The sequence below is a fragment of the Castanea sativa genome, chromosome 5 (genome assembly GCF_040712315.1).
Source record: "Castanea sativa cultivar Marrone di Chiusa Pesio chromosome 5, ASM4071231v1".
Lineage (NCBI taxonomy): Eukaryota > Viridiplantae > Streptophyta > Magnoliopsida > Fagales > Fagaceae > Castanea > Castanea sativa.
This window is the reverse complement of record NC_134017.1, coordinates 8,441,320-8,513,408: the sequence shown is the minus strand read 5'-3', so window position 1 is coordinate 8,513,408 and position 72,089 is coordinate 8,441,320. Positions and strand designations below refer to the sequence as shown.

At 33.1% G+C, this 72,089-nt stretch overlaps 3 protein-coding genes across 5 annotated transcripts; 2 read left to right on the top strand and 1 right to left on the bottom strand.

Annotated features, from left to right (window-relative positions):
- Positions 1–7,204: 7,204 nt before the first annotated feature.
- Positions 7,205–24,636, bottom strand: LOC142633652 (myosin-17-like). The gene is made up of 39 exons (XM_075807892.1): positions 24,305–24,636; positions 23,135–23,263; positions 19,012–19,155; positions 18,763–18,908; positions 18,518–18,674; positions 18,302–18,360; positions 17,974–18,133; positions 17,679–17,828; positions 17,460–17,596; positions 17,209–17,355; positions 17,003–17,104; positions 16,687–16,744; positions 16,492–16,593; positions 16,229–16,266; positions 15,932–16,058; positions 15,671–15,841; positions 14,450–14,581; positions 14,243–14,352; positions 14,044–14,104; positions 13,718–13,895; positions 13,025–13,230; positions 12,708–12,827; positions 12,484–12,582; positions 12,161–12,382; positions 11,710–11,849; positions 11,300–11,417; positions 11,168–11,218; positions 11,002–11,085; positions 10,669–10,839; positions 10,298–10,453; positions 10,015–10,221; positions 9,177–9,314; positions 9,019–9,089; positions 8,820–8,919; positions 8,679–8,735; positions 8,524–8,580; positions 8,366–8,446; positions 7,883–7,965; positions 7,205–7,791 (listed from the first exon to the last, which is right to left on the bottom strand). Exons 1-39 carry the CDS (start codon positions 24,305–24,307, stop codon positions 7,668–7,670), a joined length of 4,596 nt encoding a protein of 1,531 aa, XP_075664007.1. The 5' UTR covers positions 24,308–24,636; the 3' UTR covers positions 7,205–7,667.
- Positions 24,637–35,939: 11,303 nt separating this feature from the next.
- Positions 35,940–37,824, top strand: LOC142635847 (threonine synthase, chloroplastic-like). Its single transcript, XM_075809914.1, has one exon. It carries the CDS (start codon positions 35,995–35,997, stop codon positions 37,588–37,590), a length of 1,596 nt encoding a protein of 531 aa, XP_075666029.1. The 5' UTR covers positions 35,940–35,994; the 3' UTR covers positions 37,591–37,824.
- Positions 37,825–39,766: 1,942 nt separating this feature from the next.
- Positions 39,767–53,672, top strand: LOC142635846 (aminopeptidase M1-like). 3 transcript variants are annotated; one of them, XM_075809911.1, is made up of 20 exons: positions 39,767–39,784; positions 41,466–41,726; positions 41,809–41,954; positions 42,921–43,023; positions 43,445–43,631; positions 43,727–43,820; positions 44,376–44,529; positions 44,950–45,054; positions 45,152–45,268; positions 45,736–45,849; positions 46,824–47,006; positions 47,128–47,449; positions 47,811–47,932; positions 48,021–48,118; positions 48,525–48,702; positions 48,781–48,895; positions 48,983–49,050; positions 49,138–49,215; positions 49,445–49,519; positions 53,296–53,672. In XM_075809911.1, the coding sequence occupies exons 2-20, from the start codon at positions 41,502–41,504 to the stop codon at positions 53,479–53,481; spliced, it is 2,670 nt and encodes an 889-aa protein (XP_075666026.1). In that variant the 5' UTR covers positions 39,767–39,784; positions 41,466–41,501; the 3' UTR covers positions 53,482–53,672. The 3 variants fall into 3 exon arrangements, with proteins under 3 accessions (XP_075666026.1, XP_075666025.1, XP_075666027.1); XM_075809910.1 differs by lacking the exon at positions 39,767–39,784 and adding an exon at positions 41,251–41,328; XM_075809912.1 differs by lacking the exon at positions 39,767–39,784 and having other exon boundaries at positions 41,346–41,571.
- Positions 53,673–72,089: the final 18,417 nt, after the last annotated feature.

Genomic DNA, 72,089 nt, shown 5'->3' with positions numbered 1-72,089 from the left:
CTAAATTTTTAGCTAGATCATTGGCTCTGAAATAATTTATTTATAAATTTTTTAGCATAAATAGTGGGAAATCTATGAATAGTGGTGTTATGTTGAGCATAATTTTTTTTCCCCATTTATATACATCATGACTTCGCACCTCACATCACATGTTGTAAGGCTTTGATTTTATAGGGAAATTTTCAAATATAATAAATAGAAAATAAAAGTTGGGTTGGGCATAACCAGAATTCTTAGAATTTCAATAGTGCACAATTCGAATTGAAGTTAAGCTTGAGGTCTAGGTGGTGATTGACTATGATGTATGATTTGTGGCCCTTGTTTATATTTCAGGGAGTGGTACAGGTTCATGCTCTTCAAGATGAATCGTTGGTAAAGATATTGTACTAGATCCTATTTCCTGGTTTTATCATGAAATTTACATTGAATAAAATGTTGCGGACTATGAATCCTGCACATGAAGTGTAAGAACTATTTATTTATAGAATAAAGTTTGTATTTATAAGTTGATATTGATTTACTTCCAAAAGCTTCATCAGTAATCAATCAGTTTTTCTGCGTTTAAAAAAAAAAAGATCTCATTTCTCTTTCTACAACTTTTATACAATCAAGGATAAAATGTATTGATATCCCTTTGCACTCACACCACTGAAAAAAATTTATTCCCCCTTTCTTTTTATATACGTGTTGATATCTATTTTGGTGACACATTTTCTATAAGCCCCATGCAAGTTAAGAGCAATTTATTTTTAGGCCCAATTCATGTATTTTATCTCATTTTATTCTCTCTTGCATGGCCCAAGCTCATGCACCTTTCAGGGATTTGAGGGAGTGTGGTTTGGTTAGTGTGGGTAGACTTTTTAAGACTTTTTGCATGAGTCGAGAACATAGGTTGTGCTATGCAAGCTATGACCTAGTGCTCATGGAAAAGATCACATGTCCAAAGTTTTCACCCAAATAAAGACTTGTAGTTACTACTATATGTGTGGCTAAAACCTTCAAACGTTTCCTTTTTAAGATTTTGGACCAAGCTAGCTTTTTGGCTAACTTTAGCTACACAATGTCAGGCATGACCGCTTCCTAAGAGGCAGGCCTAGGGAAGGGCACCCAATCTTATTTGGTTAAGACTTTCCCTTAATAATGCTAAAAGCAAGCCAATCTTTTTCCAAACACAAGAAAACTGAACCAAAACAGAGCTTCCAAAGCTTGATATAAAACCCCCTCTTCAAATTCAAAGGAACTAACCACCTTTTAACTACAAAACCATAACTTAGAGTAAAAGCCCATACACCAACATCATAGGAGCCATATTCACATTCAAGTCTTTAAGAGTGAAAATAATGGCACAAACAAGTCTTTCCTCTCTCCTTCATTACTTTCCTTAAATTCTCCTTCCTGCTGTATGTAAAGAAAAGTTTCAGATTTATGTGTTTCACTTGTTTTACCATTTTTCTATTGTCCAGCACCTTAAGCTCATTCTTGTAATGCACCAATAGTCTCTATTTAACAAATATTGAAATTTTGGAATTGATTTCCCCATCTTATTGCATTTTCTAAGAAACCAAGGAGATGTTTGTGCTCCTTTCTTTATTTTTGGCCTATTCAAAAATCTTCCCCGACAATACAAAATAGCATAATTCATTCATTGAAACTTTCATATTACATCAATATATTCACGACCTGGACCACCTCCCTTAAAAAGGGTCTCACCTTACCACACCATCTCTTTTCACAATGTTCTCTAGGCAGATTTTGCTGCAAAAAATAATAATGGGAATTGTGACATGTCAATTTGTAAATTCCATAAAATAAAATCTGCAGTAACCTTAACATTACTCACCATATTAACATTCCATCCTCATTGATAACAACTAGTAAGTTACCCGTGCGATGCACGGAAATATTGTAATATTTTATATAAGATGATTTTGGAGAATGTTGTATACTATATGTATTATAGCATAGTTGTTATAAAACTTTATTAGTAATGAGTTCATCAAAAAAAGTAAAAATTATAAATTGCATACACATATTCATTATAATTATTCAATTGAAGTAATGAAAAAAAAATCTTTGGAGAAAAATTATAGAATAAAATTTCTTATAGAATGTGTCTTTCTCTCTCCTTAATTCTAAAACAAAATACACATCTCAAACACCCACGGTGAATCACATCATTTACAAAACCCACAAATTTACAACATCCAACGTTGACATCAAAATCATAATTACCATTGTCACTCAATATAAAACGCAAACCCTCCTTCCTTGGTTGTAGCCAACTCAAACGGGGTAGGAGTAGATAAAGCAACAATGTTAGAATTACGTAGATGTCGTCGAAAGATTGAAGGTAAATGACATTATTTTTTGTCTATGTGTATTTGACATGGGATAGCTTGAATGACAATAGGTAGGTATATATAAAGGGCTAGAAATGCAAGAGGTGAAAATAGTGAATTAAAATGTAAAGTGTTTTGTATGTATGTGTGAAAGATGAAATGTCTTCAAACATTCAACCAAATAATACAAAGAATATCTTTTTTTAATTAGAAAAGTCTTAAAACATTGAACCAAATAAAACTAAAAGTCAATAATTAATTTGTTCTTATCTCTGATGTGAGTTAAGGTATTTCAATTCTCTTCATAGAGTGCGCCACATGGCAGAACCTCATACTCTCTCATATGAGGTCTCTGCTTTTATATATATATTGATAAGTTAGGAATAAAAATCCATTTTACCATGTGGGAGTATTTGTAATTGAAGTTGAAATTTCTCGATTTACATTTATATCCTAATTTGTCTTAATATTTAATCATTTTCAATTAAATAATAGGGTTATTTTTGAATATATAAAAAAGTGAGAAATGTTACGTTCACAAAATTTTCTCAACAAATCATAAATGGTAAGTTATTATTGGTGGGCCAAAAAATAATTTCAATAATGGACCCATATTAGAATTAGTAACAATTTACCGCCTAGAATTTGTTATGAAATTATTGTGAAAATTTTATGGATGTAGTATTACTCAGCATTACGTAGCCTTCTTTATAAAAAGAACTAGGGTTAAAATTTCACCTTGCAAACTTCTTGTAATAATTATAAAAAATTTTGAGAAAGTAGTTGTATAGAAGATTTAAAAAGGCTAGATAGATAGTTGAGTCTAGGGATCTGATCATTCAATTGCCTTAACGCATCAGTAATCACACTCTCTCCTTTGTGCTACAAACGATGCAGCTCCAACCAGTATCTTATCCAGAAGGTGGAAGCAGATGCGGAGTTCATTCTCCATTTTGAAATTTGACCAGCACAATATTCAAGAACAGGAGGGATGCCTGGATGGCTGGATATGATGAATAGTAATAAGATATTTAAGGACTTCGTCAAAATTGGTCCTACACATTACCTCTTATGAAACAGCTATCCATGTTCTTGTCAAGAAAAATAAACATTTCAGTTTGCCCTAGGCTGTTATTAATGCAAAAACAATTAACTAGATTAAGGTTACATAGGTGTAAGCTGGAATTGCACAGTGGTATAAAGCATCCACAACCACAAAAACTGAATCTCCAACCACGTACCCTTTAGTCGAGGATTTGAGATTCATGCAGTGCAAAGGGTTGAAGGACCTGTAGGTTTCAAGTCCTAAAACTTGCTAGAATTTAGGCACATCATCTACATTCCTGGACTGAAAAGGATTGAAGTCAAGGCTCTGAAATCTTCGAACATTTTGGTATTGTCAAAAGAAATCCATGCCCGGCAAGATTGACTTGGTTGCTTGTGTGTATTTAAAAAGATTAATATTGGAGGATTCCAACATGACAGATGAAATGCTTCATGATCAGTTTGCTAGTAAAGCATTAGAGTGCAAGTTCAGTAAAGAATTCAAATTAATATATATATATATATATATAAGCAGAGACCTCATGCTCTCTCACATGAGGTCCTGTCATGTGGCGCTCTATTAGAGCAATTTTTACATTTGACTTTCTACCTCACCTCTTTAAAAATGGAATTTTAACATCTTTTTTGAAATTGAAAGGATGCAGGTTATTTAATTGCTTCAGCAAAAACCATTGAACCAATTCACCTCTCTTTCTCTCTTAAATGTTCAATTCCCATTAAACTAAATGCACACAATTGTGTTTCTTTATAAGTCAATATCTATATCTATCTTTTCCCTGGGGAAAAAAAAATCTATATCTATCTATAACCTTTATAGCTCGCTGAATCAGTGTAAGGGTTACATGGAGAATACACAAATCCCATTAGATACCTGCCCGCCCATTAATCAATCAATATATATATATAAAGAGCAGAGCCTCTCTATCTACAATCTTCCAAACTCCCTCATTAATTTACTCTCTCCAGTCCACAACTCTCTCCTCTTGATGTCTCTTAGCATACCCAAACCATTCCTCAATTACACAAACCTATGGCTTTTGAGCTCCTCCTATTCTGCAAATCAATCTCCTATTTTACGGTACTTTACATACATTTAGTCATACCCTCAATCTTGAATAAATGACTTCAAAGGGTTTCAAATATCCACCAAGGTTCTCTCCACGCTTTTCATTGATTTCACCAGGTTCATAAATCTCTCTATCTCTCCTTCTCTAAAAATCCAAATGTTATGCTCTTCTCTTTCTCATTAAATTTTGAAAAAAAAAAACATATCAGATTATGAGCTTCTTTGAGAGTCTTGGGGATTCTGTAGTTGAAGGCTTTGCCGACGCTAGCCATTGAAAGTTTGTCTCCAACAAAGCACATCAAGGAGCTTTGTTTTTCTTTTTATCCATATGTACTCCCTACCTGTATTCTTTATTTATTAGCACCTCAGAAATTTTTACTGAAAAATTTCCTGCCAAATATCATTGTATTCTCCATTTGTCTTTCAACGTTGTGAATCATTCCAGGAAGATAGGGCTAACACAGAAGATTAACGTTTGACCTATTAAGGTAAAAAAAGAACCTTTATTTGGGTTTTTTTTAATGATATATAGTTAAATTCCTACTTGGCAGCTCTAATGTGTCAATGACTATATAATACAAATCTTTTTCAATAGCTCTATTTTGTCCCATGACCTTTTTTTTATATGCCATACCAATTATGAAAAGACAAATGACCAAGAGCAATCTTTGAAATTCCTAGAGCCAAAGATGTTGTCACTTGCATGAGTTACCTTATGGTAAATAATTGTTATATTTGACATGAACGTTAATTATATTATGATAAATATTTGGGCCATTCACAAATACAAGTTGCTATTGAAAGTTCGTCCTTCTCAAAAAAATTTGGCTTCATACCTTGGCTGGAATGTGGTTTCCGAAGAGCTTTTCTACACATAACAAATTTCCAGTAATAACATTGTTTGTGCCTATCTCAATGGTGCGTAGTCTTGCTCAAGATGGAGAATTGGCACACCTTTCCTTTGAAGGTAAGCAACCCAAACAGTAATTGCAACTAATCATTCTTAATTTATTTTATATAGTTCCTAATGATAAATCGGCTTCAATTAGAACTAAGCTACAACTTAGCATATATTCTTTGAATATTTTTGAAAAAATTGCTACCAAATTTGGTCTCTAAAGCTGCTTCTCTTCACTAAATGAAATTCTCTAGGAATTTAATAGTTATCCTACTTTGAACATGATTGTAATAAAGTTCATCTATAAATGAAAATTCACACAGTTTCTTCTTAAAATTTTCTATCAAGTCTTGACTACTATGTTTGATAACCATAGGGGCAATCCTTAAATAATTGGTGACATATTTGCATCACTTGGAATGAAGGTCCATGATGGCAAAAATGGCCCTTATGTGTGGGACATTTTTTTGGGCATTAGTTCTTGGTATTAGTGGCAAAAGATATATTTCTTACTATATTTAGCCATAATTAATGTATATTGGAAGCTTCAAGGAGGTTGAAAAATAATTATAAATGAATCATTACAGTTTTGTTAATAAGTTGAACAAAGTGGTAAAATTTCACCCTTTCATTTTTCTTTACAAAGATAGTTGTCATTGACTTCCTGCAACACTCATCTTCCTGGACTATAAAAACTTTCTTTTTTCCTTTTCCTCTTTTTACTAATATAATACAATTGAAGCTAATTCTTCAAAATGTATATCACAAGGTTCAAGGTTATATATAGCACAAGGTTCATGTGAGAGAACATAAAGTCCTAGCATGTGGTGCTTTAATTTTGCTTTTAGCCAATTTTTTTTACTATTATTCAAAATATCACATTAACTTATTTTTTCTATTATCTCATTAATTGTCTGAGCTTACACTATACTTTTCTCTCTTCTTCATGACTTTTAGCATACCCACCGTTTTAGTATTAAAAACAAAAGCCAAAAATAATAATTCTAAAACAAAATATGCTTATCGAGGAATATTGGAGAAAATATTAATATTTATTGTTACACAAATGCCTTTTCTTTCATACGTGGTTTGTCTCTCTATTTTTAATCTTTAACTCATTGTTCTAATAAAGAAAACTTTGCCATTGACTCATTATATAGTTTGAGTAGATTGATCTTTGTGGTATATTGCTACTAATTTGATTTTTAATATTTCAAAATGTATATGTTTCTTTGCTCCAATTATTATTATTATTTTTGATAAACACTCCAATTATTAAATTAGTTTACTTTTTCTTTATAATATGTATACAACATTCTCCAATTCGTCTTACAAAAAACATTACAATATCATCCGTGCATCGCACGGGCAACTTACTAGTCAAATTCTAATTGCATTCAAATTTTGTGTCAAGAATCCCTCTTATTTAAAAACTTCTAACCCATTTAAAAGTTTAACACTACTACTATATAGGACTCTGCATGGATCGAGTTAGATTAAGTTGGAGCTCAAACCACAACTCGCCTGACCATGTCAAGTGAATGAGGAAGAAAGTAGCCACTAACCGCTAAGAAATGGACACTCAACCGTCCAATATTCCAAAGGTGGTGTTTGGGTGCGTCAAAACTCAAAACTGGCTAAGATCTAGCCAAAACCGGTGAGGATGGGTAGTGACAGTTGTTGGTCTGACCAGAAAATGGGCGAAAGGCAATGACGATCATATACATATATATAGCTAGAATGAGAGACAAAAGGCAACAACACTCACGTCTGGCTATATCGAGTCAACAAAGCAATAAGAGATAGCAGTATGAAAGCCCAATTAATAACCAAAAATAGTAATAATAATAAAAAATAAATAAATAAAGAAGTCTCCTTACATCATTTTGCACAAAAAAACTATTTATACAACAAATATTAGCCAAAAAAAATGCGGCTAACATCACAAATTACAATTTGTAGTAGTTGGAAACCGTAAGTGTAAAAATATTACACAAATGAAAGCCTAATAAATAACAAAAGCAACCTAATGTAGTGTAACTAGTAATAAGACTAGTGAAAATACCCATCCTACTACAGTGAATGAAAAATTGAAAAAATAAGAGAAAAGAATTACACCAGACTGACCAAATAATAGCCTGGCCAGAAAAAAATAAAATAAAATGATTAATATAATTACACATTGAGCTGGACCAATGGAATATATGCAAAGGTTTTGTGGCACATCAACTTTGGATGTTCCAAGAGTAGTAGCCCATGGAAGAGAAGATTGCTGGCAGAGAAGTACAACCACCTGATATCATTCTGAGCGTTGTAATAAGAATGTAAAGCCCGAGTTTTCGCGAATAAGAGGTGGAGGATCAATATCAGGAACTTCAATATGTTTCATTGACTTGGAAATGTCATCCACAGTAAATGGAATGCTGCATTTTGAACACAAGCAGTTTTGGTATTAGCTATACACAGAAGGCATTCAAGATGTGATACCAAAAGCATGCAGTTGGAAGTTTTTACCTAGAGTCGTCATCCAATAAGAAAGAACTGCTAACAGCATTGTTTGAGTCCTCGGTCATCATAATTCTCATACTTGAAATAACCTGCACATAGTGAACTTTTGAGTGAAATTTCAACAGAAATGAACCTGCGACTGCTTGATAAATCATTTATGGATAATTAAATAAAAGAAAGAACATCAAATGACATAACAGGGTGAATTCTAAAACAAATTGAATGATAACCTTACAAAGGACCATATAAAAACAGCAATTGCAGAAATGAGTTCAAAATGTAACCACTAAAAATAGACATATTGGGTTTAATAAATTTTCTTGAGAAAAGATTATGAGATAGAAAAACTGATTAAGAGTATTCAAAAAAAAAAAATTTTTTGGGAACTAATTCCAAACACTCTTTTATCAGCATTTTTTTAGCAAAGAGCCTGAAGGTAAATGAAGGCTGACAGCTCCTAACCAACTAAAAGTTTAGTACACAACTTACATCAGTAGATACACTGTGAGTACCATATTTGTCATCCCAGTACATTGTACTGATCCTGTATAATTGCTGTATGCTAAGCACCTGAAAGAGGATGGGACAAAAAAATTAGAAAGACAGGAGGAGGGATGGAGGGAGGAGAAGAAGGGTTAAAGACTCACTGGACATAGATCATTTGTTATTTCTTTCAAGGTCTTTTTGGGCTTCTGATGTATGACCTGATATTGCAGGAAAAAATGAAAAGGAAAAGACTAATAAGACACATTTAATAATAGATACCTCAATAGGAATGGAAAATGAGATAAATGAATCAAACCAGGAAGCCAACTGCTTGTCGGATGTGCTTCATCTCATCCCAAGCCAAACCTACAAACTGCATGCAAATAAGGTACTAAATAAAGTCTAGCAAAAGAGAGGCATGGAGAAAGAATACAAGAGATTGGTCCATGGCTAGTACCTCCTCGGTCGCATCATGACACCACTGTTCCAACTCAGCCAACCCTGCCTTCAAGTATTCCCCATTGCTGAATGAACAACATTCACGCCGCAAGAGAAGGCTACAAAAAAGAAATTTAAATTGTCAGGGAATATACCTTAATATAATCTATAATCAAAGTAAGTTGTATGATTCTAGAAACCTTAAGTGATACTTTTACCTGTTAAATAACTGAACATTGATGAAAGAAAATATCTGAGTGAATAATTTGCAAACTAGGAATGGAGGGACCTGTATTGTCACAATATTGAAGAGAGTTAGCCATGTAAAGAGCAAAAACAATGACCCCATCTCATTGTACTTGGAAGCTCCACTTACATGGTTGGCCCTCATGATCTTCAAGGAGTTATCAATGCATTTCACAATGCTTTGCCAGTGAGCAATCAGAGCTTGTTGAGCTGCAGCATTGGCTTGAGCACGTCCCTTCACTAAACTAGCTCGGGATGTCCTAGGTGCCTGTGTCGGAATTGATGAAGAAAATAAAATTTTAAATTTAGAGCATGGATATAGCTGGCTCCTACTACTACATATGCCACCAAGACAACGGGCCTCCTGAAATATTTGTAAAATAGACATACACGTGTATGCACACTATTTTATCCTGGTACTCATACACACTTATCAAGAAGACATACACCACAATACAAGCAAATGTACATCAAATTATCAACCGGGAATTTGCATGTTAGTTTTTGGTCAGACTAGATGCACAACCGTTGGGATGGCTCAGGACTCGGACATGGTTAGATTATTACCCATTTTGACTTAGATAATCCCAGAGGAAAAATGATCAATTTGTTCATTAGAAACATAATCCCTTAAACTAGAAAAGGGGGTGGGGCGGGTGGGGGGAAGGTGCATTAAAAGGCTGGTAAGAAGCAGTATCTATGTACAGATGCATCACTTGAAACACTAGAAATTTGTACATGTTTCATCTGTTACTCATTATGCCCGAGATTAAGGTTATAGTATGAAAAATATTCAATGCTTTTACATAGAAATCATAAATATGAGAAAGGTGCACTCATCGGCAGTTGCGTTGTTGTCTGAAGTAAAAATATATATTTTACAATTATAAAATCTCCAAAAAACTAATATATGGAAGTAAGAAGATATGGTAATAAAAAATGGGAAGAGAAGATATCATAGCAGTTACCTGGATACAAAATCCAAGCAATGGGGAGATCTCTTTTTTTAAATTATCTCTTATCATTCCATATATTTTTTCAAGGAAGGCTGTGAGTTGCTGTTTAAAAAGCAAAGCTGGATATTTGGCTTCAACTTGCCGTAGTTCATCCAGGCCACCAAGAATCCGACTATTAAGAAATGAGAACCCAACACTTTGTGGAGATGCTCGAAGCCCCTATAAATTGGAATTATTAAAAAAAATAAAATCAAACTACATGATAGTACCAAAAATAAAATGTCTCTTTCCTTACTTGAGACATCCTCCCAAATAGAGAAGTTGATGCTGATCTTCGCCGTTGTGGAGTTAAGTTTGCTGCTCCAGTTGCCTTCAATGTGCGTTGGAGGAGTAACAGCAATGTGGATGAATTTGATAGCCAATAAGCTAATACGTCATTGTTATCCTGGACCTTCAGTGAGTGGCATAATGACATCAAACACAAATTAATTTATGAGTTTCTTCGCTGCTCCAGCAAAAAAAATCCATAGCTATAAAACAAGCTCATTCACTGAAACAGATTCAATGCTAAATGGCCGATCTGATTGCTCTTTTGCACAAACATAAATAACATATGATGAAACCCATACAGGTACCATTCCAACTAAAACAGAAGCTAAGCCATACCTCTAGTGCCAAGCCTACTGTTTGAATGATACGGTCAAAAATATTGGTTCTTTCAACCTCAAAAGACCGCCATTGGAGAAGGCATTTGTATATTAGACAAGCAGAAACAGGTTTGCCCCCAGAAAAACCTAGATCTTGTGAAATACACTTTATTAGCAGGTCCTGGTTCTCCTGCACCCAGAAAGAAGACAGTAAATGAGAGAAAACCTTAGCCAGTGTTGGTTTGGCCAAATACATAGTAAACTAAGAAGTATGGGAAGTAGAAACCCAAAATGGAATATCAAGATGTTTTGAGGTTTAAATTTGCTTCACAAGTTTCTTACAACCACTTACCTGCTGCTTTTCATTTAGAGATTTCTGTGGCTTTTCCTCGGCTTCAGTGGCTTCCCGTGAGTTAGGTACAGCAACAATTGAATCCTGAGACATTAAGAAGATGATGGGAACACATATATATTGCTTTCCTCGATTTGATATACACAAAGCAAATAAATCATCTTACCGAGGGTTTCCTTATTTCTCCATTTTGAACATTGCCATTCTCAGGAGTCCTCTGCAATTAAGTGACAACTTAAAAAAATTTCCGTGAACTTATGTGGTTCAGATAACTCAATCATTTTTCATGCCAGAATACCTGAATGATTGTTGTCTTTGGTCTTGCAGATAAAACTTTCCCTTTTGGTGATATGGGCAGGGCTTGTTGTCGCATTACCTGATTCTCTGATTGTAAATTAGTGAGCTTCTCCTCAAGCCTGGATCAGAGGTGGAAGAAAAGTTTCAAAACACTTTAATATTTTACACATCTTGACTGACTCCTATTTATCCATGCCTTCCTTTAGATGTTGAAGCTTCTGATCCCACTTTAATATTAATATTCCAATAAGAAATTTAAAGCATAATGAAAACACTTCCATATTGTGCATATACATTAAGAACAAAGAACAGGAGTAATTACTAGAATGTGGACAAAAGGCCTCAGAGTCTGCAGGCATTTAATGTGCAATTAGCAATAGGGTTGAGATAACTTCCAAAATTATTACAAACCTTTGCACTGAATCTTGAAGCTGATCCACTTTCTTCTCTGCATCTTCAAGCTTCCTATTCAATTCCCCATTTTTGGCTTGCTCAATAGCAAAAGCCTGTTTGGTCTCTTCTGCTATCTGTGTTTCTGATTGCAACAAGACCTGTACAAATGTCAAATTCATCATATGTCGTCCCCATATACTCAACCTGTGGTTCTGAGGAATTAACAAATACTTAACTGAAATATCAGTATCAGTTAGACTGCAGTACAAAAAGTGTCCTGTGTATAAGTGTATAACTTACTCTAAAATTCAACTTCCCAGATTATATTACCTCTCCTGAATGAAGTAACCATAACAAAGATGCAGTTTCTCTAGAGTGTCTTGGAACCCAACACTTTTGAGCTAAAGTATATTTAAAAGAGAATGTTCAAGCAAACAGTAATTATTATCCGACAACCAAGTATTGATACCTTCAATCTTTCAACTTCAGCTGTCAGCGACTCAACCCTTTGTGTATCTTGTATTATAACAGGAGTCTCCTTGATGACAGGAGGTGCTTCTTCAATAGCCTTTCTGGCTGCCTCTCGTTCTTTAATGATCATGGAGTTTGCTTCTTCTACTTGTACTTGCATTGCATGCAATGCTTCTTGTAGCTTGGCAGTTTCGCGTGCTTTTGCCTCCTCAAGATCAGTCTACATTGGCAGCAAACGAAGTAAACTCAGATTCATCCTCGACTCTGAATTAGAAAAATAAAAATATATATTTTAATAGATGGAAAAATAAGAATCCCTACCCTTAATCGCTTTTCTAATTGCAAGCGCCATGTAAGTTCTTCCACACGCTTTTCTAATTTGTCTTTTGCTTCTTTAAGTGCCCCAGTTTCCCTTGCAGCCTATATTAATTTATAGGAAATGTCAGCACTTGCTATAATTCTTCATACATAACAACCACGTCATAAACTTTCATCAAGTTGAACAAAAATGAAAGATAAAAAAAAATTTAAAAAGAATTTTATACCATTTTGAGCATTCTGAGCTCTCTTCTAGCAACTCGGCATCTCCAGCCACACTGAGAAACAATAGCTGCCTTCTGAAGACTCTTAAAATAAGAATAAGCTTGGTGGCAGCGCCAATTTGCCTGTAAACCACAGATATATAAGAATCTACAGCAAATTTTGAATTTTCCATACTTCATAAGTCAGAGAATTGGCGTATGCAAATGCTCAAGGGAAACCAATATAACAATCTTATCTTGAGTGGTAAATTGCATTAACACCCATGTAAAAATAATAATATGTATATGTAAAAGATCATATCACTGAACAGTGATGATACCTGAATAATAATGGCAGCTTTAGTTTTCTTCCGTAATCTGAATTCATTGCGTGCTGTCATTGCTCTTAAGCCTGTCTGCAATTTGATTGCCGATGAAAGTACCATTAGGTGGGATTTCCTGGCACTGTATCGCCTGAAATTCTTCTGAATCTTCAGGGCTGCAGCTTCCCGTCTCAACTGCTGATACTGTTTACGAGCCATTTTACCTAGAAAAAAAAAGCGAGAAAAGGACAGAAAAGTTCAGTCCAAGTGATTTGGTCAGTGACCAATATGATTATTTGATTGAGCTTTGGAAAACACCCAATTTTCAGAAACTGCCCTCTCAAATATTTTGCCCTTCTTTCTGATTCGGATATTTACTTTATATGTAAAGAAATCACATATCTCACTATTATATTGACATGCATGACAGATTGTCAGAAGTTTTCATCAGTCTCTCATAATTCCAGCAATGGCAACACTTCTCATGCCATGAGATAAAAATCTGAATTTAGCTAGCAACATTAACACATTCTTTTCAAGTCTTTCTGCTTTTACCAAAATCACATATGTTGCAAATCTCATGCATTTTAATATGTTCTCAAGTTTCATACATTCTGAAATAGAAAACAAAATAAAATTAAAATTGAGCATGACATTTCCTTATTTCCTACTGACAAAATGCAGAGATTTGAAGACAATAGAAAACAATACCTCGCCAATGGGATTGCGTCTGAATAGCAGCTTTGCGCAATAAGATGAACTCTTTACGGGCAATGTATGTACGAATTTGTTGTTGGATAATTCTAGCAGCATTTCCAAGTACCTCTGCTCTTCTAGCATCCAACTCAGCCATCTGACCAGCTCTGAGGAAAACCTTTGCTTTGCCTATCTGCCAGTTCACATTGCAGTGAATAATTATTATATACAGGGACAAAGAAAATGCATATAATATCCCGAAAAGGTAATAAAATCAAGTCAAAAAACCATAAAAGCAGCATGGTCAGGGATGAGAAGTTGAACATAAAAACTTGAATCACCTGATATCCTTTCAATCCCTTCTTATCAAGAATCATTTGGCAAGCCATTTTATCATCATAACTGAAAAGAAATGGAGAAAGATTCATTAAGTAACATTTGAGAGCTACATCAACTTAAGTGGTAAGCTCTACAAAAAGCGAGTTCACAAAAGAAAAAAAAAATCCAAAATTCTGTGTAAAAAGATTAATTATTACATACTTTCCTTCCAGAACTTCTGGAGCCAGAACACCAAAACGATTAAGAAACTCATAAAATGTGCGTCTGGTAGGATATCCAGCACAACTTATCCTGATGGCCTCAAGGACACCCTAGATGACAACAAAAAATCAGATCATATGAAAACAAAAGTATACAATTTTTGATGAGGAAAAAAACAAAGGTACATTTTGACAAAATCATACTCACACCACAGCGTAATTGTTGAATGATATTAGAATTCTCAAAAATAGCAGGTTTCAGGACGTTATTTGGCTTCACACATCTGATGTAATGAGGTTCTGTGGCACTCAAGGTCTCCATCAACGATTGAAGTTGTAGCTGCCAATTACCATAATTGATTCATTAAATCATTTCTCATATTCTGTAATCAAAATTATAAGTAATATTCATATTGAACACCGGTAAAATTGTAATTGTCAAACACAGAGCATATTAGTCCACAACAAAACAATGAACCTTGTAAAATTACCAATTATATCATTACTGACAGTATCAAAATACCACTGAAAAGCTATTGAAAAAAGAAAAGGCTTGACCTTTAGATCTTTTAAATTACCGATTGTCCTAAAAGTTTAAGCTATTGGGATATAGTAAATTTAATCATTTAGCCACATATTCCTAACACTCCCCCCATGTGTGGGCCGAAACTACCTTTTAATAAGTGAAGCCTAACACATGGGAATTTAAATGGGAGGTAGAGTGGAGGAAACAGAGATCAAATTCAGGACCTCCTGCTTTGATACTGTTAAATTACCGATTGTCCCAAAAGCTTAAGTTATTAGTAAATGGTGAATTTAATCACTTAACCATAAGTCTAACACTCCCCCTCACTTGTGGGCCTAAACTTCCCCTTAATAAGTAGGGGCTCAACAAGTGGGAATTTAACATTTTAAATGGGAGGTAAAGTAAAACCAAAAATCGAACTTAGAACCTCCTGCTTTGATACCATGTTAAATTACCGATTGTCTCAAAAGTTTAAGCTATTAAGAAATGGTGAATTTAATCACTTAACCATAAGTCTAACAGATACCATGTCAAATTACCGATTGCCCAAAAAGTTTAAACTATTGGGATATGGTAAATTTAATTATTTAACCACTTATTTCTAACAAAGTCTTCTAAAGTAAATTGCAAGCATGTGATGGGCAAAAGAAGACCACGGTATGTCAGCCAACTTGAGGCATAAAAACATAAGACTGACCACAAAGAAATTGAGGGGATTTGTCAAGGAATATATATGAAAATTATTGAAGTGAAATGCATATGGGTAGAGGTCAATGAAATCATGGCATACAACAGTTAAACAAATAATTAGGATGGTCGACAACACTCGCCTACACACCCATCATATGTTATTGTTAACCCCATCCAAACAAGAGAAGTTGAAAAGGATATGCATGCACTCACCTTGAAGCGTGCTCCAATGGAGGAAAATTTGGATGACTTTGATGATTCTTCTGGAAGTGGGGGAAAGAGACCCACCACAAAAGAGCACTTTGAGGCTGTCAATAAAGCTTGATGTTCTGCCACCACATAATCTTTGTTCTTGTCCAGGAACTGATCAGCTTGATAAGTTACCTTCAAAATTGAGAAGATTTCAGAAGCTAGAGAAAATGCCCTAAACCTTCCCGAGGCAAACAGCTAATGTGACAAAACAAAATTGTATACCTCCCCTGCATAGTGTGATATGGTAAAATTTGTGCGAGAAAGCTTTGGTTTGATAAAGCGCTGGTGATTCTTAAATGTCTGGTACAACTTCTGTGCAAATGTTTCATGTGTTGATTTAGGAAACATACTGCATTCAAGAATCAGATAAATATGAGTAGCAGAGCAGAACAAGAAACTACCATATGTAACAGAATGCAGAGACCAGCCAAATGGAAGAAATGGAATGTAAATATCAGTTAATTATGATCAAGATTGAAATCTAGAATTAAACCGCATAAAGCAAGAGCAGCATATTACCAGGCCTCATCAAGTAGCGCAATAATTCCACCAGGTTTCTGTAAAAGATTAAATTACTCATTCATTAGATAAATGATATGCAGTATAATATGGTTATGATATGCACTCAAATATCAAACGACAACATTTTTTTTTATTATAAGTAAATACCAAATCACAACATGAATCTATTAATCTAACTACTAAAACACAAGTCCTTTAAAACAGCCTCGAAATGAGAATCACAAATTTCTAAGTTAAAATATTGTGTAACAACAAAAAACCTTTTCAATCAGATCAAGCACATCTTGGTTATCGACAAACTCAATGTAGCTCCAATCTATCTCTTCTTTGGTATACTCTTCCTGCTCCATTTTAAACACATGCTGCAAGAGCACAATTAAAAATAACCAAAATCAGCCTATAAGCTATCTCAATAATTAGGACCCAAAACAACTGTTATTGATTAATAACCTGACCTGATTGAAATGCTGTTGTAGTTTTTCATTTGTGAAATTGATGCAGAACTGCTCAAAACTGTTTTATAGGAAGATGTCAGCACAAAACTAATGAAATATTGTTTGTAGTTGTGCACTGTTCTTTGTCTTTCTTTTCTTTTGGTTGTTGTTGTAGTTGTTAGGGTGGAGGGGAGGGGCACAATGTCATTGGAGCACAAACTTCATAACTTTTTGGAAAATTATATAAAACGCATGTGATGCATAGTGTCCGCTCTCTGCCTCTAAAGAAATGAAATTTATCTTGCTCCAGTGAAATCAAAAGATTGTAATAGCATACCTATTGCACTTAAAACTTTCAAAACCATAGATATCAAGGACTCCAATTATTGACTTTGAGTTTGGATCCTGTCCAATAGAAATGTTAATTTTTTCCACAAGCCTGTCAAAACAAGTGGTAAATCAAAATATTACCAAACATATACAAAGATAAGAAGACTATAATACAAACCAGGGAGAAGATAAAAAGTCTAATGAGCCCCTTACCAGTCAAACAAGCGAGAATATATTGTCTTGGCTAATGCATCTCTGCTAGCAATTGCATTTTCAGGGTCAAGAGTTCTTGTAATAATTTCTTCAGGTGTCACCATTACACGTTTAATTAGAGCATCTTCCAAGCTCTGGGCATCACACCTGTAAAATGATTATGATTAACAGTGAAACATGACACCATTAAATAGATTTCAGAACAAGATTCAGAAATGCACTTCTCATGTGAACAAGTAAAAGAAACACACCTAAGAAGTTCTGCGGTCATATTAAGATGGAATCTAGACTTTTCATCCTTAATGACAGAGGAATCTATTTCCTTCCCTTTGGCAAAATTAATATTACCAAGGTGAAGAATTGCAGCTACAACCCTGAATATTGCCTCCTGAAAAGAATTATATAATGATGAGAAATCTGGTTGAACCTTCATAAAGAACATGCATCGTCAAAAGTTACAGAAAGGCAACCTGTTCTTCCTCATTAATTCCAACTATTTCCATAGCTCTCCTGGTTGCAAGATATTCATGAGCATCATTTACACCATCAAGCTCATAGCAATTTGATTGATTTAAATAATGGAAAGTTTTCGGACTCCCCAACTTATATTTCTCAATGTCCTACAAATATTTGAAAACAAAAGGTAAAAATAAAAATTTTGAAATGGAACTTATACTTACAGATAACACTAACAATAGTTGAACTTGCTTGATTTAAAAGATAAATATAGAGAAACAAATTGACAAGCAGAATAGTGTAAAATACCTCAGGTGGTGCAGCACAAAGGAGGTAAAAGCAATGGTAATTTCTTTCGGGAACAGAAATCTGGCAAACACGAGACCTTTCGAGCAGATACGTTCTAATTGCTGCCCCAGATATCCTACCATTCTTGTCGAATTGGATTTCAACAAATTTACCAAAACGACTACATAGTAGTGTCACGATGACATGAAAGAGATATTATAATGAGAACTTCAAACAGAGATATCTCAAAATAAGAATGGTTAAGAAATTTATGCAGTCTGTATAATCAAAATGAAGAAGAAATGAAACTATAAAGTATAAAGTGAATTTTGATATGATTGATACACACCTTGAGTTGTTGTTCCGAACTGTTTTGGCATTACCAAAGGCCTCAAGAACTGGGTTGGACTGTATTATTAAAAAAATAATAATAATAAATCAATGAGGACATAAACCTTGTTTTTACTTGGTTCTTGAGATAATATGTCAAGTATATGCTCATATAGGGAACTTTGAAAACCAGAAATAGAATGCAACTAATAATAACTTCATCATACATTCATACCTCCAGAACTTGCTGTTCAACTGTTCGTCCTTCTACTCCAGATCGCCCACCTAAGTGTGCAAGATATCTCATGAGCATCTTTGTTGTCTCAGTTTTACCAGCACCACTTTCTCCACTAACCAAAATTGAATTGCTTTTTCCTTCATTAATCATTGCCCTATTATCTTAAACAGCATGTCAAATAAGAAACTACCCCACAGGTAAACAAAAAAACAGTGACATCCAGAAGGTGAATCTTAATTAACCTGTATGCAACATCTGCAACTGCAAAGACATGAGGACTCAGCTCCCCAAGAGCAGCTCCTTTGTATTGTTCCATCATGTGTGTGTCATATAGATGTGGCAATCGTTGAAATGGATTAATTGCTATCAGGATATTTCCCGTGTATGTCTGAGAAAGGTAATTTCAAGTATTACATCAAAAAATTATTTCTAAACAGTTGCTTCAGCATGTTAACATGTCCCAAGGAAAGATAAAAGGTAACATAGCTCACATAGATTTCATTAAGTTCATATCTAGTGGCCAAGTTTTGCAGAACTCCAGGTTCATGCAAATAGGAAAGCTTTGTCATGTCATCAACCCCTCCAGGAGGAGCTTCAGTATCCTTTGGAAACACTTTTGATATACTTTTAATGACCTGCACCAGTCATCAACTTGATTAGAACCAGATTTACATGCAAGAGAAACACGTAAAAACTCTAGGTGCTGATTACCTAAAAGTTGCACTTTCTTTTAGAGAAATTGACTGACCTATAGATAAATTAAAGATACATGGGAGAATTATATACTAATACGTTCAATTTCTTACTACTGAACAGAGAGGTTAGGTCTATTTGGACAAACCATTAGCATTAGTTCAAGAAGAGTCTTTGGTATAAATAGGAGTTCTTCTATGTTTGGATTAGGAACAAATTTATTGTATTTATGAAAATGCAGGAGTTATTCTCATGTTTGTTGTAGAACACTTAGAAAAAGTCCTAGAAGCTGGGTAGCAAATGCGACTTAATAAAACAGTCTTATTAGAATAGAGATCTTCATTTGGTATTGTGCAAAATGTTACATGATATGGCAAAACTTGCAACATGTTCTGTTATCAATTTTTAATTGTGTTGTTACCATCACTTTATTTTACAAGTCTTGGATGGGAAGATGGCAAGCTACCTAATTTAGACAAGCAAACTGCTTCCATTTCCCTTTCAGCTATAAAACAAAAATGTCATCAACTTTGTAGCATATGGTTAAATCCTTAAACTTTTGAGAGAGCTTAAAAACAAGAAATCAGGAGCCAAGAAGTGCAGGATATATAGCACTTTCCCTCACAAATTTTGGTTCAAAATTAGTGGAGCCATGCCAAAAGCTTAATAGTTTTAAATTCTTTGTTGTTTGAGAGAATAGAGGGGAGAGATTGTAATTTAAAAAACAAAAGCACAAAGAATCAGAGATAATCGTGCCCAAGAACTTACACTGTAAGCCAATATGAACTGACTCTTCACATGATTGTGCAGCTTTGATCACCACATCAATAGGGTTTTTCCCCCTTTAGATTGTTGTCTACAGTGACACTAGAATGACCATGATTCTGGATAGGCAAACAATAATCTTTCTTTCTTTGCTTCATGGTTTACACTATGCTCATGCTTAACCTCTTGTTTCATCTATAATTAATTCTGCCGTTAATGTTAGATTAGATTATAAGTTTGAAAGCTCCCAATATACTCAGCATAACTTCTGCACTAAATCTTTGAAAACCACTTTACTTGAACCTGTCTTTTCCTATATTTTTAGAAGAATTTTGAAATTCTAAAAAAAAAATTGTGTTTAGATGAGGAATTTTGAGGTGAAATTTTACTCAAAGTTGTAACTTGATAGTTCCCAATATTGGTTTCCTTTGTTTGTGTTAACAAAAAAGGTAATCCAAAAAACCTGCAGAATTTTGAACTTGGAATCAAGTATCCAAATCCCAAGTTCAAATTCCATAGGGAATGTGTCATTTGATGACCATATGGTATCATAATGTTGGCAGTGGTGACGAGGGTGGTGGTGGTAGTGGCAATGCCGATGAGTGCTAGTTGTGGCAGTGGTGATGGCCGTGACACTGGCAGGTGATGGTAGTGGTACCAGCAATGGCTGTGGCAACAACTGTTAGAGATTGTATTGCAATTGTATTCTAAAGAGACGGAGGGAAATCAGTTAGTGGCAGTTATTGATAGCTGTGAGTTGGTTGTAACAGTTGGCTAGTGGCTACTGTATGAATCAGTTAGAGTAGGGGATTAGGGAATTGCTAAGTGATGTATAATGAGGGCGTTACTGATTGAATGAAGATTAAGCAATAAGAATGTTCTAAATTTAGTTCCAATTCTTTTCTTCCTTTTCTCTCTCTCTCTCTCTAGGAGGACCAGCTGACCTCGAATACAGCTAATGGATTGTGATCAATTCTTTAAAACTCCAGTAAGGAAAGGATTTTACTGCAATTTTCTACTACAGAAGGAGATGTGCCAGCAGCCAAGGTGCCTAGAGCAGTAGAATCATTACTGCAAGAGTTTAACCATGTCTTTGAGACTCCAAGGGGTTTGCCTCCTCTTAAGGGACATGAACATCAGATTAATCTTAAGGAGGGCACTCAACCAGTTTGCCAGAGGCCTTATAGATATCCATTTTATCAAAAGAATGAGATTGAGAAGATTGTGAAGGAATTGTTGTTTGTTGGTTCAATTAGGAGCAGCTGCAGCCCCTTTGCTTCTCGTCTTATTGGTGAGGAAGGCAGATGGATCACGGAGGATGTGTATTGACTATAGGGCATTAAACAACAACACTGTTAAGGACAAGTTTCCCATTCCTATCATTGATGAATTGCTGGATGAATTGAATGGAGCTGTTATTTTTTCTAAGCTTGACTTCAGGTCTGGATACCATCGGATCAAAATGAAGGAAGAGGATATACCCAAGACAGCTTACAAAGCATATGAAGGCCATTATGAGTTCTCAGCTATGCCATTTGGCTTGACCAATGCCCCATCAACTTTCCAATCCTTAATGAATCAGGTATTCAAGCCCTTTCTAAGGAATTTTGTGTTAGTCTTATTTGATGATATACTGGTACATGGCAAATCAATGCCTGATCATATCCTCCACCTTAGAACTGTTTTGGAGATTTTAGCTGCTAATAAATTGTATGCCAAATAATCTAAATGCATGTTTGCTTGTAAAGAAATGGAGTACTTGGGACATGTGATCACTAGTGAAGGAGTGCACACTGACCCTAAGAAGACTGCTGCTATGCAGCAGTGGCCTATTCCTAAGGATATTAAGTCCTTAAGAGGGTTCTTAGGTCTCACAAGGTATTACAGAAAACTTGTCAAGGGGTATGGCCAGATTGCATCTCCTCTGACAGCCTTGTTGAAGAATGATTCATTCTCCTGGTCAGATAAGGCTGAGTTGGCTTTTCAGCAGCTCAAGACAGCTATGGTTCAACCACCTGCGTTGGCTTTGCCTAATTTTGAAAAACCATTTGTTGTGGAGTGTGATGCTTCAGGAAGAGGGTTGGGTGCAGTTTTTATGCAGCAAGGCAGACCTATAGCCCTTCACAGTCATGCTCTCAAGGGTAAAAATTTATCCTTGTCTACAAATGAGAAGGAATTGTTAGCTCTAGTCACTGCTGTCAAGAGGTGGAGGGCATACTTGGTGGGAAGACCTTTTGTTGTCAAGACTGATCAGCAGAGCCTAAAGTATTTGTAGGAACAGAAAATTGGCACCCCAGCTCAGCAAAAGTGGTTTACTAAACTGTTAGGGTATGCTTTTATAGTAGAATATAAGAAGGGGAAGGATAATTTGGTGGCTGATGCAGTGTCTAGGAAGATTGAAACTGAAGATTGTGTTCTCGATGGTGACTTAAGTTCTCACGATGGGGTTTTGTTTGCAATTGTATTCTAATGAGAAGGAGGGAAATCAGTTGGTGACAGTTAGTGGCAGTTATTGATAATTGTGAGTTGGTTGTGATAGTTGGCTAGTGGTTACTGTATCAATCAGTTAGAGTAGGGGATTAGGGAATTGCTGAGTGATGTATAAAGAGGGCATTACTAATTGAATGAAGATTAAGCAATAAAAATGTTCTAAATTCAGTTCCAATTCTTTTCTTCCTTTTCTCTCTCTCTCTCTCTCTTTCTCTCTTGAAGGACCAGCTGACCTTGAATACAGCTAGATACATACATTTCTTGATTTCCACACTTAACAACAACATTGACAATGATAATGAAGGCGGTAGTGGTGGTGGTGGTGGTGGTGGCAATGGCATTAGTATGAAGAGTAGTAATTGTACCATCATCGTTGTAACTACTAAAATAGTCTAATTTCTTAATTTCAAGATCTACCGAACCAAACAATGCAAAATTAAATCGATAGACTTGAAATTCCCCTCATTTTGAAAATTCCAATAATTTATCAAATCCAAATACAAGGTAAAATATTTTCAGAAAGAAGGATAAATACATACAAAACCTATAATGCTCATTTATGTCACAAGTCATGAATGTTCTCAATAATTCCATTTGCATCAAGAAGTGGTAGATTTAAGGGACAGGTCCATTCATACAAAAATAACCAAGTAAAGGAGCACTTACTGTTTTTCCATTGGTGGTTTTGACATGAACCTCCTGGCCATTGATCCGAGTAACTTCCCCATCCAACCATGCCAAAACTGGATCGTCAACCCATACATGAGAACCCACAACTATGTTAACCGGTGATGCCTACAAATAGCAAGAACGCAGAAAAAAACATCAAAGTTTGAATGAAGCCCAGAAGTGCATTAAAGACTTACAAGTTCATTGTGAAAATGATGTTTGCATTAAAACTTAAGACTATGACAGAGCACAAAACAGCAATATCAATATTCATAACAGAATGTTATAAAAAAAATAGAGAGCATAAGATACATTGCTACTAAGATATAAAAAATGAATAGAGCATTAATTACATCAAACATTCATGAGTAAGCATGCAATCTAGATCAAAGTCTTGATGAAATTATCTAGTTCTGTAAAGACAAGAAGTAAACCTTAGCCAGTACCTATAGCCAAAAAGACACTTATTGATTCAGAAACCTCCTAATATCCAAGCAATTGTGACCTTTTTGATGAAATTAAAACCAACATTTAAATTTAATTAAAAGTATCTATTTTTAATAAGATATTGTCACTATAATTCTCAAGTTTCACTATTTGTTGCCTTCAGAGTAGAGAATTATGAAAAACAAACAAACAAACACAAACACAAACCCCATTTCCTTAAATTTGAATAATAAAAAATAAAACAAATTCCAACCAAAATTAAATTTCTTCAAACAAACAAGTTAAAACATACATACACACAAGGTAAGCCCATAAGAGGTAGCTAAAGACAACAAAACTTCAACCAGTAAACCTACAAATAAGAGAGAGAGAGAGAGAGAGAGATAACTTAAAGAAAAGTTGAATTCTATTGAAATTCAGTACCTTTTTTTTCTATTGAAAGAGAAAACTTATTCATGGACAATTGCACATAACAAATTAGTACCTTAAAGAAAATCAAGAACAAACCCAGTTCCTCAAAATTTAGAAACACACAAAAAAAGTCACCCCCAACTCAAAATTCAAAAACACATGGTAAAAAACCCAGCAAGAACAAGTCACATAAAACAAACCCTCAACAGGCAAGCACAGCAACAACTTCAAAAGAAGGAGAGAGAGGGAGAGAGAGAGAGCAATGAAGTAAACAAACAAAAACAAAGGTGGCAGGCTTTGAAAATTTACCATTCCAAAACAAATTCCACTATTTGCACTTCAATTCAGCAACCCCAGCACATCAAATAAGAAGCCTCAATCAAATAGCTTTTCATTTCAAACAAAACACCCATCAATTCCTTCCCTCTCAAACCCACCTCTCTCTCTCTCTCTCTCTCTAAACTTTGGTTCAGTTCACTGTTCCTTTCTCTCTCTAAGCTTTGGTCTCTCTCTCTCTCTCTAACTTCAAAGTTTTAATTTTTTTTATTTTTTCTATCTGGGTCTCTCTCTTTCTCTCTCAAAACCTCGTTTGCTTAACTTAACTCACCGTTCCTTTCTCTCTCTAAGCTTTTGGTCTCTGTCTCTAAAACTTCGAGGTTGTTTAAGTTATTTTCTGTTGTTTATTTATATTTTTCTCCGTGTCTCTCTGTTTTTAGAAGAGGTTTTGGATTTGTATGGGGCAGTGAGAGCGATGTGGGGACAATGGTGGTAATCAGCTACACACGGCTACACAACACCACTCTGTTTGTGTGTTTACATTTACAAAGCTCAAAACGACCAGTCACGTTGGGACCCATTATTATTGACTAATCAAGCAAAACATTTAATAGGTTTTGAAGTTTAATCACCTGATTACAGTGAGTTACAGACTTCCGGTCAACTCGTAAACTTGTAAAGTGTTTTACGGTCAAATAAGTGATTTACGGGCCTATATAAAAAATCAACTAATTTCTTAACCCGATAATAAAAAACAAGATACTAGTCTCATCAAACGCGCTTCGCGCGTGCGATGAGACTTTTCTTTTTTAGTGGTTCTTGTTAAAAAAAATTATATTTAATTATTATATATATATGATTTTTATTTTAAAAATCTAATTTATAAGTGAATAAATTAATTTAAAAATTAATAAGAGAGTAGTCCTATTTTTTAGGCAATATTTTAGTGAGAGTTGAAGTTGCATTTTTACCGGATTGTCCTTTAGTTTTGTCTCTACTTAAACATAAGACTGTAGGGACATCTTTGAATTAAAAAAATGAGTTTTTACCGGATTGTCCTTTAGTTTTGTCTCTACTTAAACATAAGACTGTAGGGATATTTTTGAACTAAAAAATGTGGAATCCAAACAGGGAAAGCCCCTTAAATAGTAGTATAGATAACCATTATAACAAACACTATAAATTGAACTTTTGCATATTTATCATCAACAAAAAACTTATTTATAAATTTGCACGAGTTGTTTGGGTTTAATTACATACTTAATTTGACAAGAGTTTTGTAACTCAACTCACACTTTTGGATGTTTTCAATAGAGATGACTAGGTTCGAATGTTCTCACTCTCGACCATCAAATTATCAACAAAAGCTATGTACTTAACAAAATCAAATGGGTTGGCCTAATGTACTTAACAAGATCCACAAGGTTCTGAATTTAAAACCTGTCATTAACATTTTTTGATCATCTCAAGAAATTACTCCATGTAATCTGTGTGGGACAAAGAAGTTACATACTCGGGGGATAGTAAGGTGTACAACGAACTCTAAACACTCTCGTTAAAAAAAAATCATGTTATGAGTTCATTGTTTCTTTCTTTCAATTTTCAAAGTATAATGCAAGAATGATGTTCGGTGTGAAGTAAATATTTTTCAAAAATGATTATGGTTGGCGTTAAAACACTCTCTCTCTCTCTCTCTCTCTATATATATATATATATATTTATATAACTTTTATAAGTTGAGCTAACTAAAATTAACAAAGCTTAATTACCTTAATTTTAAATAAAAATAGTTTTTTTGTTTTTTAGTGACGTGTCTTAAGTGTTTTTTTTTTTTTTTTGTGAGCAAAAATGACTTTTACTAAAATTTGTACAAATAACACCTTTTGAAAAAGCATCATCCTTCTTTTTTTTTTCCAAAAATGCGCTTTTTAATTTAACTTTGTGCAACAAATAAAATAAATTTACCGACAGAATCCAAAAATACATATTTTGACTTAAAAGAGCATTTGTTTGGTCACAATAAAGGGAGTCGAAAAGAAATAAATAAAGGAAATCAAATGAGGCCTTAAGTTGACAACTCTATATATCAAAAAAGACATTCTAGATTTGCTATATAAAGTAATGATGAGTTTGATACACCAAATGAAGCACGTAATGCATGGTGGCTATCAAATAACGTGCTAAAAATTATACTCCTCTTCTATATTTTATTGTTAATATTTAATTTTATTTGTAAGTTAAGTACATGTTTGAATGATGCACATATGATTTGTTTGTTGAAAGTCTCAAGCTCATTTGTTGGCCCAAACAAAAAACCATTTTATAGCTTTTACAAGTTGAGCTATCTATATATCAATTACTAAAAAAAATAATAGGAAAAAGGCATTGTCCTTCCTTTATCCTTGTGATAGCTCATAATTCTCCGTCTAAACTATAAAATTAAGCAATATCCCCAATTAACTATTGAACATGAGCAACGACCCCTTTATTGTTGGTTAAAACCATCAACTCATTACAGCATCCTTTGAATTTTATACTCCCCAATGAAATTAGTAAAATATATACTCTTAAGGGGGGGAATTGCAAATGACTTAATAGTTAAGAGGAGAAAACTACAAATAAAACAATAGATAAAGAGGGACTGGCTTTTACCTTTCTTTTTAAATATGTTTAGAAACTATAATGATTTCTTATAAAACTTCTCATATTTACATTCCATTAGAATCATGTCACATCTGTGAGTTTCAATTAGCTCAACTGGTAAAGTTTTTGATAGTTGAAGAAGAGATCTAGGATTTAATCCATGTCTACATCAAAAACCAATTGGTGTCTTGGTCTGATAATAAAAAACTATCATCAAGAGCGGACGTCATAGGTTGAAATTATCTCAAAAAAAAAATCATGCCACATCACATTCTGTTTAAATAATATAATAAGTTACTTCACAAACAAACACAATTATAATAAATACATGCTAATAAGTATCATAATTATCAACTTTCATATTCAGGAAAAAAAAGAAAAAAAACGAAGATGGAGAATATTATATTTTTGTCGAACTTTCCTATTTATTGCACAAGTTACTAACTAGTCAAAAATAATATTGCTAATTATTGATGAATAGATTTTTTTTTTTTTTTTTTTTTGTGGGGAAAGTATTGATGAATAGTTAGTAACTTATACAATATACAGAAAAGTTCACCATAAATACAATATTCTCTATGTTTTATTATTATTTTTTTAAATATGAAAGTTGATAAGTATGATACTTATTAATATATATTTATTATGATTGTAATTGTTTATGAAGTAATTAATTGTATTATTTAAAGAAAATGACAATATTTAGATACAATACTAACAAGAAGAATCTAAGGAACAACACCTAAATACTATTCTTAAGTTTTACCCTAAAAAAAATATAATAAGACAAGATTCTAATGATGGGTGTAAATATAACAAGTATTATAATAAATTCTTATACGCTCTGTTTGTTTTGTTGGAAAACTTTCTGTAAAGATAGTTTTTCACGTTTTCCAGTGTTTGGTAGCACAAAAAAAACTAGTTAACAGAAAACTATCTTTAGTCAATGGAAAATTCTAATAAAAATAAGGCTTATTTTTTATAGGTTGTTTTCAAAAAAAAAAATTGGAAAACAATTTCTCTCTCACGGTACGCTCTCTCACCTTTCTCTCTTCTCTTTTCTTTTTCTTTCCTCATACCCTCACTGTCACTAACTCTAGTCTCTCCTCTTCCATAGATCTCTCTCTCTCTCTCTATCTCTCTCTCTCTCTCTCTCTCCATATTTCTCTTCCCCTTTATAACACAGTTCTCTAATTAGATTTTTTTCCCTCATTGCTCAGTAATTATTTCATTTCTCTCTACCAACTTGCAAAAGATAACATATTTGCAACGATAATTATTTCATTCATTTCTACCAAAATCCTAATTCTTTACTTTGAATTTCAAACTTAATTTTATTTTTTTTCTAATAAATTTTTGGTTTGATGGATTCCAGGTAGAGGTTTTTTTTTTTTGCACATAAAAGTACTAAAAAAATAAAAAAGAAGAAAGAATGAATGAATGAATGAAGTAAAAGACAAAAATTTTAAACATAGTACCTATATGGCTCTAAATTGCTTTTACATAGAATAATCTTTTTTGTTGACAGATACATTATGTAGATACTATGTAGTGATGATATATTATGTAGATACATTATATAAATACATAATTTTGAGTAAATAAAAGACTTGTGGTTGACCATAGTAGACAATTAGTGTACCAACAAAAAGAGTAGACAATTAAAAGTTTAGACAATTAAAAGTTATTGTTATTTGTACTTATTAAAGATGTATTCCTCTGTCAATTTTATGTATATAGACAAATGGTTGATATATATATGTGTGTGTGTGTCTGTGTGTGTGTGGACGTTCTTGTTCATATATATGAGCAAGATGAGTGATAGAGATCATGAAAATTTGATAACTAATTTTGATTGTATCTATTGTCAAAATTTTGGTATGAAAACCAAATTCATTCTTGGTTTTTTATTATTATTTATATTGATTACATTAGTTGGTTTACATAATACACACGTTTTAAATTACACAAGAAAGATAAAAAATAAAAATAAGAATTTGCATACCAATCACTAGAAAATATTCTCAAGCTTATTTACAAGATCGTTACCAAACACTGAAAAATGATATAGTTTTCTAAAAAATTTTATTTGGAAAATGAACCATTTTTCAAAAAACATTGATGCTGAAACAAACTGAGCAATAGTATTTAAACATATTAAATATACGGTAAATTATATTTTCCCCTTTTATATGTTGGTTCATTTGCACCTATTAAAGTCTTAACTATTACCTCATTTGCAATTCCCCCTCAAGAGCATATTTTTTTTAAATTTAATTGTAGAATATTCCATGAAACAAATAATTATGTTATGTATTAATCGTTTAACTAATAGTAGGGGTATTTGCTCATTTTCAACAATTTAAAAGACATTGTTCAATTTATAATTTTGTGGGAGAATTATGAACTACCCATAAAAAAGGTGGAAATTGATTTTTTTAATATATAGATTTCAGAATTCAGAACTGTAATTAGTAATTACAGAGTGATATCATGGTTAATAATTTCATATTTTGTATGGCATGAATTTCAAAACCTTTCACGACAAGACAAAGGGCTATATGCCTATTTGTCCATCTTTGCTGGCTTTTGCTATATTTTATTTCTTCATTTTTTAATTTTCAACTTGGCTGGGAACGAAATTCAAAGGAATATTGTCCTTGGAGGAAATTTTGATGCCATATTGCCATTCCGCCGGATTTCCAAAACTGGCCCGAAATCCAATCGGTCAGACATAGATCTCATCGGAGAGACAATGTGCCAGCGAAGGTTATTTACGTCTTTTAGTTTCCTCACAGCAATATTTTATGCCTTGTTTGGGGGGGAAATAAATTGGATTCCAAAATGATTTTTTTTTTTTTTTCTCGTTCTTAGTGGGTTAGATTACAAATGAAATTAAGCCTTAAGCTTGTGTGCACGAAACTAATTTGGAAAGCGAAAATAAAAAGTTTTCCCAGCAAACTTGCTTAACATTCACGAAATTTTGCCAACTTTTGAATAAAAATTTACATGCCGAGCAAATACTCAACTCGATATTATAATCTATTTCTAACCTTTGGCTCTTCCTTTCCAAAAAAAAAAAAAACCTTTGCCTCTTGAACGTGCATAAAATTCCTACTTAGCTCCAAAATTTAACCCTTTTTTAGTTTCTCCTTTCCTCTGTTTGAGATTACTTTGATGGCAAGAGGTTTCAAATGGATATAACTTATTGTAATAGTCTGTGAAAAATACAATGGGTTTTAGTGGAATTTACGATATGTCTTTATAATAAAATTTCATTCACTTTTCCTTGTGTACATATACACACAACTTTTTAATGTCTCATGTTTTTCAAAACGCATATATACTTATATCCAATTTATTTTGAAGTAAAATAAACCAATGAATTTAAACTATTCCAAACGAATACTTAAAATAAACATTGATAACTTATCAAAAAAAAGAATAAACATTGATAACAATTTTTCAAAATGGGACATAACGTGTACTACATAATAAATTGGATTTGAGGTATCTCCTCCAATACACATGACTTTACAGTTGCAAAGCCCAAGCCTAATGGGCCCCTAAACAAGCACCAAGGCCAACATCTAGCCCACAAAAGTTTGACTCAAACCCGCTTCCATGTGGCAACCTCACTTCAACACTTCTATGAAAAAATTTGGCCTAAGAGATTTTTAGTAACATTGTTTAAATATTATAAAAATACGTGTAGGTAAAAAAATATTATAAAAATAAGTGCTGTGGTGTTTAAACAACAAAAACTGTCGTTTAAACAATAATACCAAATGGATCCTAAAGACTATGAACTTCATTACTTTGCGGTTTTCCAATAAAGTTCATTCTATTGATTTAACCTTCGAAGTGCCTTTATCAACTCCACTTGCTGGTCCGAAAATTAGAACTTAGAGGTTGTTCAATTCTTGTAGGTTTTGACTTGGTGAATTTCAGCTTGTTCGCCACCCTCCTACCTGATTGGGATCCTTGGTGTGGTTCAATAAGCATTGTTGGATATGAAAAAATAAAATTTACTACCATATATTATATATACCTTTAATATAGGAAAGCATATCACTTCCATACTCTTGATTCAATAAACATTGTTGGATCTTTTTTTTTTTTGAGAGAGAAAGTTTTAACTTATAATGTTTGCTCTTGATAATTGCTCTTTATTATCAAACCAATACACTAATTGATTTTTAGTGTAGGCAGAGATAGATAGAACCCCAGATCTCTTATTTGATTACAAGTGACTTTTTCTTATAAAGAAGATTGAATAATGTCACTGAATTACAAGACTCTTAATTATTTTTTCAACTTAACGTCATAATTACATTTAATTAAAACTATGAATTATACATCTATTTCGCCCTTGGAAGCATCATCTCCACGAGAGATTTATACAACATTGTGTGTAACTATGTAAGAGCATCAGCAGTGAGTGTGGTCTATGCCAAATGTAAGGTGCATTTGGCATTTAGACTAAAAAACTGCTCAGCAATGAAAATGGCAAATTGGAAAAGGCCAAATATTTTTTGCTATATAGCTACAGTACCATCGTAAATATAAGATGGTACTGTAGCTAAATAGGATAAAAAAAATAATTTTTTAATGCTCTCTCCTCCTGTTTATTTACTCGCGAATTTCTCTCTCCTCTCTCATTATTTCTCCTATTTTCTCTCTCTTCCTTCTCTCTTTCTCAATTGCTCTCTACTCTCTTCAGACCCAAGACTCTCTCCGATGCCCCTCTCTCTCCGATGCCCCTCTCTCTCCGATAAGTTAGATGCTTCTCTCTTGCCGATGACTCTTTCTCTCTGATAGTGATTCCGACGAGGTATCGGTGCTCCAATCCCTTTACCGATTCACTCAACCGACGAGGCATTGGTGCTCCGATGACCCTCTTCAAACCGACGTTCTTGCATGTGTAGATGACCCTCTCTCTTCAAACCGACAAAATCAACCTCCTTCAAGCTTCCCAGCGCGCGAATCTACTTCCTTCAAGCTTCAACAAAATTGAGCTACCCAGCGGCGGTTGGGTCGCGTGGTTTGTGTGGGTCAGGTGGGTTGTGATTTGTGTAGGAGTGGGTTTCTGGCAGTGGTGGGTTTGTGACTGATGTGGGCATGGGTCAGGTGGTGCAGCGGCGGCATGGGTTTTTTGTTTTGATTTGGATCGAAGATCAAAGATTGGTGAGTGATTTGGGTTTTCACCGATGGAGATCGGCAAGTTGTGTGGGTTTCTGGCGGTGGTGGGTTTGTGACTGATGTGGGCGTGGGTTAGTGGTGCAACGGCGGCGTGGGTCGGTAGTGGGTTTTCGGTTTTGATTTAGATTTAGAACGATGGTTTCTGGTTTGTGAATGATTTTTGGTTTCTAGTTTTTGGATTTTGCTTAGCAGAAGTGGGTGGTGTGATTGAGAAGGTGTATGGTGGATGGTGGTGGTGGTGTGACTGAGAGAAGGTGGATGATGGTGGTGGTGTAACTGAAAGAAGGTTGACAGAGTAAGAGATATAAAGATCAGAGAGAGAATTTAGAGAATTGAGAAATATTTTATACTATTATTTTTATATTATTTTAATGTGTAGTATGGTAAAATAAAATATTGGATGTTAAGGTATTGTAAAATTGTATTGTATAATTGATAAAGTAGCTTTTTGAATGGTAAAATATGATAGAATTAGGATAAATGAATGTGGATGCTCTAAGAACTTGTAAATGAGCCAAAAGACTAGCATCACGGCTAATGAAATTGGTAGAAATCTTGTGATTTCTCACCGTTATCATTTTTCAAGAGTGATTAATGACATTCTTCAAGTGGCTTTGAGAGTGTTTTGATATTGATATTCCTTTGTGGGTAAAATTTTGATATAGTTTTTTTATTACCCAAAAAAATGATACAAGTCTTTAATTATAAATTAATTTAAATACATGATTGTATTTTTTTTTTTTGAGAAAAAAATACATGATTGTATTGATTAATGAAACATAAACACAATTATTATTATTTTTAAATGTATTTAAATTTAATCAAATAATCTAATGTATTTCACCGAAAGAACTACACCTAAATTTTACCATTTCTAATCTTAATTAAGCTTCCCTTGAAATATGTTGGCTAAAAATGCTGATATTCACATTTGGATTCAGGTGGCTTTGTACATAGGTTTGACCTCGTTCAGAAATTGTAAATTTAAACCCATGATATGACCCTAAGGTGGGTATACAACTATACCGTATACTTTCTTCAGATAAACGCGTCCCCCCCCCCCCCCCCCCCTAAAAAAAAAAAAAAACCCCACTGATATATTTATATTTAAACTTGGCCTTAAAAGATTTAACCAGCTTTGCAAAATTGAAATCACAGAAGTCTTGATCATGCTCAACTAGTTTGTTCTTTTTGTAAAAGAATAGGTATAATTTTTTTGCTGAGAATAGGTATAATAGATATGTTGTTATAAAACAATTTATATATATATATATATGTATATATATATTTTTTAACTTACAAATAAAGTTATATACATTCAATTTTGTTTCTACTATTTTTCTTTTAGAACTTCTAAAGATGTTAGTTTAATTTCATTCATTCTGCTCTATTTCATTCCATTCCATTGTATTTCATTCAATTCTTTATGTTTATTTCATTTTATTAAATTTCTTTATAATTTACTCATTCCATTATATTAAGTTTCTTTATAAATCTTCTAAAAAATTAAAAAAAAGGTTTCCTTATAAAATCCTAAAGGAAACTAAGGCTGAGTTTGGATACAGTTTCTTCTGCGTCTGCGTTTGAGTTTTTTGTTTTGTTTTGTTTTTTTTTTTTTCTTCTTCTTCTGCTGCAGCAGCACGGGTCAGGGGGGACAAGGCTACTGTTCATGTTACTGTGCATGAACAGTAGCCGCATTTTGCTGACTTTCAGCACATTTGTGGGTCCCGTGTACTGTTCCTGGGACCCACAAACTTCACTTTACAGAATTTTTTTTTATTAAAAATGGGTCCCACGGTACTATTCACACATTTAAAAATTATTTTGCTACAGTGTTTTCAATTTTCAGTTTTCAATTTTCAGTAATAAGCTCTATCCAAACGGACCTAAGGACCAATTCACACTTTCTTTGTGGATCATTGGGCCATTCCAGTCGGATGATTGGGTGTGGGAAGCTACACTAACAATTATGTAAAATGTAAAGGTCCCAAAAAAAAAAAAAAAAACCAACTACGTAAAAGGTAACACAACTATTTATCTATTACAAAATTTTGGTAATCAAATATATATATATTTTTTAATTCTTCTCACATGCTCTCCCACCGTTCTTATCCAAATTCCCTACCACGGTGTGTCAGTGTGTGCACTTTTGGGCACTAAAAACAAAACCAAAAGTAAATCCATAAAGATTTCTTATAAAATTATTATCTGATATATCTCAGTGAAAAGTGAAAACCTATAAAAATATTTCTTAAAATAACAAAAAAATTCATTATTAAACTAGTTCTTTAGATTTTACGGCATTTGTACTTTTTTTTTGAGATCCCATTTATTAATGATAGTCAAGCTCAAATTATTTAAAAAAATTTTAGACTCTATTATTTTAAAAATTTTAGACTCTTAGGAAAATGATTATACTGAAATGGATCTATTTCATAGTTCAAATTAAACTTTAGCAACATGAGGATGGTGTTAGCTACGTATATGTTTACACTCCAAAAGGAACTTATAAATCCAAGATGTACCTAGTAATGTATATGATATGAGATTGAACACAAGTTTGCATAACACACATTTTAACAATTTAATCTAATTTTTTTTTTGTTGAGAAACCAATCCAATCTAATCAAATTCAAATAATTCAAAATATCACAATTTATATCTAATCTTAGGGTCTGTTTGGATAGAACTTATTGTTGAAAACTGAAAACACTGTAGCAAAATAATTTTTAAATGTGTAAAAAATACTGCTCATGCCAAAAATTACTGTTCATTGGCCTAAAATCACTGTTCATGGCCAATGAACAGTGACAGATGCGCGTAAAAAAAAAAAAAAAACTTAGATGTGGACATGCGTTTGCGCAATCCAAACGCCCTCTTAATCATATAATGAATGAAATAGAGAAGACTTGAAATAGAAATGATTGTATTCCAAAATCTTAGTCACACGAGACATATATCCTTTCCATTTAAAATAAATTCATAATTCATTTTATGGTTCAAATTAAATTTAAACATACATTTGATGTGATGCAGTATCATGTACACAGTTAAGTTAAAATAAAAAAAATACTGAACTGTTAAATAAAATATTTCCAATTGATTTAAAATAGAGGTGTCTTTTACAAATGAGGTGCCATATGTACACTACTATATATACAAAGAAATATAGGTGCTAATTTTAAATATGAGATGTCATAAGTAAATTAATAATATATAGATTATATTTTTCCATTCAAAACTTTCAATTTATTTTTAATATCCACAAAATTATTAAAAGTTAACTCTCTGTTTGTATCAATATTAACATTTTCTAAAAAAATTAATCATTTTTCAAAAAACATTTTCTAACAAATTATTTTATTTTTTTATGTTTGGTAGTAACTTTAAAATGAGTTAAAAAATAATATATTAACTTTTCTTATTTAGTTTACTTGATATTTGAAATAGAGTTGTTTTTCTTATTTAGTTTCACTTAAGATAGAGTTGTTTTCATCTGAAAACAAGTTTATTTGAAAGTTAAGAGATAATTTTCCTTTAACCCCTTTTTATATTTTAATTTTTTCCCCTACTACTACTACTCGTCTACTATATACAAGAAAATGAGAAAAATTATTTTCACTTACAACAAAATTCTTTTTCTTTCTTTGTTTTTTCCTTTCTGAAAATATATTTATTAATTTTTGATTTTTTTTTTGGGGGGAGAATCTTTAAAGTCTCGGTCTCATATCAGCTAATTGACAATTATTCACAGTCGACTCCCCACATCCCTAAAAAACCCTCCAACTTTCCATATATAAATGCATTATATGCAACAACCCATCTCTCATTAACAACACACAAACAAAAAACACAAACAAAACCCATTTTCCATAATAATGGCTTATTCTTGTTCTTCTTCTTCATCATCTACCTCCTCCATCTTCTCCATCAAACCCAAAACCCCATCTCCAAAACCCCATTTCCCAAAACCCCATTTCATCAAAGCCTCCACAAACCCATCTCCTCAACCATCACAACAACAGCCAAAACCCATCTCAGTATCCAAACCCCGCCGCCCACTCGACGAAAACATCCGCGACGAGGCTCGCCGCAACAACCCAACGTACTCCCACCTCTTCTCCGCCAAGTACGTCCCTTTCAACCCAGACCCATCTCACCAAACCTCCGACGAGTCCTACTCCCTCGACGAGATCGTGTACCGCTCTCGATCCGGCGGGCTGCTCGACGTCGAGCACGATATCGCCGCCTTGAAAACCTACGACGGCAAGTACTGGCGCGACCTCTTCGATTCCCGCGTCGGCAAGACCACGTGGCCGTACGGCTCCGGCGTCTGGTCCAAGAAAGAATGGGTCCTCCCGGAGATCGACGACGCCGATATCGTGTCGGCTTTCGAGGGAAACTCTAACCTTTTCTGGGCTGAGCGTTATGGCAAACAGTTTCTGGGCATGAATGATTTGTGGGTTAAACACTGTGGGATTAGCCATACTGGGAGTTTCAAGGATTTGGGTATGACTGTTTTGGTGAGTCAAGTGAATCGGCTTCGAAAAATGAACCGTCCTGTTGTTGGGGTTGGCTGTGCCAGCACCGGAGACACCTCGGCCGCGCTTTCGGCTTATTGTGCCTCTGCTGGGATTCCCTCCATTGTTTTCTTGCCTGCTAATAGAATCTCCATTGCCCAGTTGGTTCAGCCCATTGCCAATGGCGCTTTCGTGTTGAGCCTCGACACTGATTTCGATGGATGTATGCATCTCATCCGTGAGGTAACCTCTGAATTGCCCATTTACTTAGCTAATTCATTGAATAGTTTGAGATTAGAGGGTCAGAAAACTGCTGCTATTGAGATTTTGCAACAATTTGATTGGCAAGTGCCTGATTGGGTTATAGTTCCGGGTGGGAATCTTGGGAATATATATGCTTTTTATAAAGGTTTCCATATGTGTAAAGAATTAGGCCTTGTGGATAGGATTCCTAGGTTAGTTTGTGCTCAGGCTGCCAATGCAAACCCGCTTTACTTGCATTACAAGTCAGGGTGGAAGGATTTCAAGGCTGTAAAGGCGAATGCCACGTTTGCATCCGCTATTCAGATAGGTGATCCGGTCTCGATTGATAGAGCAGTGTATGCCCTGAAGAATTCTAATGGGATTGTTGAGGAGGCAACTGAGGAGGAGTTGATGGACGCTATGGCGGAGGCAGATTCAACTGGGATGTTTATATGCCCCCATACGGGTGTTGCGTTGACTGCATTGATTAAGTTGAGGAAGAGTGGGGTGATTGGGAAGACGGATCGGACAGTGGTGGTGAGCACTGCACATGGGTTGAAGTTTACTCAATCTAAGATTGATTATCATTCTAAGGAGATTAAGGATATGGCGTGCCGGTTTGCTAATCCGCCGGTTCATGTCAAGGCGGATTTTGCTTCAGTTATGGATGTGTTGCAGAGGTATTTGTTGAGTAAGTCGCCGAATCACTAGGGCATGATTGATTGTTGAGCATTGTTATTTGGGTTGGTTGGCTTTGGTGTTTGTTATTTTTGTTTTGCTTCTTGTTGTTCGATGTAGGTCAAGGAAATGTTTAAGATGAGTAACTGTTATATTCTTATGTAAGCTTTGATAGGAAAGGAGTTTAGTTGTAACTTGTAAGGCAGCACAGCCAAATTTTGGACAAATTCCTTGTAATTTGAATTCGACGACATTTCTGTTTACTCATTTCTTGTTTTCTGTATGCTGCTCTGTGTTGGGGTTATATTTATGTTTCGTCTGTGGACTTGCTTGTTTTATTTCGTAATTTTCAGAATTTATGTAGTTCATCTAGTAATTTCTATGCTTTCTCTCTAGCTTTCAATTCATTGATTTGAACTAAAAAAGGTTTCTGAATATATAGAACTGCAGGAGTGTGACTTTGACAAGCTGTGATATTGAATTTGTACATCCCTTTGCGAAATCATTTTATTTTGTACTTTGCTGTTGGAGCAATATTTTACACTAAGAGTAATTGATGCGTGCATTTAAAGGTCTATCTTAGAAGTTTTAGGGGAAGTAGTTCTTAACTTCTATGATCATGGTCACATCATGTTATGTTCTCCTTCATTATTTTCAGCCCACACACCTCAAATGGGTTAATTGATAACAATTCTAGCAATCATTCAGTTTCTCACCTTTCTGCCCGATTGCATGGTGATTCTGAGTTATTTTCTTCATTCTGAATACAATATATTTATCTTGGTGGGAAGCCTACAGTGGCTGTAGAAACTAGAAAGTATCGGGTATTGACTTCCAAATCTGCAAAAGTTACTGTCTTTTGGAGATTGAAATACCTCTCAGCATGACTTATCAAAAAAAAAAAAATACCTCTCAGCATGAGTGAGGCTGTCTGAAATTGGCAGGTATATGATTATTCCCTTCACGTGAGAAGATGGTTTAGTGCTGTTCTGATAACAGGTATGTTAAATTTACATATGAGGAAACTATAGTGGGCATGGAATTTGGCATCAGACTTTGCTGAGAGTTTAAAAATACAAATGATCTGCAGGTATGGTGGTATGTGATCTTGACTTGCAGAAAATGGATTCAGAATTATCATTGCTGTGAATTGATGTATTTAGATTCGGAAGAAACCAAAAAACTCTTAGGTCATGTTTTGATTAATTTTAGCAAGCACAAACTGTAAATGGAAAAATAGTATCTATTATGATTGATTGTTTTGTTAATTCCTTGAGTAAAATTCATGATGAAATCAGGAAAGTGTATCCCTTCTATTATTTCAATTTTTGTTTTGCTTCTTATTGTTGGATTGTTGAGTGTAGGACAAGGAAATGCTTAAGATGAGGAACTGTTATACTCCTTTGTAAGCTTTGATAGGAAAGGAGTTCACTTGTAACTTGTAAGGCAGTATAGCCAAATTTTGGACAAATTCCTTGTAATTTGAATTCAACAACATTTCTGTTTACTCATTTCTTGTGTTCTATATGCTACTGTGTTGGAGTCATATTTATGTTTCATTTGTTGACTTGTTTTATTTCTTAATTTTCAGCATTTACCTAATTAAACTAGTAATTTCTATGTTTTCTCTAGCATTCATTTTATTGATTTGAATTAAAATTTTAAAAAAAGTTTCTGAATATATAGAACTGCATTAAGGAGTGACTTTGACAGGCTGTGATATTGAATTTGTATATCCCTTCATGAAATCATTTTATTTTGGACTTTGCTGTTGAAGCAATATTTTACACTAAGAGTAATTGAAGCAATATTTAACACAGAGTAATTGATGCCTGCATTTAAAGGACTATTTAAGAAGTTTTAGGGGAAGTAGTTCTTAACTTGATCATGGTCACATCATTTTATGGTCTCCTTCATTGTTTTCAGCCCATGCACCCCAAATGTGCTAATTTATAACAATTCTAGCAATCATTCAGTTTCTCACGTTTCTGCTGATTGCATGGTGATTCTGAGTTATTCTTCTTTATTCTGAATGCAATTTATTTCTCTTGGAGGGAAGCCTACAGTGGTTGTAGGTTGTATCGAGTATTGAATTCCAAATCTACAAAAGTTACTGTCTTCTGGAGATTGGAATATCTCTCAGCATGAGTGAGGCTGTCTGAAATTGGCAGGTATATGATTATTTCATCCATGGGAGAAGATGGTTTAGTGTTGTTCTGATTAACAGGTATGTTAAATTTACATAGGAGTAACTATAATGGGCATAGAATTTGGCATCAGACTTTGCTGGGAGTTTAAGTAACTGATCTTGACTTGCAGAAAATGGATTCAAAATTATCATTACTGTGAATTGATGTATTTAGATTTAGAAGAAACCAATAAACTCTTAGGTCATGTTTGGATTAATTTTAGGAAGCACAAACTGTAAATTGCAAAATAGTATACTATATGTTATGCTCTGCTGGGTTGTTTTGTTAATTCCTTGAGTAAACTTCATGATGAACTCAGGAAAGTGTATCTCCTCCATGCTCTTGATGACCCCCAACCATTCCTTTACTTGGCATTCACGACCTGAGAGTTGCAAAGCGTTTAATTAAAACTATGAATTATCAATCTGTATGGTGCTTGGCATCAAGACTAAATGTTGAGATGGGGGCTTCTATCTCGATGGCACCTACCCCATCCCTAGTTCCTCCATTGCAGATTTGATTGGCCCCCCTCCCCTACCCCAAAAAAGCCAAAAAAATAAATAAAAGGAAGCCCCCAAAAATGTTGTGATTTCTTACAGTTATTCTTCACGAGTGTTTGACAATGCTTCAAGCTGCTGTGAGAGTAAAGATACTATTTTGACATAGATGTTCCCTGGTCTTAATTGTGCGGCCAAATAGGCTGATCTTTTACTTAAGGATTCAGGTAGCTTTGGATATGGGTCTGACCTGGTTTAGAAATTGTAAATTTAAACCCCACCCCTCAACCCCACCAGCCCACTAATGTAGACTTTTCAACCTGTTGATGTCAATTCAATGAACTTGGTCTAGAGTCTCTAGTCATTGAAAGATTTAGCCAGCTTTGCAAATTGCAATAACTTAGAGCACTAATGACACGAACACTTTCTTTTTGGTTCATTGGACAAAGATTGAGCCTATAAAAACTACCCAAAAACAAAAGACACGCACACACAATTGAAAGTAGTTCTCTTCCATTTCTGACTTTTCTCATTTCTTGATATAGGCAAGATTAGATTGTTATGTGGCACCATCACCTTCCTTAATCAATAGGGACCTTTCCAATGAGGGAGAGAAAAACAAAAAAAAAAACATTGTCACATATTTCAGAATTTAAATAGCTATTTACAAAAAAAAAACATACAATCACATAGAAGTTAAATAGCTATTTACCCATTTCAGAATTTTGGTAATCAAAGTTCTTTGTTATTAATTAAAGTTCATAAAGAAAAGAAGAAGATATATGATATATTGCAATTGACGGAATATATGGAACAAAATTATTTTTCTTCTCAACCATTCACCTCTATCGGACCCTCGGCTAACACAAATAATTTTCACTTATATTTTCAATGTTCAAGTGCTTCACAAAATTCCACAGAAATAAGATTAAACACTGTCGCATCCCCATCCTTATGAACTAATAAAAATGTGTTTGAACTTTGAATAAGCTTAATTTTGTTTAAGCTTTTGTGCGTGGAAACTTTGCCACTAAAACCAAAACCGTAAAGCAAAGGCAGCTGCCACTTCATAACGGTCAATGAATGTAAGCACAAGAAAGCCTTTCTAAAAGCCCCAAATATTTTCTTAAATAATTTTCTCTCTTTCTCTAATTCTCTGCAAACTTAAAAATCATAGTACTAATTCACAAAGCTATATACTTACGTACCAAGAAATTCACAGAGAGAAATCAGAGGTGGAGGTCTTTTCCGGAGGAAAATGGAGTTGAAACAAAGTGTAGAGCAATTCAAAGGCCAAACAAGGCTACCCAAATTGGCAATCCCAACAAGTTATGATCTTTATCTCAAACTTGATCTCACAGCATGCACTTTTTCTGGTACAGTACAAGTTAACCTTAACATCCTTGAACACACTAAGTATCTCGTCCTAAATGCTCTAGAACTTGATGTTCATAAAGTTTGGTTCACAAAATCTAACTTCGAAGTAAGTACATAACTCTTGTTCCCTCATTGAGTCTACTAGTTACGGGTGTTTTTCTAATGCTGTTTTTTCTTGGCTTTTGAAGACATATCAGCCGTGTGATGTTGTTTTGGATGGTGATGATGAGATACTAGTGCTGGTCTTTGATGAAATTCTTAGTCCTGGTGATGGAGTTTTGGGGATTGATTTTTCTGGGGCCCTTAACCAGCAATTGAAGGGACTCTATAGATGGTAGCTCCTTTTCTTGTTCTTTTTAGTTCTTTTTTACCATAATTGTTTCCATGGATTTTTTTTTTGGAGAATAACTCTTGTGGAAAACTTGCCCATCTTCTATTTTGGTTGCAATTCTGCAAATTGTCAGAAAAATTTTATGTTGTTTTTGGCTTGCATAGAATATCATAAGAAATTTCATGTAATTCCAAATAATTATGAAAACAAAAACTTTCATTTCTGAAAATGGAAAAACATTTTATATTTTTTGGACCATATAGGAGCTTCAAATGGAAATGTTAAATCCAAATTTGGAATCTTTGTGAAAATTTTGTGGAAAGCAAACAAATTTGAGCAAAATAGGTCATTTGGGAAAAAATAAAGTAATCAATCAACACCGGTTGATCAATAATTAGTCAACGATCAGTCTGTTGAGCGGGAGGGGTCAGGTGCAAAGTTACCATTGGGAGAGTTTTTATTTATTTATTTTGTGTTTGTGTAGAGTATATTTGTGAGGGTCTATCGAGTATGTAATGTTTTGGAACATGTGTTCTGCATCGGACGTGTTTCCCTTGACCACATAAAACATTATTTGTTGATCAACATTCTCCACTATACCTGTTGGAATATTGACGTGTGAGTGGTTTGGTTAGCTAAGTAATGGAGTCCCACATGGACACATACAATAAAAATGGGTAGTTAATATAACATAATTGTGTCCAAACTGATCCATTAGCTTAAACTTTTGGGTCAATTGGTGTTCTTGTACGTTATATTGACTATTCAACTAGGTTTTCCGAAGATGTTATCTCCCCAACAAGTAGGGGAAGAAACCATAGAAAAGAAAGAGCAAATGAAATTTTTTGAATTTTTAGTTACTATTGAGAATGATCAAGTACATAATAATCCCACTAATGAGGCAGAACTTGAAACAACTATGCAACAGACAGGTATTTGTCTTGGGCATTAACCCTTTTATTTTGACAGTACTTATGTGGATGGAGGAGTGAAGAAGAATATGGCAGTTACTCAGTTTCAAGCAGTGGATGCCAGGCGGTGCTTTCCTTGCTGGGATGAACCTGCTCTTAAGGTATGCATAATTAAGAATTTCCCTTTGCCCTAGAAATAACTCACTCTCTCACTTATTCAGAGCTTGGAATCAATTTACCTTAAGTGACATTTACTTGCGCCCCCTTTTTTAAAAGTAGTGACTTTTACATGCTTGTATGAAAGAACAGGTAAAATAGAACTTTTAATCATGTAAACAGATTATAAATGATATAACCATAGATTTGTTTTTGTGAAAAGCTTAAATGAAACAAATAGGCAACATGGTATACATGTATTTGTGTTTTTTTTAGTCAATGTTAATGAATATCAGGTGTAAGTGGCCACAAATATCTGATTAGAGTTAACTAATACTGTTCTTATGTGGTTTAAATTATTCTTGAAATTCCATTTTTTCTCTTTAATTTACTGCTGCTCAGGCATTACTAATACATTCTTTACAGGCCACCTTCAAGATCACAATAGACGTGCCATCAGAATTGACAGCATTGTCCAATATGCCAATTACTGATGAAAAGCTCAATGAAAATATCAAGACTGTTTATTTTGAAGAATCTCCAATTATGTCAACTTATTTGGTGGCTGTTGTTGTTGGTGTATTTGATCATATTGAAGAAACCACAGCTGATGGTATGCATATAAGGCCGATGCTTCTTTATTTACTTTTTATTTCTCTCTTCTTTTTTCCTTTCAAGTTTATGTAGAGTATTGCACTGTACATGCAGGAACCAAGGTTCGTGTATATTGTCCTGTTGGAAAGTGTGATAATGGGAAGTTTGCTTTAGATGTTGCTGTTAAGGCGCTTGACATATTTACTAGGTAACTCCCACGATCTTTTCTCTTGGCTGTGAGGAGTTTTTGAACTTTACACTCCTCAATCTTGTCTTTACATAGATCAATAAATTCAAATTTATCCGCCATGACATGATTTTTAAAAAAGTAACAAATGAGGGACACTGTGCCAGTACATAGAGTTTGGTCTATAGTTATGAACAGGGGAAGGTGAACTTTTCAGTACATTCTTGTTTGACCTTCCAAAGAACAGAATGAATTATTATTTTTATTTTTAAAATTTCCTTCTTTCCTTTCAATTGATTGGTAAAGATTAAAGGAACAAGTTAGTTTCTCTGAAACCTGACTTTAAAACCTAGTTGAGTTGTAAATATGAGGTATAAGGTTAAAAGAGAGAAGAGGAGAAAAGAAGGATGGAGAGAGAGAGAGAGAGGCTTGAGAAAATGTCCAAGGCTTTCCTAAGCATTCAGTCACCTCAGCACATATTTATGTTAGATTTTATGCAATGATTACAAGAATACCTTTATGCTAATGTAAAATAACATGCTAATAGCTGGAAGTAACTCTAACAACTTCATCCAGGTACTTCTCAACTCCTTACCCACTTCCAAAACTTGATATGGTTGCTGTCCCTGAATTTTCTGATGCGGCTATGGAGAATTATGGTTTGATCACATACCGTGAAAATGTGCTACTTTACGATGATTTACTTTCTCCAGCAGACAGGAAGCAGTTTGTAAGTTACATATCTAACAGAATTTACATTTCATTTTTCACTTTTGCATTATGATGCCACCAAAAAATAATCAATCTGCTTTGAGGCCTAGCAGCTCCTGCTTATCATGAAATGCAATTTCAAGACACTTGTTGTTTTACTCTTTCTATGTTCCCTTTTTATAAATCAAAACGCGTAATAGGGAAATGTAGTATTCTTTTTTATTTCCCCAAAAAACCTTATTTTAGAATAACTGACAACTATTGATAATAACTTGATGCAGTCAATTCATTAAATGGTTTATTATATAGTGCTATCAATAAGAAAAATCTGGAACAAATAACAGATCAATTTCAATGGAGATCATTATCACTTTGAAATAAGTATTCTTCTATCCTAAATAGTTGTATAGTTCTTTAAATCATATTCTGGTTGTGTCAGCTCACAATTACTGTATCACATGAAGTAGCCCATCAATGGTTTGGCAATCTGGTAACAATGGAATGGTGGAGTCATTTATGGCTTAATGAGGGATTTGCAACATGGGTAAAATTGAGTCATCTTACATTACTGCTTCCACTTGCTGGCTATTTCAATACATTCATTTTCTTTTTTAAATCTCTATTTGATCTTAAATTTCCAGGTAAGTTATATGGCCACTGACATCATGTTTCCTGAGTGGAAAATATGGACTCAATTTCTTCTAAAAACAAATGATGGCCTGCGTATGGATGCATTGGAACAATCGCATCCTATTGAGGTAAGAAAGTGAATGCTTGTGTTAAAAGTTGCAAATAGCACATCACCTACGCATGTTATATTATTTATCTTGTTAGTGAATCAAGTGATTAAATCAACAATCTTTTTTTAATTGGCAAACTACTTCCTAAAATGGCATGTTTTTTGGGATTCAAGCACCGCAATGAACATCATCAAAGTAAATTTATTGACACAAAGTCAACCTAGTGTGTGTGTGTGTGTGTGTTCACATGCATGTGCATCTGTCATCAGAGTGTGTGGAGCACTACCTAGTAGGAGTGAGGTGACAGTGCAGGGAAATATCCTATAATCCAACTCCAAAGATTGAAGCACTAATTTTACTATATTGTTATAAGTCTCAATTATGAATTCAATTGAGAAATTTTTTTTAGGCAATTTTCTATATAAAGCATAACTTTAAGATGTAATTCAACTCTGTCCATCACATGATATTTGGCATATTTGCAGGTGGAGGTACACCATGCTCGTTCAATAGAGGAAATATTTGATTCTATCAGCTACAAAAAGGGATCTGCTGTTATTCGAATGTTGCAGGGTTATCTTGGTGATGGTACATTTCAGGTGGGATAGTTCATGCTTGACTTAAAATAGTTAAGTTATTTTTATATGGAGCACCAAATATTGATTCTGTATTTTCATAGTAAAACCTTCTATGCAATATTTCATAACCATTCTTGGAAAATCTATACAGAACTAATGCTTGGCATTTATCAGTTAATATCATATGTTTATAAAGCTTTAATGGCTCTCTTATTTATTAAGCAGGTTTGGCACTTTATAATTGTCAAGGCTGTTATGTAATTGATGTTCATTTCTGATCATATTCTAGGTTAACAATGCCATTATAGTCTTCAATTATTCAATGGGCTAAAAGAATATATATTGATACCACATTTGCTCAAAAATTAAGAGTGGATTGGGTTTTGACCCAGTGTGTAGGATGCTTTTGCCAAGTAACACCTTCTAGGTATTTTCTTTTGTAGAAATTCTTGCTCCAGTGTCTGTTCTTCTTTTAGAATCTACATATTTTCTGTGTCGCTTATATTTGTCAAATTGGAAGCTTTCTTTGATCACCTATACCACTAATCTCGGTCGCTACAATGTATCATTTCTCAGTGCAGTAGACCTTAATATCACATTTTCATGGAAAATAAGGGGTTGTTTGGTACATGCACTTAAAAACATGTGTTTTGTTGTTTGAAAACATGTGTGGAAATACGTGTGGGTGAAAAAGTGTGTGAAAATACGTGTAATGTTGTTTAAAAATGTGTTTTGTTTTTTTTGAAATGGTGTACCAAACAAGGCCTAAGGTTCTTAATAACAAAAATTTCAGCATGAAAAATTTTCTTTTGTCAACATGTTATGCACACAAATTATGAACAAAATGGCTGAAGGGAATGGCCTGAATTATATTCCTGTAGACATTTAATTCGCACTTCTTGAATGTGATCAAAATTTCACTATGTAATGAGTGGATAGAAAATTAACTTTGACTAAATTACATATATAACTCTCTGACATCTTATTTGAACCAGAAATCCTTAAGTTCGTACATAAAAAGATATGCTGGAAAAAATGCGAAGACAGATGATTTATGGGGAGTTCTTTCAGAGAACTCTGGTGTTGAACTCAATTCGATGATGGATGCTTGGTCAAAGAAAAAAGGATTTCCTGTTATCTCTGTAAAATACAAAGATAATATTTTGGAATTTGAACAGGTATTATTATTAATTAATAAGCAAAAAGGCATTTCTTAAAATCTTAGAGGTCAAGTTATTCATCTTTATCTATGACCATCTTTGTTGTTGTGGAAATCTGATACAGTTCTAAGATTTGCAGTCGCAATTCCTATCATCTGGTTTGGGTGGTGATGGACTATGGATTGTTCCAATAACCTTATCAATTGGTTCATATAACAAATGCAAGACTTTCCTTTTGGAAACTAAATCTGGAAAAGTGGATATATCTGAACTGGTTCATTCTCCCCATGAAAACTCAAGCTCAGTTAATGAAAAGAATAAAGAGAAATGTGATGACCATTTCTGGGTCAAAGTTAATACTGAGCAGAGTGGTTTCTACAGGGTAAATTATGAAGCTAAGCTTGCAGCTCGACTTAAGAAAGCCATAGAGAGAAATTGCTTGTCAGCACCGGATAAATTTGGTGTGTGCTGTTTCCAACAATAAATTAATAACTGATCATATGTTGTTGTATTAGGCTGGCTGTATTCATAGGAAATTGATCACATGGTGTGAAGTATACTAGATTTCTGACTTTGGTGCTTAGTTCCTAGGGTAGGTGTCACAGCGGGGAAGCATTGTTGTGACTAGAGTTTGGCAAATGAATTGGCAAAATTAAGACTGCATATTTGGTCTCTATATGTTAATTCCTTATAAATACCAAAAAGCCTATCCTCTCTCTGTAATAAATTCCTTACATTAGGGGTTTTTCTTGATTTATGCCATTATACGTTCTGCACTCATGGTCAAATGGCATAAAACTCCTTTTACATCTCAATTTTCAGGCATTTTGGATGATACATATGCTCTTTGTGAGGCTTGCAAACAACCACTGTCATCATTGCTTTCTTTGATGGATGTGTACAGAAAAGAGCTTGATTTCATTGTGTTATCGAAACTCATTAATGTAAGGACAACTTCTATATCTTGATAATGTTACTATCAACCCCAGATATTTACTAGAACTTGACTTTTTTAAGTGATATACGCAACAGGTGTGTTATAAAGTTATGGAGATAGCTAGTGATGCCATCCCAGCTGTAGTGAATGAGTTGAAACAATTTTTCATTGATCTTCTCCTCTTTTCTGCAGAGTAAGAACAATCACCATACATATTATTATGTCAATGACTGCATTCCAACTCACTGGTTGCTGGATATTGATTGAAATCTCTTCTTCACAATTTTTTACTTTGAGTGGAGATGAGCTTGTTGATCAGTGTGCAAGTTTCTTGGTTGGGGCTGAGGTGTAGGCAAAAATACAAAAAAAAAAAAAAAAAAAAAACACAAGGATATCCTTTAGTATCTAGCAATTGTACATTTAAATTGTTTTTCAAACATATGGATACCTATCTTTCTAAATGAATATCTTCATCTTTATAATGTTGCAGCCTCCTTGGCATTATCTTCAAATTATTGTTATATACGTACTGGTTTTAGTTATAGAGTGAAGTAAACTTCTTCATACACTTCAATATCATTTTTTTTTTCTTTATGCAGAAAATCAGGTTGGCAATCAATATCCGGAGAGAGTCATTTAAACGAACTCTTGAGAGGAGAAGTCTTTCTGGCTTTGGCCACTTTTGGCCATAATAAAACTCACAAGGAAGCAATCCAACGCTTTCAGTCTTTACTGAATGATAGAAATACTCATCTCCTGTCAGCCGACACTAGAAAGGTAATGTATATTTGAATAACTTCCTTATTTGCAGGGGCATTTCAAGTTTTATCGTCAACAGTGGTGTATGCTCTGCAGGCTGCTTACATTGCTGTAATGTTAAATGCTAGTACCACAGATAAGAATGGATTTGAGTCCCTACTGAAGCTCTATAGAGAAGCGGATACTGTGCAAGAGAAGGAGTTGGTTTTACGTGAGATTTAGTAACATTTGAAATAATATCCTGTGTCACTTTTTGGGTTAAAGCTACTTAAATTTAATGTCATTCTTTCATCCACAGGTTGTCTTGCATCTTGTCCAGACCCAAAAATATTGCTCGAGGTTCTAAATTTTATGTTGTCTGATGAGGTATTCGTTGTGCCAATTAAATCATGGTTTCTAACAGCCTCGTCTTCCTTGCCAGTCTGATTGTTGCTCATCTAAATATCCTTTTAGGTTCGAGATCAAGATAGTATTTACGTGCTTTTCATGATAAGTTCAGAAGGCCGTGAGGTAGCATGGAGATGGTTGAAGGTATGCAGTTCATTGTCAACATCTTCATGATGAGTTTTAATTTTGACTATTACCATCATTTTGGGATTCAGGAAATAATTGGGATTATGTCTAATTGTGTATATAGTCCAGAAAGTATTATGATTGGGAAATAAAAAGCAATTATTTACTTCGAATGTTTTCATCTATTTTGAAGTTTTCTTCTTGAATTAAAATTTGCGGAGACTTATATATTTGGTGATAAATGCAGGAAAATTGGGACTTGATCTTTGCCAAATATGGTGCGATGTTAACCTACTATTGCATTACTAAGATTCTCCCTCTGGTAATCAATTCAGCCTTTTTAAATAGCAATGTTATATGTTTGTATCTTGAGTTTTTTTTATCCCAAATATACAGTTGCTATGATACATTGGTTGGCTAGTTCAACGAAACTCCACCCAGTTTGTTATTTCCATCAATTATTTATCAATTAGTTTGGCCTCCCCAAATAGTACTTTGGATAAATTAAACTTGACATATCAAGCTTGATAGTTAACCACCTTATTACTTGTTGTTCTTAGCCACCTTGTTACTTAATTTCCTCCTTTACCCTGATTTTATTGGCAAGACATAAACCAAATTCACCACCAGTTTTTTGAATAAAGTGTATTATGATAACAGCAAAATCCAATACTGACCTTTGAAGTTTCAACTTTTGTCATTTCAGTTTTCTAAGTTTCAATTTTTTTCAATTCAGTATTCCATTAAGTTCCAGTTAAGTGGTGCCGCTATGTGAACCAAAACGACACTGTTTAGGCTCTTTTTAATTTTTTTTTATTTATAAATTTCTTAATTTAAACAAAATAAAAATTGTAATTAAAAAAAATACAAAAGAAAACAATTAAGGGGAACGACATTGTTCCCCTTCCCTGAAAACAAAACAAAAAACCCCGATGAATGATGAATTTGTATGCCCTAACTGAGAGAATTGGGGGAAAAAGAGAGAGGAAAGAGAAATACTAAAGCTTTGTTATCATTTCACATTGGTTTACAAGGATAAACAAAAAATGGAAAAAAAAAAAAATACTTATGTATATACATATGTATGGAGACTGATTCAAGCTCCGTGCGTTAATCTCAAACTTAAGTAAATTTTTTTTTTAAAACCTTTCCTCAAGCTTTGAAAATAGCAATCAGATTCACTTTCACTTCTTTGTAACATCTATTTCAACTTTCAAGAAAGTCCCAATTAACATGGAGTTTTTCAAGAACGCCATAGTTGTAAGATTGAGAAGTCACTTCAACAAGTACCTAGTGGCTAAAGTGACGAAGAAAAACTATGACAGAGGAGCAACGATGCCTCAAATAAAGTGTTTTGGACCATTGAGTATGTAGAAGAAAACAACCTTATCTGCTTGAAAAGCTGCCACGGCCAATACCTCAAGGACTCCGACAAACCCTTTTTACTAGGGATGACAGGGAATAAAGTGTTACAAGCTATGCCAATATCAGAATAATTCTATCAAATGGGAGCCTCAAAAAGATGGGGTTTACTTGAAATTAATAATCTCGTTTCTCCTCCTGCAGATCTCTGTCTCTTTCCCCTTCTCTCTTTTTTCCCCAATTTTCTCAGTTAGGGCATACAAATTCAACATTCATTGGGTTTTCATGTTTTGTTTTTGTTTCCCTTCATTGTTTTCTTTTGTCTTTTTTTTTTTAATAATAGTTTTTTTTTTTATTTTGTTTTAATTACAAAATTTTAAAAAAAGAGTTTAAACAGCATGAAAAAGTTGAAACTTAGAGGGTTAGTTTTGGATTTTTGCCCATGATAACTTATAAATTGTATTATAATAACTTTAAAATTTGACTTCAATGTAACATGAAAATTAAGATTATTTTTTTCAAAAATATCACATCTCAAGTTTCTTACTTTAGAAAGTACCTTGACAAGTTTGGTTGTGTTATTATAAATAAACTAGTCGAGTTTCTGTACGATGTGCGGTGCATTTTGTTAGTTTCCTCCAATATTTCAATAATTTTCTTCTAAAAAATTGTAATATTTAGTGTTCTATTTTATAGACAAAATAGAAATACAATAAGATTGATGTACTAATCTGTTCATACTATATGTGTTTAAAATTTTGAAAATCGCATTATGTTGTGACTGATATAGATAGACTTGATTCATGCATACTAAAAAAAAAATGCAAATACCATTTTGATAAATAAAAATAAAAATATCGTTGAATAATTTTCTTTACATTCTTGATCATGTGTTATTAAATTTATTTATTTTTCTTTGTTTGTCCCGTTACAAAAGTAAGAATATTTTAGCAAGAATACTATATTTCTAATCAATTGTTTTCATATAAATCTTAGAAAACTAACATCAAAATTTCATAATACTTAATTAATTAATGCACCACTTAAAATAATTAATATAGAATTACATATTTATTTATCATATTAGTAATCTTTTAAGATAGAAATACTACAATTTTGGTTCCATATATATATATATATATAAATTGTTTTTACATTCTTGATTGTGGGATATTAATTTTATTTTATTTTCTTTTGTTGGACTTTGTTTCCACTGTTGCAAAAGTAATTAAATTTATGCAAGAATACCTAATCAAAATTTTTTTTTCACATATAGATCTTAGAAAACTAATATCAAAATTTTATTATACTTAAATAATTAATGAACCACTTGAAATAATTAATAAAAAATATTTATTTATCATATAAGTAATTTTTTAATTACATAGATAAATACTAAAGTGTTGGTTATATATATGTGTGTGTGTGCGCGTGTGTGGGGATAAGAAACACAATACATACTTAAAAGCGTATGAGTTTCTAACCAACACAATTAATTTCTAATTATTAAGGGATAAAATTCCACAATGGGAAGATTAGATTGATGATTGGAGATAGAAACAAATGAGCTAAACTCTTTAATTGATAAAAATCTGTTTCCTAAGGTACACACAGAGGTTCTAAGGAAAAAATGCAAGCTCTAGCTTTTCTCTCTTTCTCTCTCTAGTTCTCCCTCCGTTTTTTCTAGGTCCTCTTTTGTGTTGGTGACCTCCTTCTCTTATTCTCCCATTTTCCGCTTTCTAACTGTTCCTCCCTTAGCTAGATTTGGGTAGATATTTGTCCTATCAAACCCCTCTCCCTACCATTTTTTGGTCATGAAGGCAGACTTTTGGGGTGTTCTTACTGTTTAGGCCAGTGATACTACATTTAATGGGGTTGACATTAGGTAGGGAGAGCTCATTAACGTGGCAATGACTGTTATATTGGGTTTTGTGTCTTCTTCTATGTGTTCCTCCGGAAAATAGCCAAAGCGGTATCTTCGGTAAATCAGCTAGTAGCTTCTTGGATGGGTTGCGTTACCTTGGGAAGACTTGTTCCACAGATTACCTAGGTAACGGGCCTAGATGGTCTTTCCTCTATTGGGTTCTGGTTATCCTGTATTTACATATGGGCCAAGCTCGTCCCGTGGAGGAGGCTTTCAGGAATACTTTTCTCGGATCACAGTCCACGGGGCAAACTTGCTCTAATTCCCCAATATATATATATATATATATATATATATATATATATATATATATATATATATATATAATGTCGCATTTACTCCATTAGCTAATTCAATGTACTAATATTATGATGTAAATGCAATCTTTATTGAGGTGTAAGTCTAAATAAAGAAAAATTCAAGAAATGCACCACATGACAGAACATTATGCTCTTTCGCATGAGTTATTTGCTTTTATATTTATATATATAATTGATTGATTCATCATAGGCAACAAAATCAGCCTCAAACTTCTCAATTATGTCAAAAAAGTGAGTCATCTCTTGAAAGTGGTTTTGTTCTGTTTATTGATTTTTGATAGCTTGCGTTTAATAATGATGATATTGATTAATTATCGCCAAAACAATATTGGTATGAATATATGTGTACTCATTTTTTAAAATTATGAACTTGATTCACTTAATAGTTGTTATAAAGCAATCATAGCATGCCAGATCATTATATGTGGTACAGATATCCATTAGTGATGCTAAAAACAGATTGCTCACTCATTGAATTTTGTCATTTGGCAGTTCTGTAGCAATGAAAAGGCTGATGAGATAGAAGCATTTTTTGCTAGCCGTATGCATCCTTCTTTTACTATGATTTTGAAGCAAAGTATTGAGCAAATCCGACTCAAAGCGAGGTGGGTTGCCAACATAAGGCGAGAGCAATCTCTAGAAGACCTAGTCAAACAATTACCTTTCATGAAATGCTAGTCTTCATTTTTTTTCCAAAACTATATTGTGAATGTAATTATGTTAAGAATAATGAATTACATACACTGCATGTTCAGCAACTTGTGTTCTATATGTAAGAAGTTACATTTGAAGAAATCAACTTAATATATCATGAACTGGTTGCAACCTGGCATCATTATCCTGAACTCAATTTAGTTGAGTCAGACCAATCGATCAACTAATTAAATATATTCTCAACTTTATTCTTCTCAATATTCCTACTATCCACTAGCACACAACCAATCTATATGTGCCATAACTAGTGTTAACTTAATTGATCAGACAGACAATGGTTTATTAGAGGCTTAATCCAATGTGCATGAACTAAAATTGCAATGCCCTCTAAAAGTATGTTATAACTAGCTGCACACCTAAGAATAATTAAAGAGAAATGATATGTCTACACCATTTTTACAACAAATCTTAAGTGGCAAGTTGTTACTGGTTGTTATTGTTGGGGCAAAAAAATAATCTTAGTGTTAAGTTCAAATTTGAACCAATAATAACTAACCACCTATGATTTGTTGTGAAAATATTGTAAAAATGTTGTGGACGTAGCACCTCTCATAATTAAAATTAGGTATACAAAACCATCACCTCTTTATTGCTTTTAACAGTTACTTAAGATGCCAATAAAGAGCCATTCCATAGCCTAATCTCTCTGCCCCTAAGGCTTAACAATATCTAAAAATCTTAAAAGCAACATTACTTCTCCATTGTGACATATCTCTCACATTCCAACTATGACACTTACTATTCCTGTTTTCTCTTTCATGCCAAAACTAACACAGAAAAATACTGCTGACGTCCAAATAGAAATACAGTAATCCTGTTCACTTTCTTTCAAAAATGCCAAAAAACACAGATTGTGAGTAAACACAGTCTGATAATCGTAATATCCAAAACGAAACCTTATTCTACATCCGTGTAACTTTCTATTACAAATACATTTGGAATTGAAACTCTCATAGAAAAACTAAAACGACCAAAATGAAGAATTTCCAAATACATTAGAATTTGTATATACCTATGTATAATTTTAGAACGATTCACTTTTGACAAAAGCGCGACACATAAAGTCATTAAAAAAAGAAGGTATATTACATTTTTTTTTTTGGTTGAGAAGAAGGTAAATTACATTTTTGATTCCTCTATGTTTAAGGTTATTATCAATTTGATCTTTTGCGTTTATTATTATTACTAGTCGTAGACCTATGCAATGCGTGAAAATATACATTTGTTTTGAAATGTAGTATAATGTATAATTTATTATCTAAATTTTATTGTTAATAATTTTTTCTTTCTAAAAATTAAACAATTTATATCTTTTTTTTTTATCATAAATATATAATTTTATAATTTTTAGTGTTATTGGTTGATATTATTTTTTTTGAAGTGATCCATATTCTTCTAATTATTGTTATTATACATTATATTTTCCTAATTTATTTTAGTACAACTAAAATTTTTAAGTTTTAATTTTATTAGTCAAATTTCTCATTTTCTTGAGGAGATTATTATCAAAATAATAAAAATTATTATATAATTACAATTAATATTACTCAAATAATTGATAGTACTCTCAACTCAAATTTGTCATTTTCCATTCTTAAGTAAGTACATTGATATGGACTAAAGTGGACCTAATGGGACACAAATAGACCGAACTGGACTGATCATGAAGTGGAACGATTGGACTTAATTGGACCGAATGCCAAACTGTAATTAGTAAACATAACTTGAAAAATTAATAATAATTATAATAATGAAGTGATGTAAAGCCATAATCTATGATAAGTAATGTATTTTGATACGATGGAATTGGTTTGTTGTTGAAGTAACATCAATTGGATTTGTTATCACATTAATATTACACCACTTGTTATCACATTAATATTTGATTATGACCCCAAAATGTAGGGACCAAAATTGTGTTTTTGTCTCTGAATTATTATGCATTTGTCTTTGATTCTATGTGCCCGTTGAAGGTTTTATTCAAGTTAAATTTAATACCATGCAGAGAAAGTTGGTACACCACAAAAAAACATAATAGGAAAAAAATTGCTTGTAATATTTTATACAAAAAGAAAAGAAAAGAAAAGAAAAGAAAAAAAAACCTTTGTTAAGAGTTTTGTTATCTCTATCTCTTGAAGTTGATAAAATGACGTATGGTTCTCTAAGTAGGAGCAGAATGAGACCCTTCCACCTGGCCTTGAATACTATATTTGCATACGGATATGAATACAATGGTGAAATGAGATTTTTTTCCAAGGTGAGTATAAACTTAAAATAAATAAATTTTGTCTTTGTCCAAAGTGCTTGTATTACATGTATTTTCTATTATAAGTAGCTATTTTTTTCCCGGTGAGTATAAACTAAAAATAAATAAATGGTGTTTTTGTTCAAGATATTTGTATTACATGTATTTTCTATTATAAGTTAAATTTATAAACTAAAAATAAATAAATGGTGTTTTTGTTCAAGATATTTGTATTACATGTATTTTCTATTATAAGTTAAATTTATATTCTAGAATATTTGAAGTCATGGTAGTGAAAAGTGATGGTCATATTATAATTGATAAGTTATAATTAGTTTTGAGAATGAGTAAAGGCATAATGCATTATTGCATACATTAATATTTATATACATATTTTTTGAAGAAATGATAGAAAGAAAGATGACATAACCGTTGATATGGCTCAATAAAAGTGTAGTCATAATAAATACTACATTTTAACTTTTAGATATTATATAGATTATAAAAATAAATAAAATTTGATTAGTAAAGTTTCTAGTTGCTGTCAATATCCAGTTGGTTGCTCATGTTATTTATGTTAACAAATTAGATGAAAACTATTAGGGGATTTCGTCAATATCAGATTTAATATATATATATATATATATATATATATATATATATATATATTTTTTTTTTTTTTGATGAGAAGACTAGAATTTTTATCCAGAATTCGAAAAAGAGGAAACATCATGAGCACACGCATGCTCTACATGACTAGGACACTCCTCTAGCCATGCAACGTAGTTCTCTACACTAGCAGCATGTTGAGCCAACAAGTACATATATTGTCTCTGGATTCTGGAACGCTCCACCTTGCACAAGTCTTTAGATCTTCTAGCCATGCAATGTAGTTCTCTCCACTAGCAGCATGTTGAGCCAACAAGTGGGCAGAGACATTCCTTGCCTCTCTGTATGGGAAAAAGAAAAAGATCTAGAGACTTGTGCATTTTTGTATTTGAAAAAGCAAAAGATCTAAAGACTTGTGCAAGGTGGAGCGTTCCAGAGACTATTAGATCTTCTAGCCATGCAATGTAGTTCTCTACACTAGCAGCATGTTGAGCCAACAAGTGGGCAGGGACATTTCCTTGCCTTTTTGTATAGGAAAAAGCAAAAGATCTATAGACTTGTGCATTTTTGTATGGGAAAAAGCAAAAGATCTCAAGACTTGTGCAAAGGTGGAGCGTTCCAGAGACTATATATATATATATATATATATATATTTCTTTTACATTCCTCTAAGTATAGTCCAGTACTAATGTTAGACATATCATAGTCCAAATAGCCTAAAACAATTGTAGGCTTACGTAGTTGTAGAACAAACAAATTAACCTTAAGTTACTCTAGCTAGTGTTACCAAACAATTGGTATTGGTTCAAATTTGAACTTATCACTGAGATTACTTTTTTGTCCTCACAATAACAACTAATAACAACTTGCCACTTAGGATTTATTATAAAAATGTTGTTGATATATCATTTCTCTAATTCTTATTTTGAGTCTACAAAATGTAAGTTTCAGAATCTATTTTATCTGGGATCTAGCTCTTTCAACCAGTGGCGAAACCAGGAATTTAGGTCCGGGGGGGGGGGGGGGAGATTAAAGATAAGATTGAAAGTAAAAAATTAATCTAAAAAAATTAATCAATATTAATAACAAAATAAATAAACAACTATATGATAATGTAATTGTCATATAGAATCTAACATAAAATGTAAACTTTAATTTATTTTTTCCACACCTAGCTTATTTTACTCAATTGCCCTTGATAATTTTTCATATTTTGAAACCGCTGCATAATTTCTTCACACTCAATAGTCTTGAATATATCTTTTTCAATGTATGTGACTAAGCAATCATTCATCCATTGATCTCCTATTTGATTGCATAATCGATTTTTAATTATGTTCATTGTTGAAAAAGCTCTTTCAACAATAGCTATTGCAACTAGTAAGATCAATGTCAAAACCACTAATGAGTAAACCAATGGATATGAAACATCCTTTTTCATTTTTACTATCTTTTTGGCAAGCTGTCCAATTCCTTTAAGTGCTGAGAACTCTTCAGTGGACCACATGTCATGGATGTATGTTTTAAGAATAATCAAGTTAAGAGATCATTATAAATACAAATAGTTTAAACATATAATTTGAATTATAAATTTATGTTTAAGAATAGTCAAATCAAGAGATCCATCTAAATATAAATAGTTTAAACATATAATTTGATTCTTCAAAAAAAAAAAAAAAAATCAAAGCAAAAGTATTAAGAGTATGCGTACCTGTGAATATTTGAATGTGTGACTTAAAAACCCAACTTGAATGCTTTTAAAAACCTAGGTACTTTCCTTATGGTGGTCAAAGACAATGGACTACATCTTTTGAAGTTCATTTGAAAGTTGGTACTTGATATAATTTTTCATTAACCTTTTCTTTATTTAAATTTCATAGTTATAGAGGAGGAAGAGAAATTTGAACTATGAATCTAGACGTTTTCTTTTTAGAATCAATAAGAGATATTAGTTGAGTTACAAAATTTTTTTTATTTTATTTTATTTTTTATAATTCAATAATTAGGGGAATTAAGACCTAGATGACTTTATTAAAAAGGGGTTTGGCTTACCTCTAATATTTTTTTTAATTGGAATTTTCTTTTATCTTAATGAGAAACTGCCATATCACCCATTAACTAAATACAAGCTGGAGATTAAAATCTATTATTACTTGTCATTGCATATTTAAAACAAGGGAAATTCTAACGGATGCCCTTAGGGCACTTGTTAATAATCCATTTAAAGAAAGTTTTTATGAGAAAAGAAAAAACAACAATTAATGTTTTGACAGATTTTTTCATATCTCATAAAAGTGGTATAAAAACTTTTCTAAAATGAATTGTTAACTATTACCCTAAGGGCACTCATTCACATTACCCTTAAAACAAAAGGAAGCCCTCAATTAAAAAAGTACTGGAGATAAAGCCAAACCCATTAAAAACACCCTAATTAGTTAAGCTTACAAGCCTACAATAGAGCTCTTTGATTTCTCTATGTTTGGAGTTATTGTCAATACGATGCATACAATTTATTAGTCACAAAAGATTTTGTTGTTGTCAATGTAACTCTTCCATTCAGATCTATTAATTATTCTCCATTAATTGCAGCATCCCCATCTATATTTCCCTTTCCCTAAATATAAAAAATAATATAAAAAAGGAGATATATAGATCTTTAATCCCTAAGCCAATTGTGAAAGGATAAGGTCATCTCATTTGGTCACTTTAAGAGTGTAAGGTTGAATTTATTCAACTGTTTGTTGGCTTTATTCCATTCCAAATTTGCTTATAATTCAGCAATTGATATCCTGTATTTAGATGGGAATCATGTAAGGATTGTGTGTGAGAGAGCGTGAAGAATTCAAGTGTGTGTGCAATCAAGAGGTTTCTCGCCACTAGATCTCACGAGTGGCTCGTGAGTGGTGACTCGCAAAAAATGCCACACGTGTGAATCATGCAGGAAGTTGAAGGGTTATGACAACTAGAGCACTACAGAAAAAAAAATACAGTCTGACCAGTCAGTTATTTCATGACTGAAACTCACTAAAACTCGTGACTAGTCCCAGTCGCGAGTCAAGTCGCCAAACCCCCTGTTATGCAGAAAAATGACTTTTTACATTCCTTCTCATACCCTATTATAAATACCCTTATACCCACGAAATGTAGAGAGTTTCAAGAGAGAATTTTGATAAAGAAACCCTAGAGAAACATAAGATTGACTCATTCACAATCTTATACCTTTGATTCTCAAATTCCTCTACTCTTATTCTCTCCATTGACATACCCTTGAGAGGACTTTTAGCCAAATCCTTATCTCACCATACCCATATCAGTAAGAAGGTTATTTGGTGCTTGGGAAGCATTTCAGAGAGGACCAATTCATTTGGTTGATGTAATGGGCTTATTGCGGATCCAGTAAGTTAGAGAAGACAAGGCTAGGCTTAACCTTGTTGGAATAAGAAGCTTGGAGGGCTTAGGTGCATCAGGTAGATTAGGCTTGGAGGGTCTATTGCTATTCATGTATCCCAACTAATTTTTTATTGGATTATTTTACTACTTAGAGGGCGGCGGAGAGGTTTTTCGCCAAGTACTTCGGTTTCCTTTTCGATAACACGTGCCAGTGTTATCTTGTATTTACATCTCTCTAACCCTTACTCTTTGCTTTTAATTACTGTTATGCTGTGATTAAATTATGGTTTATAGTAGTTTACTTGTTTGGGTATAGCTTATATTTATTATTTTGCACGTACATTGTTTGAATATAAGCTTGTGTTGGTATTTTGAAATTGGGGGTCTAAGCATTCACTAGTGTTTTACACACCAAGTGAACTTTCAAAGAGCTAACTACCACGGGCCCTCCCACTATTATTTTCCACTTCGTTTGTGGATTGTGGAACGTTTCAGTGGAATATACACAAACTAGGGCTATATTATTTTCCACTAGTCATAGTTATTCCCATCAAAGTCATAGTTATTCCCATCAAAGCCCTATCTCACCTTCCAATAGTCATAGTTATTCCCATCAAAGTGGGAAGGGATCACTAGTGAGTGACCGCGTTCTATGACAGCAGGAGTCAATGATCAACTTTAGGTAAAACATCAATAGCTAATATGCTTTGATACCCCATGTCTGTTTATTTAGACCCTTGAACATTCGGATTATTTAACCTAATTAATTAACCAAGTTTTTACTTAGGTTTATTATGCAGATCTAGCTTAAACACAACCAATCATATCACTAAAAGTGGAAAATTAAACACAACCAATCATATACACAAACTAGGGCTATATTATTTTCCACGGGCCCTCCCACCATTATTTTCCACTTCGTTTCTAGCCCTAGTTTTCAGTGTACTTCAAGTTTCTAGCCCCTTGAAGTGATCTAGCCCTAGTTTCTCTTATTTCCATTTTGTGTATATGCCACTTATCAAGCATATCTGGATCACTTCAAGGGTGCCCCCATGCTACTTGAAAGGGTTGTTGAGAAAGGGTCTCTTCTTGATACGAATATTCCAAGATGGTTCACCTCTAAAGATTGGAATTACCTTCTGTCCAATCTTGAAGATCCTTATGAAGAGCTAGTGAAGGAATTTTATGCAAATGCCATCTTCAATGGGGATGAACTGAGATGTTGGGTAAGGGGAAAGGACTTCACGGTTACACCTTCCTAACTTGCTATCATTTTGAACATCAACCGACCAGTGTTTGTCACAGCACCAGTGTATGATGATTTGGATCCAGAACTTGACATGCTTCGGGATGCTTTTAGAGAAAACTTGGAGGTCTCTCCTAATGGGAAATCAATTAGTGTGTCATCATCATCTCTTGAATTGAGGTTGCTCACTGCTATAATGTTTCATAATCTCTATCCTCTCTCAAGCATCGGGTACATGAATCTTGGACGAGCTTTATTTCTTCATGACTTGATCACTGATGAAGAAATTGATTTTTGTTCACATATCTTCCATATTTTGTGCAAGACTACTGAGAGGATGACCTCAAGGAGCTGCCTTCCTTTAGTTGCCTCATTTCGAAGATTTTGAAACTCAAAGGAGTACACACATTAGATGATGAGTACCCTCATCCTATGCAAAGTCCAATCAACATTCTCACTCTCAATACTATCATAGGCCACAGTTTAAAAAATGTCGAGCAAGAGAGTCCTGCTTCTCAAGGTAGTACAAGCTCTAGCTCACATTCCTATGATGAGAAGTTGGACAACATACTGACATCTATGCAAGAAATCAACACCAAAGTGTCCGGCCTTGCATCTATCATGCACTCTCAACACACCCAATTTGATATGAAGTTCACTTCTCTCCAAACTCAATTGGATCAAATCGAAAGGATGCTAAAAGAAAAGGACGACTAGCTATTCCATGACAAAAAGGAGAAGATGGTTCATGTTAGGGGGAGAGAGCAATGATAGGGGGAGAAAAAGCTAGATCAAAGGGGGAGAAATGCAAGAGCAAGAGAAGCAACCTACAACAAGCCTTTACATTTTCTAGTCTATTTACTTTTTGATGCTATTTCTAGTTTATGTTCATATTTCATGGATTATGTTGTGTACTAGACAATATTTATTTTGTACCTTTGCTTATGTAGCTTAGTACTTTTAGTTAATTTTATGCATTTTCTTTAGTACTTCACTCTTGTGCCCTTGTTGAATCTTTTATCCTTGATATAATTGTCGTAGTGTTCTTGCATCAGTTGAGTGTTGGACATGCAAATGATACTTTACAGTGAGCTTATTAGCTTGCATGTCTGGATGTTCATTCATCGTGTGAATGTTCATTGTGATCACTATTTATAGTGATTGTTCTTGTTTGGTTAAGCCATGTTTAATTGTCATATTCATACTTGTTTGATCGCTTTGTGCTTGCTCCATATACATTCCAAGATTTCTGCTTATAATGAACTTTTTGTGATATTGTTTTTAGGAAAATTTGTCAGTATGGTTCAAGAGTTTCACAAAATCTAGAATTAGGTGTGAGTGAGTTTTGGCAACTGTTCCCAACTCACATTGTAAGTCTAGAGTTTGTTTTAGGGTTTTGTCATGGAATAACCAAAGGGGGAGATTGTAAGGTTGAATTTATTCAACCATTTGTTGGCTTTATTCCGTGCCAAATTTTCTTGTAATTCAACAGTTAGATACCCTGTATTTAGGTGTGAATCATATAAGGGTTGCGTCTGAGAGAGTGTGAAGAATTCAAGTGTGTGTGCAATCAAGAGGTTTCTCGCGACTGGATCTTGTGAGTGGCTCGCGAGTGGTGACTCACCAGAAATACCACACGTGTGAAGCATGTAGGAAGCTGAAGGGTCATGGCAGCTAGAACACTACAGGACAAAAAGTACAGTCTGGTCAATCAGTTATTTTGTGACTGAAACTATCGACTAGTCCCAGTCGCGAGTCAAGTCTCCAAAACCCCCTGTTATACAGAAAAATAACTTTTCACATTCCTTTTCATACCCTACTATAAATACCCTTATACTCACGAAATGTAGAGAGGTTCAAGAGAGAATTTTGAGAGAGAAACTCTAAAGAAACACAAGATTGACTCATTCACAATCTTATACCTTTGATTATCAAATTCCTCTACTCTCACCCTCTCCATTGACATATCCTTGAGAGGATCTTTAGCGAAATCCTTATCTCACCATATCTATATCAGTGAGAAGGTTATTTGGTACTTGGGAAGCAGTTTAGAGAGGACCAATTCATTTGGTTGATGCAATGGGCTTATTGCAGATCCAGTAAGCTAGAGAAGACAATGTTAGGCTTAACCTTGTTGGAGCAAGAAACTTGGAGGGCTTAGGTGCATCGAGTAGATCAGACTTGGAGGGTTTCTTGCTATTCATGTATCCCAACTGATTTTCTAATGAATCATTTTACCGCTTGGAGGGCGGCGAAGAGGTTTTTTTCCGAGTACTTTGGTTTCCTCTTTGATAACACGTGTAGGTATTATCTTGTATTTGCATCTCTCTAACCCTTATTCTTTGCTTTTAATTACTACTGTGTTGTAATTAAATTATGGCTTAGACTAGTTTACTTGTTTAGGTATAGCTTATATTTATTATTCCGCACATACATTATTAAAATATAAGCTTGTGTTGGTATAAATGGTAGTTTTCTTTTCTTGGGTTCTCACTGTTAGAGTGAGTTTGTTTCAGTTTTCATGTATATTTTTTTTTGTCTTGGTTAGTGATTTGAAATAAAATGTTAGTTTTCAGCTAGCTTGTTGATAAAAATAGTAGTTAATAAAAACCGAGTTGCAAGGGAGAATATTCTCTCACAATTGTTAGGAAAATAGAACTAATGAAAGAATATTCCCTCACTTTTTTTTAAGCTCTTACACTTTTTAAGAGAGAGAGAGAGAGCCGAAGTGTTTATACATGATATATGTTCTACATGGGACTGTCTGCAAGGGAGTTAATTAATACATGGTCAGCTATGATTTGAATTTGGACACAATCTGTCGTATTGGCATCTGAAGCAATATTTGGTCTGTTATTATTGTTTTTGTGTGTGTGTGTGTGTGGAGAATATGTCAGTTATTACTTATTATTGTTGCCACGATTTGTGGGATTGTTAGAAATGAAGTTGCTGACTGTTGCCAAGGTTTGTGGAGCGGTAGGTAGAAGTTGAATTGTGCTCCATAGTTTGTACCAAGGATAAGGCAAAGGCTAATTCCTTTTATATATATATATATATAATAAATGGGGCATGTTCATCTGTTTGGTTACTGAGAAAATAAATGAAAAGAAGGAAGAAACGATTTTGAATTATATAAGGTTAATAGGTTATACGTGTTTAAAAATCTTGGGTCCTTAAAAATTACATCCCATGAAGGCAACAATTCCATTGGTCCAGCCTTAATTCTCAAAGGTTAAGAAAAAACTGCTCCTTTGAGAATTAAAGATGCTGACTTGGATGAAGGTACTGTTTTTCCCTTTGTTATTCCATCTTGGGATTCACATGTTGTAAATTTACTTTGAGTATTCGCAATCATTTGCTATTCATCTGACTTTCATTCTGGGATGAATTTTAGTGCTCTAGTAAATTATTTTAAACTTTAACACTAGTTTGAATCAATGTTTCATCTATGGTACTTTTATTATTGATGAGTCATTTCTATTTTTTTTGTTATCTTACATTCTTAGCTATGATTGTGTTAATCTATGATTGCATTTTTTTTCCCTTTTTGACTTGGCAACACTAACTGGTTTTAAGTTAAAAGATTATTAGAAATACAATGAGATGATAAATATGACTCTTCCATTTGTTTTGTAGATTATGGGAAAACTAACTGCAATAGTGGCTAGTTTTAATTTTAATGTAATAATTTAGTCTTGAAACTTAAAATATTTCTCATTTTTGAATGGTGAAAATTCATGCTTCGGCTGCCCTAAAGTTGAAATCCTGGTTTGTTCCTGTATACAGTACTTTTGGGGATGGAGGAGTGAAGAAGAATATAACAGTTACTCAGTTTGAAGCTGTGGATGCAATGCAGTGCTTTCCTTGCTAGGATGAAGCTGCTCTTATGGTGTGCATAATTGAGAATTTCTCTTTACCCTTGAAGCAACTCACCTTTCACTTATTTGGAGCCTGGAATCAATTTACCTTGAGTGACAATTACTTGCACCTTCCCCTTCGCTGAATTATATGATTTCCACAGCCAATACCTGAAACACTTGGCTTTTTCCCTTATTGAGTCTCTTGCTCAAAAAACTTCATAATAATACAAAGACTGCTTCGGATAACCTGCCGTCCTCTATCCATGGATGTCAACATAGTCACCTACCCAAAACTGAACCAGTGTATAGTATAGGTGACAAGTAATCAAAAGCAACTAAACACACTTTTTTTTCTTGGTTGGAGACTCTTTCAAGTTCTTTGCGTTGATAATGCTAGTCATCTCTGCTTATGAAATCATTTAGGTACTTCTCAACTCCTTACCCACATCCAAAACTGGATATAGTCGCAGTCACTGAATTTTCTGGTCCCTATGTAGAGTTATGGCGATCACATACTTGAAAATAGTACATTATGATGGTTTGCTTTCACCAGTTGCCAAGAGGCAGATTGTAAGTTACATATCTAATTACCCTGTTAGCTTCTTCTTTTTTTTGGCTCCTAGCAGCTCCTGCTTATCAAAAATTACAATTTCAAGACATATTTTACTTTTACATTATTTCTCCTTTCATAAATCATGACATATTAAAAAGAAGAACAGTACTATTTATTCATAACCCCAAAAAAGGTTATTATAGAATAACTGCAACTATTGATAATTGCCTATGACTACAACCAACCCATTAAGGGTTTATATATTGATATCAATAAGAAAAATTTGGAAGAAAATAACAGATCAATTTTTTTCTTAAAAAAATCACAGTAACATCGAAATATGATACTTCATTTATTTCCTAAATACTTATACGTAATCTTTAAACCATATTCTTGTTTTGTCAGCTCATCAATGGTTTGTCAATCTGGTAACAATGGAATGGTGGAGTCATTTATGGCCTAATGAGGGATTTGCAACATGGGTAAAATTGAGTCATCTTACATTTCTGCCACTACTTTCCTGGCCAGTGTACTACATTCAATTTCTGATATTGGTATGTCAACTTGATGTTAAATTTCCAGGAAAGCTATATGGCCATTAACCGCATGTTTCCTGAGTGGAAAATATGGACTCAATTTCTTCAGCAACAGCTGATGGCCTACGTATGGATGCCCTGGAATCACATTCTATTGAGGTAAGTGAAATCTTGTGCTATAATTTTCTGGTAATTGGCAACACATCACTTATGCATGTTAAATTATCTAGCTCGTTAGCCAATGCAGTGATAAAATCAATAATGAGAAATAGCTTTGAAAAGCAAACTGCATCCTTAAATCAACGGTCTGTTGAACTGAATTTTCAAGCAATGCAATGAACAGTCTACTTAATATGTTTGTGCATGTTTTTTAATTTAGATCTCTGAACACTCCGATTGTTTAATCTAATTAATTAACCAAGTTGTTATTTAGGTTTATTATGTAGATCTAGGTTAAACACAACCAATCATATCACTAAAAGTGGAAAAGTAAAGAAGACAAGCGATATGGTGACCTAGGAAAACCAATGAAATCGTCTAGTTTCAAGGTAAAAAATCTGAGGAGGATTTAGCCTAAACAATCCACAAGGCAACAAATTCACTAAATAGAATGGAAGTGTTTACAATAGATTTTCCCCTAAATTTAATGCTACCTCTTGTAGTACTTACTCACGCGACTACACGCAGCTTCGAATTTACAGACTTGTCTATCTGAACTTGTTGCACACAAACACCCTTGTTTGTGAATTTGAGATCTCACTCAAAACTTTAGATCATTAGTAGCAGTTAATCTTGAATGCAGCAACTTATCTCCACCAATTCATGCAATGTCAATCAAATCTCCGGTAGTAGCAGTTGATCTTGTATGTAGCAACTTATCTCCACCGGTTCATGCAATGTCAATCAAATCTCTGGTAGATGCTTGTTGAGTTAGAAGGTTCCAAAACCTTTCAAATCTCATAGGTTAGGAGTTTTTTTGGTTTAAAATTTAATTGGGTTTTTAGTATATAGAAATTTAATTATTATTTTTGTTGATTTAAAAATCTGTCTGGTAGTGAGTGAAGACTGATGTTGAGCTTTTTTTTTTTTTTTGAGGTTTTTAATGGGCTTGTTATTATTATAAATTTTTTTTGGCTTGAAAAACCTAAATATATTGTTAAGTGGATCAAATATGGACCAAAGTTTAATTTTATTGGGTATAAAAAAAACTGAGGGTGGTCACAAAACTTTTTTTATGGGTAGAAAAATATAAAGTTTTTAAATTATTATGTATTAAAAAAAATTTCCAGGTCAGGTCTTGTGACCACCCTAGCCTCAACGTGCCGCCGCCCCTGGGAATAATCACCAATAGTTTTTGAGAATGTAAGAAATAGAGAGAACTTTTTCACCTCTTTCTTACGGCAGTGGATTGTGTGTCATACTTTAGAAGCAAGCACCACTATGAAAACATAAAAAAGTATTTTTTTGATGTGAAGCAAACAACCTTTAAATTGAGAGCTGGAGAAAGAAAGAGAGAATGAGAGCTGGAACGTTCTGGAAAGAGGGAGAAAAAGAAAATAAAAGAAGGGGGGGGGGGGATAGAGATAGGACACTGGACAAGTGTGTGGAGGAGAAAAACAAGATAAAACAAAAGAAAAAAAGAAATGAAACGTATGGCATGAAATGAAAGAAATGAAAAATAATATAAAGAATAAAAAATACTAATTGAAAAATACTACCACAATATTTTTACAATATTTTCACAATAAATTTTAAGTAACAGATTGTTATTAGTTAATATTGGTGAGTAAAAAAATAATTTCAATGGTGGGTTCAAATTAGAACTAGTAACAACTTTTCATATAAATTTTGTTGTGAAAGTATTGCGAAAAATGTTGTGGACGTAACACTTACCATTGAAAAATATAGTTGTTAAAAAAAGAATAAATAATGAAAGAAGAAATAATATTTAAATGAGATAGAGAAAAAATGTATTTGAAAAATAGGTAGGTAAAAGTTAAATGCCACTGTTTACTGTCCAAATAATACAAATATATGGAGAAGCTGTTGGAGATGCCTTATGATTTTAAACTTAAACTGAAGTTTTGAATTGGAAAAGTAAAATAAAAGTAAATGAGGATAGAGAGTGGGTTTATCGGGTAAAAAAGGACCACAAGATATCGGAATCTTCTGAACTTTACTGATACTATGAATGCGTTTGGATAGGAGGGCTGCGTCCACGTCTGGCCAATTTTTTTTTTTTCCACGCGCATGTGTCACTGTTCATTGGCCATGAACAGTGATTTTAGGCCAATGAACAGTACTTTTTGGGATGAACAGTAATTTTTACACGTTAAAAAATTATTTTTGAACAGAGTAATATCTTGGGTTTGGGACTTTGGGGTTAGTTATTGATAAGGTGAAGTTTGATCCAAGTTTGAATAAATAATAATAATATTAATAATATTAAGAAAAACTCTAGGAACACAAAATTTTATAGCTTCTTGTTATAATTGGGACATGGTAGAATGTGATTAGTGAAAAAAAATGATAGATCCAATTTGTAAGTAATGGTTAACTATTCAGAGTCTGCCAATGGGTTGTAATTTACCATTTGATTACTAAACTCATCTTCTATGTATTATTTTTAACTACAAAAACTTGAATTTAAACAATTGATTGATAACATGACTATTAATTTTTAATTACCTTGAAATTTTTTAAGCATGAAAAATATATGAAGATAATGTAATCTAACAGTAAATTTTTCAAAATTCACATCGAATTAAGAAATATAGGGTTGGGTTCAAGTTACATTTAATGTAACTCTAAAAAATGTTACACCACCCAATAACTTATTATTGAATTCATATTTTAAAAATTCAACTGTTGGATCACATATTCTATATGTTCTTAACATGCATGTCAATTGGATGTAATTTACCAGTTGCTCTTTAAACTCATCTTTTATGTAATATTTAAACTACAAAAATTTGAATTTAGACAATTGATTGATGACGTGGTTATTAATCTTTGATTACCTTGAAATTTTGTAAGCTTGAAACATATATGAAGATAATGTAATCTAATGGTAGATTTGTCAAAATTCGCACCGAATTAAGAAATATAAGATTGGATTCAAATTACATCTGGTGTAACTCAAAAAAATGTTACACAATCCAATAACTTATTCCTGAATTCATATTTTAAAAATCCAACTGTTGAATTACATGTTCTATATGGTTTTAACATGCATGCCAAGTTTCATGCCAATCGAATGTAATTTACCATTTGATCTATAAACTCATCTTTTTTGCATTATTTTAAACTACTAAACCTTGAATATAGACAATTGATTGATGACATAGTTATTAATCTTTAATCACCTTAAAATTTTGTAAGCATGAAAAATATATGAAGATAATGTAATCTAAGGGTAGATTTATCAAAATTTACAACGACTTAAGAAATATAGGGATGGGTTCAAGTTACACTTGACGTAACTCTAAAAAATATTATACCTTCCAATAACTTATTATTGAATTCATATTTTGAAAATCCAACCGTTGGATTATATGTTTTATATGGTTTTAACATGCATGCCAAGTTTCATGTCAATCGGATCTAATTTACTATTTGATCTATAAACTCATTTTTTATGCATTATTTTAAACTACTAAAACTTGAATCTAGACAATTGATTGATAACATGGCTATAAATCTTTGATGACATGGCTATTAATCTTTGATTACTTTGAAATTTTTTAAGCATGAAAATATATGAAGATAATATAATTTAACGGTAGATTTGTCAAAATTCATATCGAAATAAGAAATATAAGGTTAGGTTCAAGTTACACCTGATGTAACTCTAAAAAATGTTACACTACCCAGTAACTTATTATTGAATTCATATTTTGGAAATCCAATCGTTGGATTACATGTTCTATTTGCTCTTAACATGCATACCAATTTTCATGTTAATCGGATGTAATTTACCATTTGTTCAATAAACTTATCTTTTATGCATTATTTTAAATTATAAAAACTTGAATTTAGACAATTGATTAATGACATGCCTATTAATTTTTGATAACCTTGAAAATTTGTAACTATGAAAAATATATGAAGATAATGTAACATAAAGGTAGATTTGTCAAAATTCACATCGAACTAAGATATATAGGATTGGGTTCAAGTTACACCTGACGTAACTCTAAAAAATGTTACACCATTCAATAACTTATTATTGAATTCATATTTTGAAAATCCAACCGTTGGATTACATGTTCTATATGGTTTTAACATGCATGTCCATTTTCATGCCAATCGGATGTAATTTACCATTTGATCTATAAACCCATATTTTATGCATTATTTTAAACTACTAAAACTTAAATCTGGATAATTGATTGATGACATGGCTACTAATCTTTGATCACCTTGAAATTTTGTAAGCATGAAAAATATATGAAAATAATGCAATCTAACAGTACATTTGTCAAAATTCACATCGAATTAAAAAATATAGGATTGGGTTCGAGTTATACCTGACGTAACTCTAAAAAATGTTACACCACCCAATCACTTATTATTGAATTCATATTTTGAAAATCCAACTGTTGGATTACATGTTCTATATGTTCTTAACATGCATGCCAAATTTCATGCCAATCGGATGTAATTTACCATTTGATCTATAAACTCATATTTGATGCATTATTTAAACCACTAAAACTTGAATCTAGAAAATTGATTGATGAAATGACTATTAATCTTTGATTACCTTGAAATTTTGTAAGCATGAAAAATATACGAAGATAATATAATCTAACGGTAGATTTGTCAAAATTCAAATCGAATTAAGAAATATAGGGCTGCGTTCGAGTTATACCTGACATAACTTTAAAAAATGTTACACCACCCAATAACTTATTACTGAATTCATATTTTGAAAATCCAACCGTTGGATTATATGTTCTATATGGTCTTAACATGCATGCCAATTTTTATGCCAATCGGATGTAATTTACCATTTGATTTATAAACTCATATTTTATGCATTATTTTAAACTACTAAAACTTGAATTCAGAAAATTGATTGATGACATGACTATTAATCTTTGATCACCTTGAAATTTTGTAATCATGAAAAATATACGAAAATAATGTAATCTAACGGTAGATTTGTCAAAATTCACATTGAATTAAGAAATATAGAGTTAGGTTCAAGTTACACCTGACGTAATTCTAAAAAATGTTACACCATCCAATAACTTATTATTGAATTCATATTTTAAAAATCCAACCATTGGATTACATGTTATCTATATGGTTTTAACATGTATGCAATTTTCATGCCAATCAGATGTAATTTACCATTTGATCTATAAGCTCATTTTTTATGCATTATTTTAAACTACTAAAACTTGAATCTAGAAAATTGATTGATGACATGACTATTGATCTTTGATCACCTTGAAATTTTGTAAGCATGAAAAATATACGAAGATAATGTAATATAACGGTAGATTTGTCAAAATTCACATCGAATTAAGAAATATAGGGTTGGGTTCAAGTAACACTTGACGTAATTTTAAAAAATGTTACACCACCTAATATCTTATTATTGAATTCATATTTTGAAAATCCAACCATTGGATTACATGCTCTATATGTTCTTAACATGCATGCCAATTTTCATACCAATTGGATGCAATTTACCATTTGTTCTATAAACTTATCTTTTATGCGTTATTTTAAACTACAAAAACTTGAATTTAAACAATTGATTGATGACATGACAATTAATATTTGATCACCTTGAAATTTTATAAGCATGAAAAATATATGAAGATAATATAATCTAACAGTATATTGTCAAAATTCACATCGAAATAAGAAATATAGAGTTGGGTTCAAGTTATACGTGTTGTAACTCTAAAACATGTTATATCACCCAATAACTTATTATTGAATTCATATTTTGAAAATCCAACCATTGCATTATATGTTTTTTATGTTCTTAACATGCATACCAAATTTCATGCCAATCGGATTATGAACTCATCTTTTATGCATTATTTTAATCGAAAGAAATTTTTATTCACTTTTGAGAGAGAGAGAGAGAGAGAGAGAGAGAGAGTACAAAAGG

Bases quoted from the DNA above. Each gene is read 5' to 3' on its own strand.
- LOC142633652 (XM_075807892.1), bottom strand. The intron at 16,594-16,686 runs GTCAGGTTATTA...GTGCTCTTGCAG, and splicing joins TACAACAGCATTTCAATCAG to CATGTGTTTAAAATGGAGCA. The intron at 13,896-14,043 runs GTGATTCAAGTT...GTGAACTGGCAG, and splicing joins AGGGATTGAAAGGATATCAG to ATAGGCAAAGCAAAGGTTTT.
- LOC142635847 (XM_075809914.1), top strand. From the start codon at position 35,995: ATGGCTTATTCTTGTTCTTCTTCTTCATCATCTACCTCCTCCATCTTC.
- LOC142635846 (XM_075809910.1), top strand. The intron at 43,024-43,444 runs GTATGCATAATT...CATTCTTTACAG, and splicing joins GGGATGAACCTGCTCTTAAG to GCCACCTTCAAGATCACAAT. The intron at 45,055-45,151 runs GTAAAATTGAGT...TTAAATTTCCAG, and splicing joins ATGAGGGATTTGCAACATGG to GTAAGTTATATGGCCACTGA.